The sequence below is a fragment of the Arachis ipaensis genome, chromosome B3 (assembly GCF_059453495.1).
Source record: "Arachis ipaensis isolate K30076 ecotype BB chromosome B3, ASM5945349v1, whole genome shotgun sequence".
NCBI classification, from domain to species: domain Eukaryota; kingdom Viridiplantae; phylum Streptophyta; class Magnoliopsida; order Fabales; family Fabaceae; genus Arachis; species Arachis ipaensis.
In genome coordinates, this window is record NC_142438.1 from 73,882,115 (window position 1) to 73,954,203 (window position 72,089).

Below are 72,089 nucleotides of genomic sequence, written 5' to 3' on the forward strand. Positions count from 1 at the left end.
AATCTTGATTAATTGTGTTTGAGTTGTGTGATTGTGATATGGTTTGGGTGCTTGAAATTGATTGCTTATATGAGTTATTCTTGGTGAAAATTTGTTGAAGTTTTGATGAAACTTGATGATATTCAAGCTATGAAACATGTTCTTAAGTGCAGTTGGAAAAATGAACCCTAGGACTCAAGTTGGGGTTGATTTTGTGTTGAAATTAAGTGGAAAAGATGGGGCTTTAGTGGCTGCTAATTTATTATGAATTTTGGTAAAAATCGGTTACTGAAAAGATTGAAAAACGGGTGAAAACAGAGAAAGAATCTAAAGAATTTATGAAGAACACTTTGAGTACGGTGAAGAACAATGAAGAACACCTTTTTGATCAGTAAAAGGGCAAGAAATTAAATATTTTGGTGTTTGGGGGTTATTTTGTAATTTTTAAAAGTTAGGGTGGTTAAAGTAGAAATATTAAAAGTTACGGGTGGTAAAAAGTAAATTTTAAAGGTCAAAAGTAAAAAGGGGTAATTTTCAAGAATATATTAATAAAATAATAAATAATAATAAAATATTAAAGAATAATATTTAATTAAAAATAATATTTTAATAAAAATAATAAAATAATACAGAAAAGACAGTTTTTCGTAAAAGCTTTACAAAGACAACTTTAAGTGTAGAATCTCATAATTACCTTCATAAAATACTTAGGGAGTGGTAATAACATCTTAGTGAGGCAATGATAAAGGAAAGATAAAAAGTTAAAGAAGAGATGAAAATCGAAGGAAAAGTCTGTGAAGTTTTAATGACAGAATCAAACAGAGATTAGCGAATGAACTAGGAGCAACATAGCTAGTTCTTAAGTTGCGCCTAGGGTTAAGTATAATATGAAAAGTTAAACTGTTTCAGTATAGACTTAATGAACCTATACTTGGGACAGCTAACTATTCATACCAAAATTTACATAAGCCTTAAATACATACATTAAACAGAGAAATCAGAGCAGACTAAAGAGATAAAGAAGAGAAAAGAGTAACCAAAGCAGAGTAAAGAGATAAAGAGAAAAGAGTAATATAAATACAGAGAAAAGAGTAATATAGATACAGAGAAAAGAGTAATCAGAGCAGAGTAAAGAGACACAGAGAAAAGAGTAACCAGAGCAGAGTAAAAAGACAAAGTGAAAAGAGTAATATGATAAAGAGATTAGAGAACAAGCAGAGAGCCTGTTGAAAGGTCGTTTGTTGCATTAAAGCAACTCCAGAGATATTTGTATGTTCATCTGCTGCATTGAGGCAGTCAGATAGATGGTGGTACGACAACTGAGAATGCTTTCCTGGGATACTTAGCTATAATGCTATTCTGTAAGACAAAGGTTACTTACAGAGGTATCGAGATACACATAGTTAAAGAGTACTCCTGTAAGACAAAGGTTGCTTACAGTGAGTGTGTTGGGCGTATATCGGCAAATAAGTGCCGCCTTGCAAGACAAAGGTTGCTTGCAGTGGATACCCTGCAAGACAAAGGTTGCTTGCAGTGGGTATTGCCTATAGGAAAGCCTTATCCAGACAGAGGTTGCTTGGTAATGTCGGGAGCGGGTATGTAATCGACAAATGAGCTCATTACTTGCACTAGGGCTAGACATGCATCATACTTGGTTGTGCATTCTCTCTGTTATGATTGGTGTATGAATGTATGCTTTCTTTGTTTGTATTCTATTCTCTGTATTTGTGTTTTATTTTTTTGTATTGTTTTGTTTGTGTTTTACTTTCTGTTTTCTCTATTTTCTCTATTTATCTGTTTCTTCTGTTTACTGCTTCTCTGTATTCTGCTATTTATCTGCTAAATAACATCGAATTAATGAACATAACTAATAACCCCGGCCCTACTAAGAACTCCCCAGTTCTTACCCCTTCTCTCTCCCTTCCCCCTTCAGATGGAAGCAAGAGTACCCTTCCATAGTTCGTTGATGATCGTTCCGCAAAGAGAATTCCGCTCTAGGTAGTCTTCTGAGTCAAGTGTGAACTCCGTTATCTGTTTATATGCATATTGATGACCGGAATTCACTTCCCATATAAAATGAATCCGTTCTTTGGCAAGCGCATCAAATTATCATCAAGTAATAACCCACTAAGAGTGGGGTCGAATCCACAGAGATTGGTAGATTTGAGCAATTTTAATCAATGGGTGAATTAGTCAAGCTAAGCAATATAAGTTGTGATTGCAGAATTTTAAATGAGCAGAATTATAAATGACTCAAAAGTAAATAGAAGCAGTGAAGTGCAGAAAACTAAATGGCAATAATGTAAAGTACAGAAACATAAATGACTGAATTGTAAATGGGAATAGGGAATGGCTGAATGTAAAGAAAGCTCTAAAGAATATGGAAGATAAGAACAGGGGAAATTCATTGGGGTCAGGAGATATTGTTCTCTTTAGATTAAATCCAGCTCATCTCATTTTCAATCATGCAACTCATTGACCTCTTGGCAATCATGATTGATTGAACCCCAATCCCTTGGTGATTCAATCTTTCAAATCTTGATAATCAGCCAATTCCTTGGTCTAATTGCTCATGAAGAGAGATATTCTTGGTCCCTGATTATACCACACATCCTCATAGATCCAAATAGTGGGTGGATTATATGTCACCATATCCAATCACCAAAACCTAGATCTACTCAATTGTGAGAAGGGATTTCAAGCATGATTTCATGTTTCCTTTTCCAAGGTTTCCATGAAACCTTTTGAATTCAACCTCTTTCCCAAGATGATTGAACACTAGCATTAAAATGAAATTCCTTTTAGCAAATCAAAGAGAAGATGAAGAGAAGAAGAAATTCATTATCATTAATCCATCGAGTACAACAGAGCTCCCTCTCCCAATGAGAGGGAGTTTAGCTACTCATAGCTAAGAGAAAAGTACAAGAGATGGAAGAGATGAAAATGTAAAGTAAACTAACTTCACTACTTGCTAATGGACCTACTACTCAACAACCCCTTCTCAGTACTTTCAGGGGTTATTTATACTAATCCTAGCACTAAAATTAAGAAAATACAAAAGAGAAAAGAAAATTACAGCTGGAGGGAAAGAAAAACTCCATAAACGTGACTTCTCCAAGCTTGGCGTGTGGCTGGCGCTTGAGTGGCATGCCACGCCTAGCCACTAGATTTGGCTTGGCGCGCCACGCCCAGCTCCTCAAGTGGCACACCCCTTGAACCAACTCCCCTGGCATGCCACGCCTTCGAGCCCAAGTGGCATGCCCAGGGTCTTTTTAAACCTTGGTTACACTGGCGTGCCATGTTTTCGAGCCCAAGTGGCACGCCTAGGCCTTTCTTCTTGCTCTTCCTCTCTGAAAAAATGAACTGTCGTGGCACACCCAGGGTCTGCTCCATTTCCCTCTTCTGGACAACATTACTGGTGTGCCACGCCCACATGAAGCCTTCTCAATGTTTCTAGAAATCATAACTGGCGTGCCACGCTTGAATACTGGCGTGCCACGCCCATGCATTGTTCCTTGTTCCAGTAGATGGCATGCCACGCCTTCGACCTCAAGTGGCACGCCCAAATGAATGGTGAGAGTTGGCGTGCCATGCCTTCGACCTCAAGTGGCACGCCCAGGTGTTTGGTCCTTCATATCTTCCTCTGGAAACTTGTACTGGCATGCCACGCCTTGGTGTTCAAGTGGCACGCCCATGTTGGTGTGACTCTTCCAAGCCTGGCGTGCTACGCCTGGGTCCTCAAGTGGCACGCCCAAGTGAAGGTTTAGATCTGGTGTGCCACGCCTTCGATATCAAGTGGCACACCCAGTGTGTGTCTTCTTCTACACTAATTGGCTTGCGTGCCATACCCACAAGTTCAAGTGGCACGCCCAAGTGAAGGTTTAGAGCTGGCATGCGACACCTTCGATATCAAGTGGCACGCCCAGTGTGTGTCTTCTTCAGGATGAATTGGCTGGCGTGTCACGCCCACAAGTTCAAGTGGCACGCCCAAGTGAAGTTTTAGAGATGGCGTGCCACGCCTTCGATATCAAGTGGCACGCCCAGTGTGTGTGTTCTCCTGGATGAACTGGCGTGCCATGCCCACAAGTTCAAGTGGCACGCCCATGGTGTGTGATGGATTTGGCATGCCACGCTCAACCTGGCGTGCCATACCCCTTTTGTGGCCTTCAACATTGCTCTCTGAAAAATGATACTGGTGTGCCACGCCCTTGTTAAAACTCCAAACATTCTTCTCTGGAAATTATTACTGGCATGCCACGCCTGAACTCAGGTGTGCCACGCCCTTGTTAAAGCTTCAATCATTCTTCTCTGGAAATTATTACTGGCGTGCCATGCCTGAACTCTGGCGTGCCACGCCCTTGTTAAAGCTCCAATCATGCTCCCTAGAAGGTATACTTGGCGTGCCACATCCTGGTGCTGGCATGCCACGCCCATACAAATTCATGGCGTTTGTTCCAAGTGGCATGCCCAGCTTCACATGCCCAGCTCTATTTGTTGTTTCCTTCCCTTTTTGTTGCTCTTTTCACCTGAAATTCAACACAACCCATTTCAAAGCAATGCACCATAATATTTATCATTTGATTCATGAAATTGCATTGATTTAATGAAATTGTGTTCTTTTTATGGTCCTTTTAGATTGGAAAAAGGGGTAGATGATGCAAGTCATCACAACACTAAACTTAAGCTTTGCTTGTCCCAAGTAAATCAATGTGAGTCATTCTTAATTAGATTGAGACTTGACCTTAGAGAGATGCATTCATTACCAAGGATAGGGCTAAGTGTTAACTCATGCATGAATCTTATTGATTTAATATCATAACGAACTCCTAGACTCTTGAGGATTCTTCCAAGTATTTGCCTTATGACCCCTTTCTATTGATTGTCACCTTGAAATAGCAAGAATTGTTTCTTTTTCTTTGATTTTTCTTTCCTTTTTACTTCTCTTTTTCCATTGACGACGACTCTAAATGTTTTGTCTCAAGACGACCCTTTAGTTAGGCTTTCAATTAGCACTCCCAAACCAGTTGGTTTTAGGGTACTAGGTGTTAAACACCCCCAAAAATTTACTTGCTCAGGTCTCTCTTCTTGACACATCTTCACCACAAGCATTTACTAGGATCTCTAACTCTTTTGAGTTTTTTGGTGTTTCCTTCCGTCCTAGTAGTTGATGCTCAGTGCCTTGGGTCTTTTTGCTTACTACTTCTTGGTTCTATGAATATTCAAGGGACATCTTTGGCCTTTACTTGTCATACCCTTTAAGTCTAATTGCTCATCATGGACTATTTTCTTTCAAATTCATTCAAGGTCCCATACTTACGTCTTTCTCTCTTAGTTTTGAATAGTCTCACATGGTCTTAGTCTCTTTTACTCTTGTTTTTGCACAACTCACCATAGACTCTTATGAAAACAAACTATTCTTTTATTTGATGATCATGAGACTTAAACAACATTGCATTTTCTTTTTTCAATTGAAAGCATAAAGGACTCATAAAAACTTAAAGCATAAGGAAATTAAAGACAACTATCCTAACATTGCAACTATTATCAACTACTAACAGAAATTCAAACTTTAAAGCTAAAAATTATCAACCATGGGACTCAACAACCTTTGATTCTTAGAGCCGCTTCAATTCATTGGCCCTTTTCCCTTGTCTTTTGATGCGCAGGAATTTTCCTCTCAACAAATTTCCTTTCGACAAGTGCACCGGATTGTCGTCAAGTAAAAACTCACTGTAGAGTGAGGTCGAATCCCACAGGGATTGGTAAATCAAGCAATTATAATTGGAGAATTTTACTAGTTGAGCAAAATCGGAATTTAATTGGGATTGCAGAAATTAAAGTTGGCGAGAAACTTAAATTGCAAGAAAGTAAATGAACAGAAATCAAATGGCTAGAAATTAAATGACAGAATCTTAAATTGCTGAAAATTAAATGGGATCGGAGAATTAAGCATGAAATTAAAGATGCAGAAAGTAAAATTGAATGGATAGATCAGAGATGGGGAATTCATTGGGTTTTAGGAGATATTGAATTCTCCAGATCAAATCATTTTCACCTCTTCCTCAATCAATGCAATCATTGACATTGCTTGGCAATCTTAGATGATTGGATCCCAATGTCTTGGCTAACCAATTTCTCTAAGCATGAACAATTGCCCAATGTCTTGATTTAATTACTCATAGGAAGAGTTGAAGTCCGTTCACTGACTATACCACACAAATTTATAGATCAAAGTGTTGGTAGGATTACATGTCACTATATCCATCCAAATCCCAATCTAATCTAATGTGAGAAAGAAATTCTAGCATGAATTCTTCATTCCTCTCTCAAGGCTCCGAAGAATTACAATTATGGATAGCTTCTCTCTCAAGACAACTATCCAATTGAATTAAGACCGAAAGCTTTCTAACAAAAATCAAGAGAAAAGAAAGAAGAAGAAGATGAAAAATACTATTGATCCATTGAATTACAATAGAGCTCCCTAACCCAATCAAAGGGGTTTATTTGTTCATAGCTCTCAAAATGGAAATTGGAATTGTAAAATACATTCTGAAATTAAAAGTGCAGTAAGTGTAAAATTTCCAAAATAGGGAAAAAAGGTCGGTCTAACTTAAATTCTAAGCTATTTATAAACTTTCTTCCATTGATCTTCAAGCCTTGAATTGGGCTTTTGGCCTTGATGGAATTGGGTTGAAAATGGCTCAAATTGGTTTCCGTTGATGTTGAGAAGAGATCTGTGTAAATTTTTAATCTTGATGCTTCACGTTTGAGTCAACGTTTGAGGGCCAACGTTGACTCAAACGACATTTAGAACAAAACTAGAAAAAACCAGAAAGTATGCTGTCATTGGAGTTTGACTCAACGTTGGAAGGCCAATGTCAGCTAACCCACGCGTACGCGTACCGTGCGCTTCCGCGAAAAAAGGGGTAAAAAAACTCATCCACGCGTACGCGTACCGTGCGCTTCCGCATGGATGCAAGATTTTCATTTTGCAGTTTAAAAATAAAGCATGGGACGTTGGCCTCAGCGTTGGATCTCCAACGTTCCCTCCATCATTGGTGTTTTCACGCGTATGCGTACTGTACGCTTACGTGTACATTGGTATTTTTTCATCAGCGCGTACGCGTCACTGACGCGTACGCGTCGATTCAAAATTCTCTACTCCAATTTCTGGGCTTAAAAATAAAGCATGGGACGTTGGCCTCAGTGTTTGACCTCCAATGTTCCCTCCAACGTTGGCATTTTCACGCGTACGCGTACCGTGCGCTTCCGCGCAAAAGGGTTAACACCACTCATTTACGCGTACGCGTGATGCACGCTTCCGCGCAGATATCAAAATTTGCTTTTTTACGCGTATGCGTCATAGACGCGTACGCGCCACTCAAAATTCATTCAGCTCTAGAATTGAAGTTTCTATCACCACATTGGGGGTAACGTTAGATGTCCAACGCTACCTCAAACGTGAGCATCAGCATTGTTTATAGAGAAGTGCTCTGTTTCTCTTCCAACGTTTGAGGCAACGTTGGTGGTCCAACTTGGCCACCAATGTTGCTTCCTCTTCATCCTTTCCATGCTCCTTCTTTAACCTTCCTCCATGCTTTTCTTCACCTATCATCAACCAATTGAATGCATCAAAGCCTTGCTAAAGTCATGACAATTCTTATCATTCTTAGCATACAAGTAATCATAGCATAAATCATCATGAAATTGCATCAAATTACTCATGGTTGAATGAATATACGCATACATGAATTCCTAACCCAATTGCTTACTTATAGCTCAAGAAAGTGCATAAAACCTATCAAAAACAAAGATAAAAAGGATAGTGAAACTAGCCTAGGATGCCCTAGCATCACAACACCATACTTAAATCTTGCTTGTCCCTAAGCAAGTACTGAATTATTAAGAAAAAAGATTGAAACAGAAGGGAATATTCATATCAACAAAGCATTACTATTAGTCAATGGTGTTTTATGCAAAAAATGCAACATCTCACTTCTTATTGATCTTTAGGCATAGAATGTCTCCTTCAAGCATCAATTATCATACTGCTATGACCTCTTATTATTTTTTTCATCCTTAATAGTTGCTTTTCTTCATTTTCTTTTTCTGTAAACTTTAGCTCAGTGTCATGTGTTATAGCAGTTTCTTAGCTCATTTGTACTTAACACATTATTCACTACAGACACTTGGCACACAATTCTTCTTAGAACATTGATGCCCAGCACCTCTTTGGGTTACTAAATATCTTGTAACTAGGTTGCTCTTGATAATGAACTTTCATTTGATAATCCCGAGTTAGTTAACCCAAGTTACCAAGTGTTAAAACACTCCATAGAACCTAGTCATCTAAGCAAATCCTAGTACACAGACACCACAGGCATATGACCTAAGGTCCATGCTATTGGTGTCTAGCCTTATTCTTTGCTCTCTTCTGTTTTTGTTGCCACTTTTGGATTTTCTTTTCTTTCTTTCTATTTGTTTTTCTCTTCTCCCAAGACTTTTATTTACTAAGATTCATAGGCAGCATGCTAGTTTTCACTTAGAAAGATAACAATCTATCATTTTATTCATTATAAGTGAGCTACTACACAATCTAACATACACCACCACTTACTGTTATTTTAATACTTGCTAAAAAGGAACTATTCTATTTCTTGTTCAAACATTTCTTTTATTGAAATTGAAAAGACTTAAGGGACAAGACAAGCATTTAACAAGTGAAAGTAAAAGCACACGCTCTTAGGCTAGCATACTTATTGCAAAGATTAAACATAACAGGATGCAAAACAACTATAACTAGAAGCTACTAAAATAGACATGTTCTTTCTCTATTGAAGGTAATAACCAAGGAGCGAGTCCACCTTTCATTTTTTCTCTTGTCTGTCTTTTTTCTTCTTTTCGCTTGCTTGCTTACTGGTGCACGAAATTGTGATCTCAATGACGCCACAAACTTGGTACGCACAATCATAATCTCAACTCTTTTTCACAACTCCACACAACTAACCAGCAAGTACACTGGGTCGTCCAAGTAATACCTTACGTGAGTAAGGGTCGATCCCACGGATATTGTCGGTTTGAAGCAAGCTATGGTCATCCTTGTAAATCTCAGTCGGGAGGATTAAATTGGTTATGAGGTTTTGATAATTAAAATATAAATAGAATATAAAATAAGATAAAAATACTTATGTAATTCATTGGTGGAAATTTCAAATAAGCGTCTGGAGATTCTTTGTTGCTTCTGAACTTCTGCTTTCCTACTGTCTTCTTCCAACCATGCATTACCTCCTTCCATGGCAAGTTGTATGATCCTCTCGGATGAAAACAAATCCATATGCACTGTCACAGCACGGCTAATCATCTGTCGGTTCCCGCTAGCGTCAGAATAAGACCATTGTCTTTTTGCACACTGTCACTTGTGCCCCACATTCGCAGGTTTGAAGCTCATCACAGTCATCCCTTCCCAGATCCTACTCAGAATACCACAGACAAGGTTTAGACTTTTCGGATCTCAGGAATGCTGCCAATGGTTCTAGCTATACCACGAAGACTCTGATCTCACGGAATGGAAGGCTCTGTTGTCAGGAGAGGCAACCATGAGTCGTGAACCAGGAGGCCAAGAGATACACACTCAAGCTATTGCAGATAGAACGGAAGTGGTTGTCAGGCACGCGTTCATAAGTGAGAATGATGATGAGTGTCACGGGTCATCACATTCATCAGGTTGAAGTGCGAGTGAATATCTTAGAGAAGAAGTAGGCGTGAATTGAATAGAAAAACAATAGTACTTGTATTAATTCATGAAGAACAGCAGAGCTCCACACCTTAATCTATGGGGTGTAGAAACTCCACGGTAGAAAATACATAAGTGAAAGGTCTAGGCATGGCCATGAGGCCAGCCTCCAAACATGTACAATGGTCTATGATATCTTAAAATTAACAAAAGACCAAAGATAAATCCCTAAAAGTAGTTTTTATACTGAACTAGTAGCCTAGGGTTACAGAAAATGAGTAACTAAGTGTAGATAGTGTAGAAATCCACTTTCGGGACCATGTGCTTGGGCTGAGCATTGAAGCTTTTTCGTGCTTAGGCTGTTCCTGGAGTTAAACGCCAGCTTTGGTGCCAGTTTAGGCGTTTAACTCCAATTCTGGTGCCAGTTTGGGCGTTTTACGACAGAATTTTTAGGCAGACTTTGAACGCCAATTTGGGCCATCAAATCTTAGAAAAATGATGGACTATTATACATTTCTGAAAAGCCCAGGATGTCTACTTTCCAACGCAATTAGAGCGCGCCAATTGGGCTTCTATAGCTCGAAAAAATCCACTTCGAGTATAGGGAGGTCAGAATCCAACAGCATCTGCAGTCCTTTTTCAGCCTCTGAATCAGATTTTTGCTCAGGTTCCTCAATTTCAGCCAGAAAATACCTGAAATCACAGAAAAACACACAAGCTCATAGTAAAGTCTAGAAATGTGATTTTTGCATAAAAACTAATAAAAATATAATAAAAATTAACTAAAACATACTAAAAACTATGTAAAAATAATGCCAAAAAGGGTATAAATTATCTGCTCATCACTTACTAGTTTTTCCCTTGCCTTTTCCTTTTAGCTTTTGCCAGAATCCAGATTTCTTCATTGTCTCTCTACTCTATTTTCAAGGCGTATTACTTTGTCTATTTCTCTTGCGCTCCTTTCCTTGAAGTATTCATCGTAAATTGGAAATGCTGGGTCCATGCTATACAGATGTTTCCCAATGTAGTTGAGCTTGATTTGGCCATTTATATTGTAATCAGCTTGGACTCCATATCTTGCATCCTGAAGGGTTGTGAACTCCTTGAAAGCTCTCATGTTATCAACTTGAAGTTGGGCCAGCTGGTTGAAAGATTCTTGAAACTGTGAAGCTTGTTCCCTTTGCATAACTAAAGATCTTGACTCATAATCTCTCTGTTGGCTCATCATTCTCAACTGAAGCTCCTCTTGTCTCTGTTGGGTTCTCATGTACTGGGAATGAAATTCTTTTTGTTTATCTTAAATTCTCATGTACTGTTCGGATAGCCTTTCAATTGCTTCTTTCATCAGCCCCATGTCCATGTTGTTATGTGGTTGGAATTGTTGCTCCTCTCCTTGTTCTGCTTGTTGTTCTTCTTCCTCCCGCGGTTCTTCTCTCCTTCTCCTCCTCTGCGGGCTTTGTGCTTGTTGTGCCTCCGAGACATTTATCATTCTTTCAAAGGTCATAGGCATGCCTGGATGCAGCCATGTTGGGTTTGCATCCTCCAGTGGCACTCTGGCCTTCATGCATAACCTCATAATGGTGCTTGGGTAATATAGCCAGGCTTCAGCAGCATTTTTCTCTGAGATCGTATGAATATCATTTGCAATGATCTCATGAACCTTTACCTCTCCTCCCACTATTATACAGTGTAGCATGACAGCCCTTCGTTTGTTAACTTCGGATGTGTTCATTGTGCCCAGAATTGATCTCTTTATCAGTTCATACTAACATTTTGCCTCAGGAGTGAGATCCCCTCTTCTCAGGTACTTGTGCCTTCCTTCATTGTCTCTCTCCCAGTCAGTATTTATCACATAGATATCACTGCAAATTTCATCATAATCAGGGTTCCCGTTCACTCTTTGTTGGTACCCTGGCTCATCAAAATGTGCTTGTCTTAGTCCTAAGACCTTCATAATGGCCTTCGGGCTAAAGTCTACTTCTACACCCCATACAAAACTCTTGTATGTTGGTGCTTCAGTCATATCTAGCCTTGTGGCATTAGCATAGAACTCCCTTATGATGTTTGCATTAATCCTGGTGATTAGTGAGGTCAGTTCTTCCCACTTTCTCTTTCTGATCTTGGCTTTTATTTCTGAGTATCCCTCCTCAGGCAACAGGAAAGGAATTTCTGGATATATCTTTTTATCATTCATCCACCCAAGTTATATTTGGTGGAACCATGATCTAAATTTCCATCGATCATAGTCATTTTCAGCTTCCTCAGTGACAGGTTCCTTTCCTCTCCTTCTTTTAGAACGTGAAGAAGAATCCATGCTTTCCTTGATGGTTGACCGAGTTGAGGTTGAAGGTTTATGAAGAAGATTGGTTGGTGTGATGCACTCTCGGAGGAAGGGTGGTTTGAAGGCAAGGTAGTGTTATGGAAGCAAGTGAACAAAGATGATTAGTTCTACAAAGTACACGATTGTGGGCCTTGATTTTAGAGAATAGAAGAAGTGAATTTCTTAAGTACAAGAAGTGTGAATCTTGAGTCCATGTGCACGGTCCAAGTGAGGCTATTTATAGTAAGCTTTAATGAAGACTGGATGGCTAGGATTCCTTGGGCAAGTTTATGAATGAAGGGTTTGCATGTGGTCATGAATGAGGACAAAAGTTGCCTCTTCATAGGGCATGTGGGGTCGGTCTACTAAGGGCTTCTTTCAAGGTTGTGTAGATTTTCATTTCCAAGAAGAATCCTTCCAAACCATGTGGCTTACTCTTTGTCCTCACGCTATCTTCACCATCAATTGCCGTGTCCTTTTCATCATGCTATTCTCCTGCATACCTATCCATTATGTCAAAACAAAGAAACTAATATGAATAAGTGGCGGTAAATTCATGGCAAGAAAAGCTCAAATTTAAAACTAAAATTATTGCTAGTGTTCTTCATGATGGTTCATCCACCGTGACTCCTTTTGTGCTTTACATAGTTGTGGAGGACACCAAACTTAGTGTTTGGCTCTATGGTTCAAAGTGTTTCTTCCTCTAATTTTTATCATTTAGATCTCAATGTGATTATTGTCACTTCTGGTGTAAACCATCATGAGAAACCCTTTTTTTTAACTAAAAATTATAAACATGGTTGTACTTTCATGAGTTTCAAAGCTCAAAAGACCCTTGACTCTCATGACTTGTTCTTGCAATATATAGAACACCCAACTTAATGTTTGGCTATATATTCCAATAAACACATGTCAATACGGCAATATGATCATCATTTTTGAAAGGTGTCTTAGTGTGCCTGTAGGCACACCAAACTTAGAATTAGATCATATGCTTCACAATGTCATGAATAGTAGCAAAATTGTCTATGAGAACTTGAATTCATGTTAGAGTAACAATTATTATTCATACTGAAATATTAAAACAAAGAAACTAAATCATGGGCTGCCTCCCATGGAGCGCTTCTTTAGCGTCACTAGCTTGACGGTTGGTTTACTGCTAGGGTGGATTGTAATGCTTGAGGTCCTCTCTTCTCACTATAAAGCTTTCTCCGCTTGATTCCTTGATGACTTCTAGATGCTCCATGGAAAGGATCTTTCTGATTGTAAACACTTGAGGTAACTGAGTTGGAATGGTTGGGAGATGGGGTGGGATTTGTGGATGATGGATTGATATCACCTTGTCTCCAGGGGAAAAACCTTCTGTACGAACCTTCTTGTTTCTCCATCCCCTTGGCAGTTTCTTCATAACTCTTTTCTCTTCTGTCATTAGTGCTTCTTTGACTCTTGTGCCAGGGGTTTCCTCATTAACTGCTCATTCCAACTCTCATGGCTTCAGTTTCGTCTTGAGTTCTCTTGGTTTCTTTATCTCTTGAACGTCTTGCTTGTTCACCAAAGACTGTTTCAGTGGTTCAGCTGTTGATTTACTATTGCTTCCCCTTGTGCACATGTTGCTGTGATCATCCTTTGGCTCCTTAGGTTCTGGCTCCGATTCGGATGTAGGTTTGAACGCATGAAAAGTGAGACGTTCATCATGTATTCTCAGGATTAACTCTCCTTGTTCCACATCTATCAAGGCTCTAGCAGTGGCTAGAAAAGGTCTCCCCAGAATATTGGGGTGAAGATAACTTTACTCCATGTCTAGAATGATAAAGTCAGTGGGGAGGAAGTAGTTTTCCACTTTCACCAGCACATTTTCGACTACTCCTTTGGCTTACTTCTAAGTTTTGTCTGCCAATTGGATGATTATATCCGTGGATCTCAACTCATTGATTTGCAACTTCTTCATAAGAGATAGAGGCATCACATTTATGCTCACTCCTAAGTCACAAAATTCTCTGGAAATTTTTGTTTCTCCTGTGGCACATGGAATATGAAAGCTCCCTGGATCTTTTTTCCTCAGGAGTACATCCTTCTGAATAAGAGCACTGCATTCCTTGTTCATCACCACTGTTTGGCCACCCTTCAGGTTGCCCTTCCTGGCTATTAGCTCTTTCATGCATTTTATGTATGTGGGCATCTGTTGGAGAATTTTAATGAAGGGGATTTGACACTGAGAGATGCAAACATATCTAGGAATCTTGAATATGACTTTTCTTCCTCACTTCCCTTTAGTCTCTGAGGAAATGGTGCTTTTGGCACATATAAGGTTTCGAAGTTTTCTTCCTCTGTTTCGGGTTAGCCATTTCTTCTATCTCCCTAACTTTTTTCCTTGACTCCCCTTCATCAGGCTCTGAGTGTCTGGAGCATTCTTCCTTCAGACCATCTTCACTACTTAGATTAATTGACTTGCATTCTTCCCACCTTACCTTCTTATTCTCTCCTCTTGGGTTCTTTTTAGTATCACTTGGGAAGCTGTCGGTGGGCCTTGGAAATTGCTGTGAAAGATATCCTACCTGAGATTCAAGATTCTTAAGAACCTCCCCTCGGATTTTCATATTACCTCTCTCTTCTTCTCGAAATTTCTTTATATCTTCACACTCTTTTTTAAGGTTTGCAAGCATGGCTTCCATCCTGGCCATTCTATCATCCTCATGTGGTGACAATTGGTTTGAATTGGGGTATTGAGAGTGGTTGTTATGGTTTTGATGTGGTGGGTGTGAATAAGTATTTTGTGTGGTCTGATATGGTTTTTGGTTGGAGTTTTGGTGAGTGGAATTGTGGTACTGGTTTGGGTTATGGGATCTGTGATCTTGGCCTTGGTTTTGTTGGTTCCCCCATCCAAAGTTTGGGTGGTTTCTCCAACCAGAATTATAGGTTTTAGAGTATGAATCATTAACTGGCCTAGATGAGTTCCCAAGGTAATTAGCTTCCTCCTAGTTAGCTCCTTCTTTTGTCTCCAACTCTTCTTGGGGTGATGATTGAGTGTGAATAGCTGCAGCCTGATTCTTCTCCATTTGTTTGGTCAATTCAGCAAGTTGCTTGGTGATCATCTTGTTCTGGGCCAGGATTGCATCCATATGGTTCAATTCTAAGACTCCCTTGTTGTTGCTTCTATCTGAGGCATAAAAGTACTCATTGTCAGCCACTGTCTCTATAACATCAATGGCTTCCTCAATGGTCTTCTTCTTGTTAAGTGAACCTCGAGATGAGTGGTCTACAGCCTTCTTTGATTCATGATTCAACCCTTCATAGAAGATATGAATTTGTACCCACTCATTAAACATGTCAGGGGGCATTTCCTTGTCAAATCCTTGAATCTCTCCCAGGCTTCATAAATGGTCTCACCATCCAGCTGTCTGAATGTTTTCACTTCAGTTCTCAGCCTATTTACTTTTTGTGGAGGGTAGAACCTTGTCAAGAATCTGTTAATTACATCTTCCCAGGTTGTCAAGCTTTCCTTTGGGAATGATTCTAACCATTTTGATGCTTTGTCCCTCAAAGAAAATGGAAACAGTAACAATCTATAGGTGTTAGGATGAACACCATTAGATTTAACTGTGTCACAAATCCTTTGGAATTTAGTGAGATGCTCATTAGGATCCTCTTGGGTACTTCCTCCAGAAGAACAGTTGTTTTGCACAAGAGTTATGAGATGAGGATTTAATTCGAAATTGTTAGCATGGACAGTTGGCCTTTGAATGCTGCTACCTCAATTTCCTGGATTTGGATTGATGTATAATCCGAGCACTCTCCTCTCTTGCCCAGCAGGGTTAGCTCCATCTCTTCTGGCATGATTGTTCACTTCTTCTTTATGGTGGTTTTCCATATCCTCCTCCATGGTTATATCAAAGTATTCCTCCTTTTCTTCTGCACCAACAACCCTTTTTCCTCTTGCTTCCCTTCTTAATCTCAGGAAGGTTCTTTCCGATTCACTATCAAATGAGGTTGAAATTTTCTTTCTCTTACCTGTCATACAATGGACAAGTACAAGAAACAGCAAGTGCAAAGTCTACTAAAACAGAGTATAGTTAGCTTGGTTAGAGAAATTTATCAAATGGTTAGTGGGTTAGCTTGCTGGACAGTAAAGAAGTAAAAGAAATTAAAAAGAAATAACCAAAAATTGCAGCAAATGAAAAGGAATAGCTAAAATTAAAATTCAATAAATCAAACGGAAATAAAAGTGCTCAATCTAGTTATCCTTCAATTTAGTAATTGTCAATAAAAAACCAATCCCCGGCAACGGCGCCATAAACTTGATGCGCGGGAATTTGCCTCTCAACAAATTTGCTCCCGGCAAGAGCACCGGATTGTCGTCAAGTAAAAACTCACTGTAGAGTGAGGTTGAATCCCACAGAGATTGGTATATCAAGCAATTATAATTGAAGAATTTTACTAGTTGAGCAAAATCCGAATTTAATTGGGATTGCAGAAATTAAAGTTGGCGGGAAACTTAAATTGCAAGAAAGTAAATGAACAGAAATTAAATGGCTAGAAATTAAATGAAAGAATCTTAAATTACTGAAAATTAAATGGGATCGGGGAATTTAGCATGAAATTAAAGATGCAGAAAGTAAAATTGAATGGGTAGATCAAAGATGGGGAATTCATTGGGTTTTAGGAGATATTGAATTCTCCGGATCAAATCATTTTCACCTCTTCCTCAATCAATGCATTCATTGACATTGCTTGGGAATCTTAGATGATTAGATCCCAATGTCTTGGCTAACCAATCTCTCTAAGCATGAACAATTGCCCAATTTCTTGATTTAATTGCTCATGGGAAGAGTTGAAGTCCGGTCACTGACTATACCATACAAATTCATAGATCAAAGTGTTGGTAGGATTACATGTCACTATATCCATCCAAACCCCAATCTAATCTAATGTGAGAAAGCAATTCTAGCATGAATTCTTCATTCCTCTCTCAAGGCTCCGAAGAATTCCAATTATGGATAGCTTCTCTCTCAAGATAACTATCCAATTGAATTAAGACCGAAAGCTTTCTAACAAAAATCAAGAGAAAAGAAAGAAGAAGAAGATGAAAACTACTACTGATCCATTGAATTACAATAGACCTCCCTAACCCAATGAAAGGGGTTTAGTTGTTCATAGCTCTCAAAATGGAAATTGGAATTGTAAAATACATTCTGAAATTAAAAGTGCAGTAAGTGTAAAATTTCCAAAATTGGGAAAAAAGGTCCGTCTAACTTAAATTCTAAGCTATTTATACACTTTCTTCCATTGATCTTCAAGCCTTGAATTGGGCTTTTGGCCTTGATGGAATTGGCTTGAAAATGGCTCCAATTGGTTTCCGTTGATGTTGAGAATATATCTGTGTAAATTTTGAATCTTGATGCTTCACATTTGAGTCAACGTTTGAGGGCCAACGTTGACTCAAACGCCATTTAGAACAAAACCATAAAAAATCAGAAAGCTTGCTGTCATTGGCGTTTGACTCAACATTGGCGGGCCAACGTCAGCTAACCCACGCGTACGCGTACCGTGCGCTTCCGCGCAAAAAGGGTAAAAAAACTCATCCACGCGTACGCGTGCCGTGCGCTTTCGCATTGATGCAAGATTTTTATTTTGCAGTTTAAAAATAAAGCATGGGACGTCGGCCTCAGCGTTGGACCTCCAACGTTCCCTCCAACGTTGGCGTTTTCACGCGTAAGCGTACTGTACGCTTACGCGTACATTGGTATTTTTTCATCCGCGCGTATGCATCACTGACGCGTACACGTCGATTCAAATTTCTCAACTCCAATTTATGGACTTGGTATCGTGGACGTTGGAGGCAGCGTTTGAGGCAACGTTGGACCTCCAACGTTTGGTTTTGGCTCGTACGCGTACCGTGCGCTTTTGCACAAAAGGGTCAAAACCACTCATTTAGGCGTACGCGTGATGCACGCTTCTACGCGGATATCAAAATTTGCTTTTTTATGCATACGCGTCATAGACGCGTACGCGCCACTCAAAATTCATTCAGCTCCAGAATTGAAGTTTTTATCACCACGTTGGGGGTAACGTTGGATGTCCAACGCTACCTCAAACGTGAGCATCAGCATTGTTTACAGAGAAGTGCTATGTTTCTCTTCCAATGTTTGAGGCAACGTTTGTGGTCCAACTTGGCAACCAACGTTGCTTCCTCTTCATCCTTTCCATGCTCCTTCTTCAACCTTCCTCCATGCTTTTCTTCACCTATCATCAACCAATGAATGCATCAAAGCCTTGCTAAAGTCATGAGAATTCTTATCATTCTTAGCATACAAGTAATCATAGCATAAATCATTATGAAATTGCATCAAATTACTCATGGTTGAATGAATATAGGCATACATGAATTTCTAACCCAATTACTTACTTATAGCTCAAGAAAGTGCATAAAACCTATCAAAAACAAAGAAAAAAAGGATAGTGAAACTAGCCTAAGATGCCCTGGCATCATCTTTTTTCTTGGAAGGGGAGTCATCACCATTTTTCTTTGAGGATCCTTCTTGTGCCTTGGTGTCCTTAGGCTTCCAAAATCCCAGCCTTCTCATGTAGGTCCTCTCATCTTCTTTGTGCTTGGCCAATATCTCCTCTTGCCTAGCACTTAGCTCCTCCCTTCCTTACATGAATGTGGGGTATTTGGGGGTTATACTGGCTACTGCATTACACAAGTGGTTCAGTTTTGCTTGTGCATAACAGTCATACTGCCTTCTTGCTATGGTTCTAGCATCATAAAGATGCCTAAGTTCAGCAAGGTTCCTTTGTTGTCATTTGTTTTGCTCCACAATTTTGTTAAGGCTGCCTTGCATCTCTCCCCAGTTGAATTGGCCTTGTTGCTCCTTCATGTACTCTATGCTTCCTTGGAGTTTTTGTATGCTCTCATGCACTTGATTCTATTGTTGTTGTTGCTCCTTGAGTTGGTTGATATCTTCTCTCAAGTGGTGTATATCTCCCCTCATTTGGTGAATGTCTCCTTGCATTTGCTTCCAATTGAAACCTTCAAGGAATTGTGGATATGGTGGTGGTGGAAGTGGTAGGTAGTGTGGTTGATCTTCAGCTTCTTCTTCTTGGTATGGTGGACCTTGTGGCTCATGAACATGAGCTCTATGCTTCCTTGCTCTCTGAAGTGGGTTGACAACCACCACTTTGGCAATCTTCTTGGCAGTTATGGGCTTGTCTTGATCCACCAGGACTTCATCAATGATCTTTTCCACCCCAGTCTCATCACACGGCCTTTGAATGATGATGAGGAATGCCAATTTTGTGCTATCCTTGGTGCTTTTAGCACCCTATGTATGTTGTTGGCTATCATATCCCTAACATTAACATTTTCTCCCCTCATTATGCTATATATGAGCACAACCCTTTCCAAAGTCACCTTTGAAGTGTTGGATGTGGGGTTGAGAGACCTTCTTACAAAATCTAGCCATCCTCTAGCTTGGGGGCTCAAATCCCTTCTCCTCAGTTGGTTGGGTCTTCCATCTTTGTCATTGATCTACTGCACATTCAGTACACAAATCTCATTCAGGATCTCTTCAAAGCTAGGATCTTGTTGCTTTATCCTCTCTCATAGCTCCGGGTAGAACTAGTGTGCTTCACCATTAGCATTCTATCTATGCTAGTGGGGCTATAATCAATTGGTTTCCCCCTCACATAGCTTAGATAGTCAAAGGGTTGCCCCGGTTGTGGGACGGCATTGGCGTAAAACTCCCTAACCAAGCTCTCTACCACCTTCCTTGGTGGGTTGCACAATAGTGTTCACCCTCTGTTATTGATCTCTCTGTTGATCTCTAGGTGCTCATTCCTTCCCAGTTGGAAGCCTACTTCCGAAATAATTTGCCTCTCACTCACCCAACCATAGACTTGGTTTTGGTTGAATGATTAAAGGAACTTGTATTCATTGAACCTTGAGGATCCAGAGGTAGCTTCTTTAGTCTTTCTCTTCTTTGATAAGGAGGCTCTTGGTGGTGCCACTGGGGTGAGAAAAGAGGTTTGAAAGGCTCTTGGTCTTTCTCTTGCCTCTTGGTTTTAAGAGCTTTTGGCTTTTTTTGCTTGCTTTTTCTTTTTCTTTCTATTTTTTTCGCCTATTTTTTTCTTCTTTTTTTTTCTGCAAGCTTTGTTCTTTGCTGCTTTTTCTTGCTTCAAGAATCATTTTTATGATTTTTCAGATTATCAAATAACATGTCTCCTAGTCATCATTCTTTCAAGAGCCAACATATTTAACATTCTTAAACAACAACTTCAAAAGATATATGCATTGTTCAAGCATACATTCAGAAAACAAGAAGCATTGTCACCACATCAATATAATTAAACTAAGTTCAAGGATAAATTCAAAACTCATGTACTTCTTGTTCTTTTGAATTAAAACATTTTTTTCATTTAAGAGAGGTGATGGATTCATAGGACATTCATATCTTTAAGACATAGTTACTAACTACTAATGATCATGTAATGAAGACACAAACATGAATAAGCACTTAACATAGAAAACGAAAAACAGAGAAAGTAAGAACAAGGAATGAGTCCACCTTAGTGATGGTGGCGTTTCCTTCTTGAGGAACCAATGATGTCCTTGAGCTCTTCTATGTCTCTTCCTTGTCTTTGTTGCTCCTCCCTTATTGCTTTTTAATCTTCTCTTATTTCATGAAGGATGATGGAGTGCTCTTGATGTTCCACCCTTAATTGTCCCATGTTGGAACTTAATTCTCCTAGGGAAGTGTTGATTTGCTCCCAATAGTTCTGTGGAAGGAAGTGCATCCCTTGAGGAATCTCAGGGATTTCTTGATGATGAGCTTCTCTATGCTCTCTTGATTGCTCCATCTTTTTCTTAGTGATGGGCTTGTCCTCTTCAATGAGGATATCTCCCTCTATGTCAATCCCAGCCGAATTGCATAGGTGGCAAATGAGGTGAGGAAAGGCTAACCTTGCCATAGTGGAGGACTTGTCAGCCACCTTGTAGAGTTCTTGAGGTATAATCTCATGAACTTCCACCTCTTCTCCAATCATGATGCTATGGATCATGATGGCCCGGTCTATAGTAACTTCAAACCGGTTGCTAGTGGGAATGATTGAGCATTGAATGAAATCCAACCATCCTCTAGCCACAGGCTTGAGGTCCAGTCTTCTTAGTTGAACCAGCTTGCCTTTAGAGTCAATCTTCCATTGAGCTCCTTCCACACATATGTCCATAAGGACTTGGTCCAATCTTTGATTAAAGTTGACCCTTCTAGTGTAGGGGCGTTCATCTCCTTGCATCATGGGCAAGTTAAACGCCAACCTCACATTTTCTGGACTAAAATCTAAGTATTTCCCCCGAACCATTGTAATATAATTCTTTGGATTCAGGTTCTTACTTTGATCATGGTTCTTAGTGATCCATGCATTGGCATAGAACTCTTGAACCATTAAGATACCGACTTGTTGGATGGGGTTTGTTAGAACTTCCCAACCTCTTCTTTGAATTTCATGTCGGATCTCCGGATACTCATTTCTTTTGAGTTTGAAAGGGACCTCAGGGATCACCTTCTTCTTGGCCATAACATCATAGAAGTGGTCTTGATGAGCTTTGGAGATGAATCTTTCCATCTCCCATGACTCGGAGGTGGAAGTTTTTGTCTTCCCTTTCCCTTTTCTAGAGGATTCTCCGGTCTTAGGTGCCATCAATGGTAATGGAAAAAACAAAAAGCTTATGCTTTTACCACACCAAACTTAGAATTTTGCTCGCCCTCGAGCAAGAGAAGAAAGAATAGAGGAAGAAGAAGAAGAAAATATGGAGAGAGGGGGGTGTGTTTCGGCCAAGAAGAGAAAGAGAGGGTTGTGTTGTGTGAAAATGAGGAAGAATGGAAGGCTTTATATAGGGAAGGGAGGGGGGGTAAGTTTCGGCCATATAGGGTGGGTTTGGGTGGGAAATTGATTTTGAATTTTGAAGGTAGGTGGAGTTTATGAGGTAGGTTTATGGGAAAGAGTGGATGGATGTGAGTGGTGAAGAGGTGATGGGGAAGAGAGATTGAGGTGATTGGTGAAGGGTTTTGGGGAAGAGTGTTTATGGGATTGTGTGAAAGAGGGGTGAGAAGAAGTGAATGGAGGTAGGTGGGGATCCTGTGGGGTCCACAGATCCTGAGGTGATCCTGTGGGGTCCACAGATCCTGAAGTGTTCAAGGATTTACAACTTTGCACCAAATTGGGCATACAAAATGCCCTTGCACACAACTCTGGGCGTTCAGCGCCAGATTGGTGCTTGTTCTGGGCGTTGAACGCCCATTTGTAGCCCATTTCTGGCGTTGAACGCCAGAACCATGCTTGTTCTGGGCGTTCAGCGCCAGCTCTTCTCCAGGGTACATTTCTGGCGTTCAAACGCCCAGATGCTGCCCATTTCTGGCGTTCAGCGCCAGAACCATGCTCTGTTCTGGCGTTGAACGCCCAAAACATGCTTCTTACTGGCGTTTAAATGCCAGTAAGGTCTTCCTCCAGGGTGTGATTTTTCTTCTGCTGTTTTTGATTCCGTTTTCAATTTTTTTTGTTTATTTTGTGACTCCACATGATCATGAACCTAATAAAACATGAAAAACAATGAAAATTAGATAAATAAGCATTGGGTTGCCTCCCAACAAGCGCTTCTTTAATGTCAATAGCTTGACAGTGGGCTCTCATGGAGCCTCACAGATGTGCAGAGCTTTGTTGAAACCTCCCAACACCAAACTTAGAGTTTAGATATGGGGATTTGACACCAAACTTAGAGTTTGGTTGTGGCTTCCCAACACCAAACTTAGAGTTTGACTGTGGGGGCTTTGGTTGACTCTGCTTTGAGAGAAGCTTTTTATGCTTCCTCTCCATGGATGTAGAGAGAGATCCTTGAGTTGTAAACACAAGGTTGTCCTCATTTATTTGAAGGATCAATTCTCCTCTGTCCACATCAATCATAGCTCTTGCTGTGGTTAGGAAAGGTCTTCCTAGGATGATGGATTCATCCTCTTCCTTTCCAGTATCCAGGACTATGAAATCAATAGGGATGTAAAGGCCTTCAACCTTCACTAACACGTCCTCTACTTGTCTATAAGCCTGTTTTCTTGAATTGTCTGCCATCTCTAATGAGATTTTAGCAGCTTGCACCCCATAAATTCACAGTTTCTCTATTACAGAGAGGGGCATGAGGTTTATTCCTGAACCAAGGTCACACAGAGCCTTAAAGATCATGGTGCCTATGGTACAAGGTATTATGAACTTTCCAGCATCCTGTCTCTTCTGAGGCAATGTCAGTTGATCCAGATCACTTAGTTCATTGGTGAACAAGGGAGGTTCATCTTCCCAAGTTTCAATACCAAATAATTTGGCATTTAGCTTCATGATTTCACCAAGGAACTTGGCAGCTTGCTCTTTAGTAACATCCTCATTCTCTTCAGAAGAGGAATACTCATCAGAGCTCATGAATGGCATAAGGAGGTTCAATGGAATCTCTATGGTCTCTAGATGAGCCTCAGAGTCCTTTGGTTCCTCAGAGGGAAGCTCCTTATTGATCACTGGACGTCCCAGGAGGTCTTCTTCCTTGGGATTCACGTCCTTCTCCTCTCTTGTGGGTTCGGCCATGGTAATTAATTCAATGGCCTTGCACTCTCCTTTTGGATTCTCTTCTGTATTGCTTGGGAGAGTACTAGGAGGGATTTCAGTGATCCTTTTACTCAGCTGGCCCACTTGTGCTTCCAAATTTCTAATGGAAGACCTTGTTTCATTCATGAAACTCACAGTGGCCTTAGATAGATCAAAGACTAAATTTGCTAAGCTAGATGGATTCTGCTCAGAATTCTCTGTCTGTTGCTGAGTGGATGATGGAAAAGGCTTGCTATTGATAAACCTATTTCTTCCACCATTATTAAAGCCTTGTTGAGGCTTTTGTTGATCCTTCCATGAGAGATTTGGATGATTTCTCCATGATGGATTATAAGTGTTTCCATAAGGTTCACCTAAGTAATTCACCTCTGCTATTGCAGGGTTCTCAGGATCATAAGGTTCTTCTTCAGAAGATGCCTCTTGAGTACTGTTGGATGCAGCTTGCATTCTATTCAGACTTTGAGAAATCATATTGACTTGCTGAGTCAATATTTTATTCTGAGCCAGTATGGCATTCAGAGTATCAATTTCAAGAACTCCCTTCTTCATAGGCGTCCCATTACTCACATGATTCCTCTCAGAAGTGTACATGAACTGGTTATTAGCAACCATGTCAATGAGTTCCTGAGCTTCTGCAGGCGTTTTCTTTAGGTGAATGGATCCACCTGCAGAAGTATCCAATGACATCTTTGATAGCTCAGATAAACCATCATAGAATATATCCAGGATGGTCCATTCTGAAAGCATGTCAGAAGGATACTTTTTGGTTAACTGCTTGTATCTTTCCCAAGCTTCATAGAGGGATTCACCTTCTTTCTGTCTGAAGGTCTGAACATCCACTCTAAGCTTGCTCAGCTTTTGAGGAGGAAAGAACTTGTCTAAGAAAGCCGTGACTAGCTTATCCCAAGAATTCAGGCTATCTCTGGGTTGAGAATCCAACCACACTCTAGCTCTGTTTCTTACAGCAAAAGGGAAAAGCATGAGCCTGTAGACTTCAGGATCTACTCTATTAGTCTTAACAGTATCACATATCTGCAAGAATTCAGTTAAGAACTGAAAAGGATCTTCAGATGGAAGTCCATAAAACTTGCAGTTCTGCTGCATCAGAGAAACTAGCTGAGGTTTCAGCTCAAAGTTGTTTGCTCCAATGGCAGGAATGGAGATGCTTCTTCCATGTAAATTGGAATTAGGTGCAGTAAAGTCACCAAGCATCCTCCTTGCATTATTATTATTTTCGGCTGCCATCTCCTCTTCCTGCTCGAAAATTTCTGAAAGGTTATCTCTGGATTGTTGTAATTTAGCTTCTCTTAGTTTCCTCTTCAGAGTCCTTTCAGGTTCTGGATCTGCTTCAACAAGAATATTCTTATCCTTGCTCCTGCTCATATGACAAAGAAGAGGACACAGAAATAATAATAATAATAATAATAGGGATCCTTTATACCACAGTATAGAGGTCCTTAAGTTAGTGGAAGAAATGAGGGGGACAAAGAATGTAATGTAAGGAAAGAAACACAAGGGTGAGGAGAGCAGAGATGTGAGATGAGGGATGTTAGTAGATGAATAAATAAATAGAAGGAGATGAGGGAGAAGAATTTTCGAAAATTATTTTGAAAAAGGGTTAGTGATTTTCGAAAATAGTTTTTGAAAAAGGTTAGTAATTTTCGAAAATTAAAATCAATAATTAAAATAATTAGTTAATTAAAAAGAATTTTTGAAAAAGAGGGAAGATATTTTCGAAAATTAGAGAGAGAAGGTTAGTTAGGTAGTTTTGAAAAAGATAAGAAACAAACAAAAAGTTAGTTAGTTAGTTGAAACAAATTTTGAAAATCAATTTTGAAAAGATAAGGAGATAAGAAGTTAGAGAAGATATTTTGAAATCAAATTTTTGAAAAAAATAAGATAGGAAGATATTTTTGAAAAGATATGATTTGAAATTAGTTTTGAAAAGGATTTGATTTTAAAATCACAATTAATGACTTGATTCACAAGAAATTACAAGATATGATTCTAGAACTCAAAGTTTGAATCTTTCTTAACAAGTAAGTAACAAACTTGAAATTTTTGAATCAAAACATTAATTGATGATGTTATTTTCGAAAATTATGATATAAAATTAAGAAAAAGATTTTTGAAAAATATTTTTGAAATTTTCGAAAATAACTAAAGAAATTGAAAAAAGATTTGATTATTGAAAAGGATTTTGAAAAAGATAAGATTTTTTTTTTAAATTGAAAATTTGATTTGACTCATAAAAACAACTAGATTTTTAAAAATTTTTGAAAAAGTCAAATCTAATTTTCGAAATTTTAAGAGAGAAAAAGGGAAAGATATTTTTTTTATTTTTGAATTTTTATGATGAGAGAGAAAAACAAGAAAAATGATGCAATGCATGAAAGTTATGGATCAAAACAATGAATGCATGCAAGAATGCTATGAATGTCAAGATGAACACCAAGAACACTATGAAGATCATGATGAACATCAAGAACACATTTTTGAAAAATTTTTAATGCAAAGAAAACATGCAAGACACCAAACTTAGAATTCTTTAATGCTTAGACATAAAGAATTTAGGAATGCTTATGAAAAACAAGAAAAGACACAAAACATGCAAATGCAAAGATCAAACAAGAAGACTTACCAAGAACAACTTGAAGATCATGAAGAACACTATGAATGCATGAATTTTCGAAAAAATGCAAGATGCACATGCAATTGACACCAAACTTATAACATGACTCAAGATTCAAACAAGAAACACAAAATATTTTTTATTTTTATGATTTTCTAAATTTTTTTATATTTTTTTTTTTGAAAATCATTTTGAAAAAGAAAAATAAGGATTCCAAAATTTTTAATATGAATTCCAGGAATCTTATACTCTTCTAAAGCTCCAATCAAAGGGTCAGGCATGGCTTAATAGCCAGCCAAGCTTTAGTATGTAACTCAGACATGACATGCCTAACATGCCCTACAGTCGTGGCTTTACAGCTAACCAGGCTTCAACATGCTTTATGAAACACTAAAATTCATTCTTAAAAATTCTGAGGAAAAATATATTTTTGAAAACATTTTTATTTATTTTTTTTTTTTTTCAAAAACTGATGAGAAATTTTTGAAAGTTTTTTTTTTGAAAAATTTTTGAAAACTTTTGAAAAGAAAACGAAAAGAAAGTTACCCAATCTGAGCAACAAGATGAACCGTCAGTTGTCCAAACTCGAACAATCCCCGGCAACGGCGCCAAAAACTTGGTGCACGAAATTGTGATCTCTGGTAATGGCTCCAAAAACTTGGTGCTCTAATCTCAATTCATAATTTGTCACAACTTCGATACAACTAACCAGCAAGTGCACTGAGTCGTCCAAGTAATAAACCTTACGTGAGTAAGGGTCGATCCCACGGAGATTGTTGGTATGAAGCAAGCTATGGTCACCTTGTAAATCTCAGTCAGGCAGATATAAAATAGTTATGGAGTTTTCGAAAATAAATAATAAACTAAGGATAGAAACACTTATGCAATTCATTGGTGAGAATTTCAGATAAGCGTGTAGAGATGCTTTCATTCCTCTGAATCTCTGCTTTCCCGCTGTCTTCATCCAATCAGTCTTACTCCTTTCCATGGCTGGCTTTATGCAAGGGCATCACCGTTGTCAGTGGCTACATCCCCTCCTCTTGTGAAAATGGTCCAAGATGCCCTGTCACGGCACGGCTAATCATCTGAGGTTCCCGATCATGCTGGAATAGGATTCACCCTCCTTTTGCGTCTGTCACTACGCCCAGCACTCGCGGGTTTGAAGCTCGTCACAGTCATTCAATTATTGAATCCTACTCGGAATACCACAGACAAGGTTTAGACTTTCCGGACTCTCATGAATGCCGCCATCAATCTAGCTTATACCACGAAAATTCTGATTAAGAGATCTAAGAGATACTCATTCAATCCAATGTAGAACGGAAGTGGTTGTCAGGCACGCGTTCATGGGGAATGATGATGATTGTCACGTTCATCACATTCAGGTTGAAGTGCGAATGAATATCTTAGAAGCGAAATAAGATGAATTGAATAGAAAAACTGTAGTACTTTGCATTAATCTTTGAGGAATAGCAGAGCTCCACACCTTAATCTATGGAGTGTAAAAACTCTACCGTTAAAAATACATAAGTGAAAGGTCCAGGCATGGCTGAATGGCCAGCCCCCAAAACATGATCACAGGATCAATAATACAATCCAGGATGATCCAAAGATGTCTAATACAATAGTAAAAAGTCCTATTTATAATAAACTGGCTACTAGGGTTTACAGAAGTAAGTAAATGATGCATAAAAACACTTCTGGGGCCCACTTGGTGTGTACTTGGGCTGAGCTTGAAGTCTACACGTGGAGAGGTCATTCTTGGAGTTGAACGCCAGCTTTTGTGCCATTTTAGGCGTTGAACTCCACTTTGCAACTTGTTTCTGGCGCTGGACGCCAGAATTGGGCAGAGAGCTGGCGCTAAACACCAGTTTGCGTCATCTAAACTTGGGCAAAGTATGGACTATTATATATTGCTGGAAAGCCCTGGATTTCTACTTTCCAATGCAATTAGAAGCACGCCATTTTGAGTTCTGTAGCTCCAGAAAATCCACTTTGAGTGCAGGGAGGTCAGAATCCAACAGCATCAGCAGTCCTTCTTTAACCTCTGAATCTGATTTTTGCTCAAGTCCCTCAATTTCAGCCAGAAAATACCTGAAATCACAGAAAAATACGCAAACTCATAGTAAAGTCTAGAAATGTGAATTTAACATAAAAACTAATGAAAACATCCCTAAAAGTAACTAGATTCTACTAAAAACATACTAAAAATAATGCCAAAAAGCGTATAAATTATCTGCTCATCACTTCACATTCCCTCAATTTAAATACAATTAAAACACAATTGATGAGTGTCCCATGGGACACCAAACTTAAATGCATTGCATATGGTGAATTGGTTTCATCATTGGACTTTATTATATACATTATGATTGGAATAATTTTGTTCACACCTTTTCACTTCCAATTCTTACGTATGTAATAAGGTAATTGTTTATGCCCCCACCAATTCACTAAATGATTTCAACATAAACAATGTTTGGGCTTGCTGTGTGAATTTCTTATGGTGTTGGCTACACCAAACTTAATTTTTGGGCTTACTTCCAAAGTTAATTCAATTAATAAGTTGTAAGCCTAAATTAAGTGGGTTAGTGGCCACACCAAACTTAGCTGTTTAGCTAGTTTCTCAGCCCATTCATCCAACCTCAATTAAGTAATTATGCAACCTTGCACTTCCAGTAAACAAAAGAAGATAAACTAAAGAACTATCAACTAATAGACTGAAATGAAACCTACCTAACTTCATAATCATAACTACTCTTAGAAAACAGAAAAGCATGAAAGGATATGAGTGTTGGGGTGTCTTCCAACTAGCGCTTCTTTAACGTTACTAGCTTGATGTTCCTTCCTCCTCAGTTGAGGTTATAGCTCACTCTCTGCTTATCCAATAAGTCTCCCAAGTAGTGCTTGAGCTTGTGGCTATTGACAGTGAAGGTCCTCTGTGTCTTGTCCTCCATAAGCTCTACATGACCATAGGGAGACACCTTGAGGATTGTAAAGGGGCCAGACCATCTTGACTTAAGCTTTCCTGGGAAGAACTTGAGCCTTGAGTTGTATAGTAGCACTCTTTGGCCTTCTACAAACTCTCTTCTTGCTAGCTTTTGATCATGCCATTTCTTTGTGTTTTTCTTGTAAATCTTAGCATTCTCATAAGCTTGATTTCTGAATTCTTCCATCTCATTGAGTTGTAGTAGCCTTCTTTCCCCAGCAGCTTGACTATCAAAGTTCAACATCTTTAGAGCCCAAAATGCTCTATGTTCAAGTTCCACTAGTAGGTGACATGCTTTTCCAAACACCAATTGGTATGGAGACATGCCAATGGGTGTCTTGAAAGCTGTCCTATAGGCCCAAAATGCATCATCCAGCTTCTTGGACCAATCTTTTCTTGAGTTTCCAACAGTCTTCTTAAAGATTCTCTTGAGCTCTCTGTTTGAGATTTCAGCTTTACCATTGGTTTGTGGATGGTATAGGTTTGCCACTTTGTGCTTCACACCATATTTAAGGAGGATTGTCTCAAGTTGCTTATTGCAATAGTGAGTCCCTTCATCACTTATAAGAGCTCTTGGAACTCCATATTTGCTGAATATATTCTTCCTCGAGAAGTTAATGACCACCATGTTATCATTGGTTGATGTAGCTATTACCTCCACCCACTTTGATACATAATCCACAGCTACCAGTATATAATTATTTGAGTGTGAGGATGGGAATGGTCCCATGAAATCAATCCCCCATACATCAAATAACTCTAACTCCATGATGAACCTCTGTGGCATCTCATTCTTCTTGGGTAGGTTTCCAGCTCTTTGACACTCGTTGCATCTTGTTACCAAGTCCTTTGCATCCTTGAATATTGTTGGCCAAAAGAACCCACACTGCAGCACCTTGGATGCAGTCTTTCTCCACTAAAATGGCCTCCATATGCAAATTCATGATATTGCCAGAGGACTTCTTGTCATTCCTCATAGGAAATGCACCTTCTCAAGATCCCATCAGCACCCTTTTTGAATAGATAGGGCTCATCCCAAAGGTAGTGTTTAGCATCTTTGAGTAGCTTTCTCCTCATGTGTTTGTTGATGTTGGTTGGTAATTCCCCAATAGCCTTGAAGTTAGCTATATCTACAAACCAAAGAGCTTCTTGGACCATCATCAACTGCTCATCAGGGAAGCTCTCATTCACTACAAGTTGGTGTGCTTCAGATTCTTCTTGTGGAATTCTTGATAGGTGGTCAGCCACCGTGTTCTCTGCTCCACTTCTATCTTTGATTTCAATGTTGAATTCTTGAAGCAGCAAGATCCACCTTATCAATCTAGGCTTGGACTCTTGTTTGGTAAGCAAGTATTTAAGAGCTGCATGGTCAGTAAACACAATGACTTTAGAACCAATAAGATATGGTCTACACTTATCAAATGCAAAGACTATGGCAAGAAGTTCATTCTCTGTAGTAGTGTAATTCCTTTGATTCTCATTAAGGACTTTGCTAGCATAATAAATAACATGCACCAGCTTATCTCTCCTTTGTCCTAAAACAACACCAACAGCAAAGTCTGATGCTCACATCAACTCAAAAGGTAAATCCCAGCAAGGTGGTGCTATGATAGGTGCAGAGAAAAGTCTGTTTTTAAGCTCATCAAAGGCTAGCATGCATTCTTATCAAAGATAAAAGGTACATTAGAGACAAGCAAGTTACTTAGAGGTTTGGCAATCTTTGAAAAATCTCTAATGAACCTTCTATAAAAACCAGCATGTCCTAGAAAACTTCTAATTGCTTTGACATTGCAAGGTGGGGGTAATTTTTCAATCACCTCCACCTTGGCCTTGTCCACCTCTATGCCTCTTTTTGAGATCTTATGGCCAAGAACCACCCCCTCTGTAACCATAAAGTGGCATTTCTCCCAATTCAAAACCAGGTTAGTTTCTTGGCATCTCTTTAGCACCAAGGCTAAGTCGTGTAAGCATTTAGAATATGAATCACCAAATACAGAGAAGTCATCCATAAAAATTTCAATAAATCTTTCAATCATGTCTAAAAATATGGAGAGTATACACCTTTGGAATGTTGCAGGTGTATTGCACAATCCAAAGGTCATTTTCCTATAAGCAAAGACACCATAGGGACAAGTAAATGAGGTCTTTTCCTGGTCCTTGGGGTCTAAAACTATTTGGTTGTAGCCAGAATAACCGTCCAAGAAGCAATAATATTCATGTCCCGCAAGTCTTTCTAGCATCTGGTCCATGAAAGGCAGGGGGAGTGATCTTTCCTGGTAGCTTCATTAAGCTTCCTATAATCTATGCACATGCACCAGCCAATCACTGTTCTTGTTGGTATCAATTCATTCTTCTCATTTGGCACAATAGTGATCCCTCCTTTCTTGGGGACTACTTGCACTGGGCTTACCTAAGGGCTGTCTGAGATTGGGTAAATCACCCCTGCTTGCCACAACTTCAACACCTCTTTCTGGACTACTTCATTCATTATTGGGTTCAGCCTTCTTTGTTGCTGCATTGAGGGCTTGGCATCTTCCTCGAGGAGGATTTTGTGCATGCACATTGAAGGACTGATTCCCTTTAAATCCGCAAGTGTCCATCCTATAGCATCCTTGTGTTGCTTCAGCAAATGGATAAGTTCCTTTTCTTGTCCCTCACTCAAGCTTGAATTGATGATTATTGGGTATGTGTTGTTATCACCCAAGTAAGCATACTTCAAGCTTAGAGGTAAGGTTTTCAACTCTAGTTTTGAGGCCTCCACTTTCTTGTTGCCTGTGTGGTTCAACATGATTGAATCTTCTATGGTTTATTGTGGTATTGCTCCATCTGATGCTTGCTGTTCTAGCTCCATGGCTTTCTCACATTGTTCTTCTTCCAAAACTCCTTGAACTATCTTTTCCATTGTGTCCACCATCATGCATTCACCTATGGACTTCTTGGGGTAACTCATGGCTTTGAAGACATTGAAAATCATCTTCTCTTCATACAATCTCAAGACTAATTCCCCTTTTTGAACATCAATTATAGCTCCGACAGTAGCTAGGAATGGCCTTCCTAGGATGATAGATGTGTTAGCCTCTTCCTCCATATCCAGCACAACAAAATCAGCTGGAAAGATGAACTCTCCTACTTTCACCAACAAATCTTCCACTACCCCATGAGAAAACTTGAATGTTCTATCAGCCAATTGCTATTCTTGTTGGTTTGGCCTCTTCAATCCTCATTCTTTTCATCATGGCTAACGACATAAGGTTGAAGCTGGCTCCCAGATCACACAATGCTTTCTCAATGTTGATATCCCCTATGATGCAGGGGATTTGAAAGCTCCCAGGATCTTTCATCTTTTGGGGAAGCTTCTTTTGTATAGTGGTACTATATTCCTCTGTTAGCACTATGGTTTCCTTCTCTCCCCAGTTTTTTTTCCTTGTCATGGGCTCCTTCAAGAACTTGGCATAGAGTGGCATTTGCTCTAATGCTTCAGCAAAGGGTATATTGATTTGGAGCTTCTTAAAGATTTTCAGGAATCTAGAAAACTGGCTATCCTTCATATCCTTCCTCAGCCTTTGTGGATAGGGTTCCTTTGGAACATAAGGTTTTAGAACTTGCTTTGGTGGGATAGTACATGGGTCTCTTCTTCATTCTTAGTTTCAGGGTCATTTGCAGCTTCTTCTCCTTGGTTGCTTTGACTTGGGAGTGATTCCTCTACAACTTTTCCACTCTTTAGTGTGATGGTCTTGCATTCTCCTCTTGGGTTGGTCATGTTATCACTGGAGAATGTATGTGTAGACATTGGTATTTGTTTAAACAAACTCCCTACTTGTGCTTCCAGTTTTGAAATAGCTGCCCCCTGGTTCCTTATGTTGGATCTGAACTCCTCTTGGTTTACATCTATCTTCCTTTCAGCCTGCATTTATTTCTCCAAAATAGTGGAAATGGTCCCTATCAGTTGTGCTGATAGTTGTGCTATGGCAGCCTCTAATTTTGCAAAATTACTACTGATTTCACATGGTTGCATGGTTGAGAATGATGTATCTTAATGGTGGTTGTTGTGTGTTTGTTGGGTGGAGTGGTATGATGCATTTTGTGAGTTGTGGTAGGGTGTATTTTGTGAGTTGTGATAGGGTTTGTTGTTGCCTGATTGATGGTTGGGGTTGGGGTTGTTGTATTGGTTAGATTGGTATGGTTTGTGATCTTGGCTGTGGTTTTGTTGGTTTTTCCACCCAAAATTTGGGTGGTTCTTCCAACCTGGTGATGACAAGTCATCTTAGCCTAGTTTCACTAGCCTCTTTCTTTTGTTTTTAACTGAATTATGCACTTTCTTGAGCCATAAGCAAGCCAATTGGGTAGATTTTCATGTTTCCTTTGATTTAATCAACCATGTATGAATTCATGCTATTTCATGAGGTTTTATGCTATAATTGTCACATATTATGAAAGAATGAATATCTCATGATTTTGAGCATAGCTTTGATGTGTTTGGTTGATTAATGATAGGTGAAGAAAGCTTGGAGAAAGGTTGATGCAAGAAGGAATGGCTAGGAGGAAGAGAGAACAAAAAGTTTGAGCAAAAGTTTGCCTCAAACTTTAGCTCAAACTTTTGGATTAATTGAAAATGAACCAGGAAGCAAAAAGCTGGACCAAAAGTTAGCCTCAAACTTTTTGGCTAACTTTTGGGCAAAAGCTGGAGCAAAAGTTAGCCCCTAACTTTTTGGCTAACTTTTGGGCAAAAGCTGGAGCAAAAGTTAGCCCCTAACTTTTTGGCTAACTTTTGACATGAAAAACACTCCCTGGATGAGCAAAAGTTTGCACCAACGTTAGCCCCTAACTTTTTGGCTAACGTTGGCACATGAAAAACACTCCCTAGGCTAGCAAAAGTTTGCGCCAACGTTAGCCCCTAACTTTTTGGCTAATGTTGGCGCCATGAATAAGCAAGAGGAGGCCAACGTTGGAGCAAAAGTTAGACCCCCTAACTTTTGCCCCAACGTTGGTATCAGCAAGGAAGGGTGCTGATGTGAAAAGTTGGAGCAAAAGTTAGACCCTAACTTTTACTCCAACTTTTACTCAAGCTTTCATGATTCCAACCCGGTTCAATTCGATTCTTCTCCAAACTCCAAGAGCAATCAACCAAGGCCTCTATCAACCCAATTCCATCAAGAGCAAAGGCCCAATTGAAGGCTTGAAGACCATTTGAAGAAAGTGTATAAATAGCATAGGATTTAAGTTTTTAAGAGAGCTTCCCTTTTAGTTTTTGAGAATAGCTTTCTTTTCGGTTTGCTTAGAGCTCACTTTTATTTTTCCTAGCATTGTTGTTTTAATTCAAGAGAATTTGGGAGGAGAATTGATCTCTCTTCTTCCTTGTTCTTGCCCAGCACTCTTTACTTTTCTTGTCTTGGATTTTGGGTGGAGAATTGAAGAAATTCTGTTTCAATCTCACCTTGGGATCTTGTTTAATTTTCTGCTTAATTGAATTTCAGTTTCGGTTACTTGCTTCTTCATCTACTTTCTTTGCAATTTACAATTTCCTTTGCAATTGTGCTTGTTGGATCTAGGAAGGCATTGAGATCTAGACTTGGTTTTCTAGTCTCTTGGGTCCTGAGATCTGAATTCCAATTTTACATCCTCTGTTTACTGCTTTTCATGCTCATTTACTTTTCTGTTTTAGATCCGATTCAATCCAAGTCTTCTTCTATTTCTCTGCTTGTTGCAATTTTACATTTTCTTGTTTAATTTCTGCAAATCCAACTCCCCATTCCCTTTACAATTCAAGCCATTTACATTTATTGCACTTTAAGATTTTGCAATTTACATTTCTTGCGTTCTAAGTTTCTGCCATTTAATTTCTTGTTCTTTAAGATTCAGCACTTTAATTCCTGTTCTCTTTAATTTCATGCCAATTACCCATTCCCTTTACTTTCTATGCAATTTAAATTCTGCAAATCACAAATCTCTCAACCAAATCTTGATTCGCTTGACTAGGTCAACCACTAAACTAAAATTGCTCAATCCTTCAATCCCTGTGGGATCAACCTCACTCCCGTGAGTTATTATTACTTGATGCGACCCGGTGCACTTGCCGGTTAAGTTTGGGTGTTTTGGAGAAATTCGTTTTTCCATGAAAATATCCCATCAAGTTTTTGGCGCCGTTGCCGGGGATTGATTAGATTGACAATGATTAAGTGAGGTGGTAATCTAAATCAAGCACTTTTTCTTTTCTGTCCTTTAATTTTCAATTAACCCACTAACTGTTTGAATATTTTCTTAAGCTAACTAAAACTTCATTCTAGCAATAGATTGAAGTGTCACTGGTTTGTGTGTTTCTTATGTTCTGCTTGTATGTCAGGTACAAGAAGAAATACACCCATCTTTCATGAACAAGACGAAAGAACTCTTAGACGGTTAAGAAGAGCGGAAAGAGGGAAAAATATTGTTGGAGAAGAGGAATCAGAAGAAGAATTCCAAGATATGGAGGAACATTCAACCAATCCACCAGGTGGAGCAGACAACAACAATAACAATCCACCCCAGAGGAGAGTTTTAGCTTCCTATACTTTTGCAAATCCTAGACATTGTGGAAGTAGCATCTTAACTCCAAATGTCAATGCAAACAATTTTGAACTAAAGCCACAACTCATCACTTTGGTTCAAAACAATTGCTCTTTTGGTGGAGGACCACTTGAAGATCCGAACCAACACTTATCCACCTTCTTGAGGATTTGTAACACTGTTAAAACTAATGGTGTGCCTCCTGACAGCTACAAGGTATTGCTATTCCCATTTTCTCTCAGAGACAAGGCCACTCAATGGTTGGAATCCTTTCCAAGAGACAACATCAACAATTGGGATGATCTGGTAACCAAGTTCCTTGCCAAATTTTACCCACCTCAAAGGATCATAAGGTTGAAGACTGAGGTACAAACATTTACACAAATGGAGGCTGAACCCATCCATGAGGCATGGGAGAGATACAAGGCTCTAATCAGGAAATGTCCTCCTGAAATGTTCACTGAGTGGGATAAGCTGCAGAATTTTTATGAGGGCTTAACATTGAAATCTCAAGAAGCTTTGGATCATTCAGCTGGAGGTTCCTTGCAACTCATGAAAACTGCAGAGGAAGCTCAAAATCTCATTGATATGGTGGCTAACAACCAATATTTTTTTGCTCATCAAAGAAACCACCAACCATCACAAAGAAGAGGAGTAATGGAGCTAGAAGGAGTGGACTCAATCTTGGCTCAAAACAAGATGATGCAGCAGCAAATTCAACAACAATTTGAACAAATGGCCAAGAGGATTGATAGTCTCCAAGTTGCAGCAGTTAACACTAGCCAACCATCAACTACATGGGGACAAAATGAAGAAACTCAAGAAGAACAACAACAAGAGCAAGTATAGTATATGCACAACCAAGGACCAAATGAAGTGTATGGTGATACATACAATCCATCCTGGAAGAACCACCCAAACCTCAGATGGGGAGATAATCATACCCAAAACCAACAACCATGGCAGAGGAACTCAAACCAAAACAACCCAAGAAGCAACCAAAACCACAACCAGCAGCAGACTAACCAAAATCCCTACAGAAAACCTCAAAACAACTACCCCAACTCCAACCAGTACCAATCTAATAACTAACCCACCAACCAAAATGCCTACCATCCACCACCCACATCTCATAACCCACCTCAAGTATCACCTGAAGCCCAAAGAATCACTAACTTGGAGGCCGTGATAGACAAAATGTTGAAACACCAGGAAATGACAACCAAGAATCATGAAGCATCCCTGAAGAGCCTAGAGAGACAGATGGGGCAAATCTCCAAGCAGATTTCTCTTGAGAGACCCTCAAGCTCTTTGCCGAGTGACATGATTCCAAATCCGAAGGAAGAATGCAAGGCGATACAATTAAGGAGTGGGAGAACATTGATGAGCAATAATGACACTATAAAGAAGCAAGCAGAGAGCAGCAAAAGTGCAATAGAAGATGAAGAGCAAACAAAGGCAGATGAAGCCAAGGATCAAGTTGTGATGCCAAGCAAGAGAATTGAGAAACTCAAAGAGAAAGACAACCAGCCACACGGTTCAACAGAAGTGACTTAGGGACAGCAACAAATAGGAAAGAACATCACACCTCCACTGCCATATCCCCAGAGGTTCAACAAAGAAACCAGGGACCAGCATTTTCACAAGTTCCTTGAAACTTTCAAAAAGCTGGAAATCAATATTCCTTTTGCTGAAGCACTTGAGCAAATGCCTCTGTATGCCAAATTTTTGAAGGAGCTTATCAACAAGAAAAGAAGTTGGGATGAGAAGGAAACCATACTGCTCACTGAGGAATGCAGGGCTTTGATTCAAAAAGGGTTTCCCCCTAAGCTTGAAGATCCAGGGAGCTTTTTGCTACCTTGCACCATTGGGGAATTAACCATCACTAAAGCAATGTGCGATCTAGGAGCAAGTATCAACTTAATACCATCCTCCTTGGTAAAAAAGCTGCATATAGAGGAAGTTAAACCAGTACAGATATCTCTAGAGCTAGTAGATAAGTCAACAGTATACCCCAGGGGTATGATTGAAAACCTTCTGGTCAAGGTGGACAATTTCATATACCCTGAAGATTTTGTGGTTCTAGATTCAGAAGGGGATGATGGTGACTCTATTATTCTGGGAAGGCCATTCTTGGCCACTGCTAGAGCTATCATAGACATAGAGGAAGGAGAATTAACTCTTAGAATGCATGATAAGAGTGTCACTCTGAAGGTGTTACCAGAAGCACAGTTTCGTAATGAGAAGAAAAACTATATGGAACTTGACAAGGAAGAATCACAGTTAAAGGAAGAAAGCAACAAGGCGATTCACAACAACACCCCAAGGCAAAAGATTGTGCAAACTGATGAAGAAGTCCAAGAGAATATTGGAGTATTAGCCACTGAAAGGATGAAAGATCCCCAAGGTAAGCCTACGGCCAGAAAAGAAAGGTCAACGAAAGAAAGGATGAAACGCAGAAACAAAACAAAAAGGGGTTGGAAGAACAGGAAGATTCCAACAGAGGGGCTTTCCAAAGGTGACAAAGTGCAACTGACATATCAACAGCTGGGAGCAAGCCAACAGACTGATGACTATTACACTGTCAGCAACATACTCTCATTAGAGCACGCTGAAATTGAACACCAGAGAATAAAGAGGAGGATCACAGTCAGGGGAGACAAGCTGAGGCACTACAATCCTCAACCACCATAAAAGAAAACCCCAATGTCAAGCTAGTGACAATAAAAGAGCGCTCCATGGGAGGCAACCCATGATTTAAGATTTATGTCATTTTAAATTCAATAAGCTATGATCATCTGAGCATGAAATTTGTTTTCATGGACTAACTCAATGAATGCAAATTTTTTTTTTCATATGCTAAGACTTCTAAAGTTTGGTGTGCCTTCAAGCACACCAAACCAGTGTTACAAATATTTTCACGTTATATGCCTAGCATATGACCAAACACTAAGTTTGGTGTTTCTCTTCTCATGAAAAAAAAAATCATGCATCAATGATCATACATTATCTCTTATTGAGACTTATCAATTAAAAAGAAATCATAGTCTGTGATGAAGGCATCAATTGTGACTTACCACTAGCATCTCACATTTACCCCTTAAGCAAGATACAAGTTTGGTGTTCACCAAACTTTGATGCACGGATTTAGGGACACAATTGATCCTTCATGAAAAAAAAAAGAGAGAGAGAAAAAGGAAAATTATGATGAAAACATTTCTTATAAACATTTGATCAAGAATGACATTGGGATTTCAATTTCACTAGTTGGAGGGAGAAGAATTACAAGAGGAAGAAGAGCCACAAGAGGAGGAGGAACAACAGCACATTCCTCTACATAACAATCTGGACATGACTCAAATGCAGGAAGCAATTGGAAGATTATCACAACAGTACATGAGAATTCAAGAAAGGAAAGAGGAATACCATTCACTATACATGAAAAACCAACAAGCACAAGAAGAACGAGAGCTAAGAATGATGAACAAACAAAGTGAATTCGAGTCAAGATTCCTTGTGATGCAAGAAGAACATGCTTTTCAATCTCATGAATCATTTGGAAAGTTGGAACAAATGCAAGCTGAAAATTTGAGGGCTCTCAAAGAGTTCACAACACTCCAAGATGCAAGATATGAAGTCCAAGCCGACTACAACATAAATAGTCAAATCAAGCTGAACTATATTGGAGAGCATCTGCACAACATGGATCCAGCTTTTCCAACTTTTGATGAATTCTTCAAAAGGAGAAGTGAGATAGAAGTAAGCAATGCAATGAAGCTTGAAGATAGAGTAGAGGAAGCAATGAATAGAGCTGGTTTCTGGCGGGATCAACAGACAACAGACATGGACACAGGGAACACCAGCAACCAGGTGTATGAAAGAAGAAAGAAAAAGCATGACAAATAAAAGGTGGACTTGCTCCTTGTTCAGCACTAAGAAAGCATGTATTGTGTCTGTTTTAAGTGGTCCTTGCATCTTTAAGTAGTTATCATAATTAATAGTCTTTGCATCTTGTTTGTTTCTCTTAGAATAAGTAAGCTAGTCTATGTATGTGCTTGTGTATTTACTTTCACTTAACAAAAAGCATGCTTTGTCCCCTGCATTTTCAATTCAATAAAAGAAATGTTTGAATGTGAAGTGAGATAGTTCTCTGTTAGATAGAAGTAAAATAAAAGTAAGTGGTGGTATGTGTGTGATTGTATAATAGCTCACCTTTAATGAATAAGAACACTAGGATGTCTCCTCTTAAGTAGAAAGTAGCTACTGTCTATGAATCCCAATCGAATAAAAATCCTTGGTTAGAAGGAAAAACAAAAAGAAAGAAAAAAGGGGAGAAAAAGAAATAGCCAAAAAGTGGCAGAACAAAAGAAAAACAAAAAGAAACAAAGCTGGACACCAATAGCTTGAACCTTAGAATATATGCCTGTGGTGTCTTTGTATTAGGATCTGCTTGGATTATTAAGCTCTTTGGAGTGCATCAACACTTGATGACTTGGGTTAACTAACCCGGGATCATCAGCTGAAAGTCCACTATCAAGAGCAACCTAACTACAAGGCATTTAGTAGCCCAAAGAGGTGCTGGGCATCAATGTTCTAAGAAGGAATGTGAGCCAAGTGTCTATAGTGAATAATGTGTCAAGTATAAAGAAAAGGAAATGAACTTGCTACACATGACACTCAAATAAAGCTTATGAACAAGATAATAGCCAAGGATAAAGGAATAATGAGAGGTCATAGCAGTATGTTACTTGAAGCTTGAAGGAGGCTTTCTAGGCTTAAGAGTCAATAAGAGGTGAGTGTGTACATATCCACATAAAACCCCATGAACTACCAATAACACTCTACTAGCATGAACATCCTCTTCCATTTCATTCTTTCTTCTCAATAAATCATTTCTTGCTTGGGGACAAGCAAGCTTTAAGTTTGGTGTTGTGATGACAAGTCATCTTAGCCTAGTTTCACTAGCCTCTTTCTTTTGTTTTTAACTGAATTATGCACTTTCTTGAGCCATAAGCAAGCCAATTGGGTAGATTTTCATGTTTCCTTTGATTTAATCAACCATGTATGAATTCGTGCTATTTCATGAGGTTTTATGCTATAATTGTCACATATTATGAAAGAATGAATATCTCATGATTTTGAGCATAGCTTTGATGTGTTTGGTTGATTAATGATAGGTGAAGAAAGCTTGGAGAAAGGTTGATGCAAGAAGGAATGGCTAGGAGGAAGAGAGAACAAAAAGTTTGAGCAAAAGTTTGCCTCAAACTTTAGCTCAAACTTTTGGATTAATTGAAAATGAACCAGGAAGCAAAAAGCTGGACCAAAAGTTAGCCTCAAACTTTTTGGCTAACTTTTGGGCAAAAGCTGGAGCAAAAGTTAGCCCCTAACTTTTTGGCTCACTTTTGACATGAAAAACACTCCCTGGATGAGCAAAAGTTTGCGCCAACGTTAGCCCCTAACTTTTTGGCTAACGTTGGCACATGAAAAACACTCCCTGGGCTAGCAAAAGTTTGCGCCAACGTTAGCCCCTAACTTTTTGGCTAACGTTGGCACCATGAATAAGCAAGAGGAGGCCAACGTTGGAGCAAAAGTTAGACCCCTAACTTTTGCCCCAACGTTGGTATCAGCAAGGAAGGGTGCTGATGTGAAAAGTTGGAGCAAAAGTTAGACCCTAACTTTTACTCCAACTTTTACTCAAGCTTTCATGATTCCAACCCGGTTCAATTCGGTTCTTCTCCAAACTCCAAGAGCAATCAACCAAGGCCTCTATCAACCCAATTCCATCAAGAGCAACGGCCCAATTGAAGGCTTGAAGACCATTTGAAGAAAGTGTATAAATAGCATAGGATTTAAGTTTTTAAGAGAGCTTCCCTTTTAGTTTTTGAGAATAGCTTTCTTTTCGGTTTGCTTAGAGCTCACTTTTATTTTTCTTAGCATTGTTGTTTTAATTCAAAAGAATTTGGGAGGAGAATTGATCTCTCTTCTTTCTTGTTCTTGCCCAGCACTCTTTACTTTTCTTGTCTTGGATTTTGGGTGGAGAATTGAAGAAATTCTGTTTCAATCTCACCTTGGGATCTTGTTTAATTTTCTGCTTAATTGAATTTCAGTTTCGGTTACTTGCTTCTTCATCTACTTTCTTTGCAATTTACAATTTCCTTTGCAATTGTGCTTGTTGGATCTAGGAAGGCATTGAGATCTAGACTTGGTTTTCTAGTCTCTTGGGTCCTGAGATCTGAATTCCAATTTTACATCCTCTGTTTACTGCTTTTCATGCTCATTTACTTTTCTGTTTTAGATCTGATTCAATCCAAGTCTTCTTCTATTTCTCTGCTTGTTGCAATTTTACATTTTCTTGTTTAATTTCTGCAAATCCAACTCCCCATTCCCTTTACAATTCAAGCCATTTACATTTCTTGCACTTTAAAATTTTGCAATTTACATTTCTTGCGTTCTAAGTTTCTGCCATTTAATTTCTTGTTCTTTAAGATTCAGCACTTTAATTCCTGTTCTCTTTAATTTCATGCCAATTACCCATTCCCTTTACTTTCTATGCAATTTAAATTCTGCAAATCACAAATCTCTCAACCAAATCTTGATTCGCTTGACTAAGTCAACCACTAAACTAAAATTTCTCAATCCTTCAATCCCTGTGGGATCGACCTCACTCCCGTGAGTTATTATTACTTGATGCGACCCGGTGCACTTGCCGGTTAAGTTTGGGTGTTTTGGAGAAATTCGTTTTTTCACGAAAATATCCCATCACCTGGGTTGTATGTCTTGGCATTGGGATCATATGATGGTCTAGAGGGATTGTTCATATAGTTAGCTTGCTCCCATTCACATTCAACTTCTAGTGTATCTCCTTCTTGTGGAGGGGCTAGGGCTTGGACAGCTGAGACTTGGTTCTTCTCCATCTTCTTCGTTAAGGTTACTAGTTGTGCAGTGATCACTTTATTTTAGGCTAACAAAGCATCCATAGAATTAAGCTCCATCACTTCCCTCTTTTGAGTTCTATCTGAGGCATAGAAGTACTCATTTTTTGCCACAGTTTCTATGACATCTATGGCTTCTTCAATAGTCTTCTTCTTGTTAAGTGAACCCCCTGAAGAATGATCTACTGCCTGTTTTGACTCATATAACAGCCCCTCATAGAAGATGTGCAATTGCACCCACTCGTTGAACATATCCGGAGGGCATTTCCTTGTCAAGTCTTTAAATCTCTCACAGGCCTCATAAAGGGTTTCACCATCTTACTGTCTGAAGGTTTGCACTTCAGCTCTCAATCTATTGACTCTATGTGGAGGGTAGAATCTTGCTAGAAACTTGTTCACAACATCATCCCAGGTTGTCAAGCTCTCCTTGGGAAATGCTTCCAACCACTTTGCTGCCTTATCTCTGAGAGAAAAAGGGAACAAAAGTAGTTTATAGGTGTCAGAGTGTACATCATTTGACTTTACAGTGTCACAAATCCTTAAGAATGTAGTCAGATGTTGGTTGGAGTCCTCTTAGGCACTCCCTCCAAATGAGCAATTATTCTGGACAAGTGTGATGAGTTGAGGCTTCAACTCAAAGTTGTTAGCATGCATTGTTGGCTTTAGAATGCTACTGCCACAGTTTCCTGGATTTGGGTTGATGTAAGAGCCTAAAACTCTCCTCTCTTGCTGGTGCATGAAATTGTGATTCACACTTTTCACAACTCTGATGCAACTAACCAGCAAGTGCACTGGGTCATCCAAGTAATACCTTAAGTGAGTAAGGGTCGATCCCACGGAGATTGTCGGCTTGAAGCAAGCTATGGTCATCCTTGTAAGTCTCAGTCAGGCGGATTCAAGTGGTTATGAGGTTTTAATAATTGAAATATAAATAAAACATAAACTAAAATAAAGTTACTTATGTAATTCACTGGTGGGAATTTCAGATAAGCGTATAGAGATACTTTGTTGCTTCTGAACCTCTGCTTTCCTATTGCTTTCTTCCAACCATGCGTTACCTCCTTCTAACGCAAGTTGTAAGATCCTCTCAGTGAAAATGGTCCTCTACAGTTTCTGCACGGCTAATCAACTGTCGGATTTCTCATCTCGGATAAAAAATACCAAGTATAGCTACCGCATGGCTAATCATCTGTCGGTTCCCACTAGCGTCAGAATAGGATCCATTGATCCTTTTGCACACTGTCACTTGCGCCCAACATTCACAGGTTTGAAGCCCTTTACAGTCATCCCTTCCCAGATCCTACTCGGAATACCACAGACAAGGTTTAGACTTTCTGGATCCCATAAATGCTGCCAATATTCTAGCCTATACCACGAAGATACTAATGTCACAGACTCGGTCCGTGTATTAGATATCCAAGAGAATATACTCCGGCTGTCATCCAATGACTGTGTTGAACATCATGTAGACCGCTTGTGGTTGTCAGGCACGCGGATCTTGGCTAAGCGAGTAACAAAGATAGTGGGTGATTGTCACGGGTCATCTCTTCATTTCTGACTTAACTGAATTAAGAACAAGAGTATATCTTGGAGAAGAAGTAGGCGTGAATTGAAGTAAAAATAGTAGTACTTGCATTAATTCATGAAGAACAGCAGAGCTCCACACCTTAATTTATGGGGTGTAGAAACTCTACTGTAGAAAATACATAAGTGAAAGAGGTCTAGGCATGGCCATGTGGCCAGCCTCCAAACGTGTACAATCAATACTAATCAAAAGTCTGATCTCCAGATAAGATATAAAATAAATCTCTAAAAGTAGTTTTTATACTAGTCTAGTAACTAGGGTTTACAGAAAATGAGTAACTAAGTGCATATAATACAGAAATCCACTTCCGGAGCCCACTTGGTGTGTGCTTGGGCTGAGCATTGAAGCTTTTTCGTGCATAGGCTATTCCTGGAGTTAAACGCCAGCTTTGGTGCTAGTTTGGGTGTTTAACTCCAATTCTGGTACCAGTTTGGGCGTTTTACGCCAGAATGTTTTAGGCTGACTTTGAACGCCAGTTTGGGCTATCAAATCTCGGGAAATGTATAAACTATTACATATTGCTGGAAAGCCTAGGATGTCTACTTTCCAACACAATTAAGAGTGCGTCAATTGGGCTTCTGTAGCTCCAGAAAATCCACTTCGAGTGCAGGCAGGTCAGAATCCAACAGCATCTGCAGTCCTTTTTCAGCCTCTGAATCGGATTTTTGCTCAGGTCCCTCAATTTCAGCCAGAAAATACCTGAAATCACAGAAAAACACACAAACTCATAGTAAAGTCCAGAAATGTGATTTTTGAATAAAAACTAATAAAAATATAATAAAAATTAACTAAAACATGCTAAAAACTATGTAAAAACAATGACAAAAAGGGTATAAATTATCCGCTCATCACAACACCAAACTTAAATTGTTGCTTATCCCCAAGCAACTAAAAACAAAATAGGATAAAAAAAGAAGAGAAAATATAATAAATTCCAAATATCAATGAAGCTCAATTCCAATTTGATGAGCGGGGCTAGTGGTTTTTTTGCTTCTGAACAGTTTTGACATCTCATTTTATCTTTGAAGTTCAGAATGATTGGTATCTATAGGAACTCAGAATTCAGATAGTGTTATTGATTCTCCTAGTTCAGTATGTTGATTCTTGAACACAGCTATTTTATGAGTCTTGGCCGTGACCCTAAGCATTTTGTTTTCCAGTATTACCACTGGATACATAAATGCCACAAACACATAACTGGGTAAACCTTTTCAGATTGTGACTCAGCTTTGCTAGAGTCCCCAGTTAGAGGTGCCCAGAGCTCTTAAGCACACTCTCTTTGCTTTGGACCACAACTTTAACCGCTCAGTCTCAAGTTTTTCACTTGACACCTTCACGCCACAAGCACATGGTTAGGGACAGCTTGGTTTAGCCGCTTAGGCCAGGATTTTATTCCTTTGGACCCTCCTATCCATTAATGCTCAAAGCCTTGGATCCTTTTTACCCTTGCCTTTTGGTTTAAAGGGCTATTGGCTTTTTCTGCTTGCTTTTTCTTTTTCTTTTTTTTCTTTATTGTTATTTTTTTCCGCCATTTTTTTTCTTTTTTTTTTCGCAAGCTTTGTTTTTCACTGCTTTTTCTTTCTTCAAGAATCAATTTTATGATTTTTCAGATTATCAATAACATTTCTCTTTTTTCATTATTCTTTCAAGAGCCAACAATTTTAACATTCATGAACAACAATATCAAAAATATGCACTGTTCAAGCATTCATTCAGAAAACAAAAAGTATTGCCACCACATCAAAATAATTATATTATTTTCAAGATATAATTCAAAATTCATGTATTTCTTTTTCTTTTGCAATTAAAAACATTTTTCATTTAAGAAAGGTGAAGGATTCATAGGACATTCATAGCTTTAAGGCATAGACACTTGACACTAATGATCATGTAATAAAGACACAAACATAGATAAAACATAAAGAATAGGAAACGAAAAACAAGAAAATAAGAACAAGAAAATTAAAGAACGAGTCCACCTTAGTGATGGCGGCTAGTTCTTCCTCTTGAAGATCTTATGGAGTGCTTGAGCTCCTCTATATCTCTTCCTTGCCTTTGTTGCTCCTCTCTCATGGCCTTTTGGTCCTCTCTAATTTCATGGAGGATGATGGAGTGCTCTTGGTGCTCCACTCTTAGTTGCTCCATGTTAGAACTCAATTCTCCTAAAGAGGTGTTGATTTGCTCCCAATAGTTGTGTGGAGGAAAATGCATCCCTTGTGGCATCTCAGGGATTTCATGATGAGGAATTTCTTCATGCTCTTATTAAGGTCCATGAGTGGGCTCTCTTGTTTGTTCCATCCTCTTCTTAGTGATGGGCTTGTCCTCATCAATGAGGATGTCTTCCTCTATGACAATTCCAGCTGAATTGCATAGGTGATAGATGAGATGAGAGAAGGCTAACCTTGCCAAAGTAGAGGGCTTGTCCGCCACCTTGTAGAGTTCTAAGGATATGATCTCATGAACTTCTACTTCCTCTCCAATCATGATACTATGGATCATGATAGCTCGGTCCACAGTAACTTCAGACCGGTTGCTAGTAGGAATGATAGAGCGTTGGATGAACTCTAACCATCCTCTAGCCACGGGTTTGAGGTCAAGCCTTCTTAGTTGAACCGGCTTGCCTCTTGAGTCTCTCTTCCATTGAGCTCCTTCCATACAAATGTCCCTAAGGACTTAGTCCAACCTTTGATCAAAGTTGACCCTTCTAGTGAAAGAGTGAGGATCTCCTTGTATCATTGGCAAGTTGAATACCAACCTCACATTTTCTGGACTGAAATCCAAGTAATTCTCCCGAACAATTGTGAGCCAATTCTTTGGGTTCGGGTTCACACCTTGGTCATGGTTCTTAGTGATCCATGCATTAGCATAGAACTCTTGAACCATTAAGATTTCGACTTGTTGAATGGGGTTGGTGAGAGTTTTCCAACCTCTTCTTTAAATCTCATGTCGGATCTCCGGATATTCACTCTTTTTGAGCATAAAGGGGACTTCGGGGATCACCTTCTTCTTGGCCACAACTTCAGAGAAGTGGTCTTGATGGACTTTTGAGATGAATCTCTCCATCTCCCATGACTCGAAGGTAGAAGCAATTGCCTTCCTTTTCCTCTTTCTAGAGGTTTCTCCGGCCTTAGGTGCCATTAATGGTTATGAAAAAAAAAAGCAATGCTTTTTCCACACCAAACATAAAATGTTTTCTCGTCCTCGAGCAAAAGAGAAAAGAAAAGAGGAGAAGAAGAAGAAATGGAGGAGATGGAGGAGTGTGTTGGGTTCGGTCAAGGGGGGAGAAGTGTGTAAGATGTGTGAAATTGAAGGTGGTAAGGAGGGTGATAAACCATTATTTTACGGTTTATATTGTGTTTAATTGTGTGGTTTTATCAAATCTTTACCCACTTATTCATTAAATTAGCATGTATTTACATTTCCTTCCCAAATTACTCCATGGTTGAAAACTTGCTTCCTGGAGACTTTTAATTATGTATTTTAATTTTCCTTTATTCCATTTGATGTCGTGATCTGTGTGTTAAGTTTTTCAGGCTTTATAGGGGATGAATGACTTAGAGATTGGAAAGGAAGCTTGCGAAAATGGAAGGAACACAAGAAATTAAGGAGATGACCAGCGAGAAGTGACGCGGACGCATGGCTCACGCGACCGCGCGAAATAGAGGAAATTACAGTGACGCGTTCGCATGCCTGACGCGAACGCGTGAATTGGAGGCTGCAAGAGTGACGCGAATGCGTGGACGACACACACGCGTGGCAAGGCAAAACACTGGATGACGCGAACGCATGGATGACGCGATCGCGTGACGTGCGCGATCTGCAGAATCTGCAGAATTCGCTGGGGGCAATTTTGGGCCCTATTTTGACCCAGTTTTCGGCCCAAAAAAGCATATTAGAGCCAGGGAACATGCAGAGACCAAGAACAACATTCATTCCGCATAATTTTAGTTTTAGATCTGATTTTACTCCTCCTCTAGGTTTTCTCTCTACACATTCATAGTTCTTAGGATTTGATTTTATTGCTTTTTGGACTGGGATATTGAGAAGAGTTATTACCTCCGTCAAGACTTCGTCATTCTAGTTTGTTTCCTTACTTGTCACTTACTCTTCCATATCCTTAATTTCTTCAGAGTTACTTTTGGATTATTTTTAGAATTTATTAATACAAGAACTATTTTTATTTTAATTGATCCTTTTGATTATTATTTATCATGTCTTTCTCTATTTCCCTTTCTTATTTCGTGGATTTTACAATCATAATGAGCGAGTATTTCCATAACTTGATTGGGAGTTGATTGAAAGGAGGACCTTGAGTTGGATGCTCAAGAGTAAAATTATAGTTGGGTTTAGCGTTGGGTCGCCCTCTAGTCACTAACACTAGTCCTTCCTAAGGGAGAGGATTAGAACTTGTGAATAGAAACTGACTTCCAACTTGCTTAACTTTCCTTTATCTGGTAAAGGATAACTGAGCAGGCAACCTTTAATTATCACTTTTACCTTGGGAGAATTCCATCAAGGATAGGGCTTCCAACTAATCTACTCCCGGTCAAGGTTTTTATTTAAATTACATAAATTCTCTGATTTAATTTTCTGTCTATCAAACTCAAACCCTTTTGGAAAACTTCTGATTAATAAAATAGCACATCATTCTGCAACTCGTTGGGAGACGACCTGGGATTCATACTCCCAGTATTTTAATTCTAATTTTGTGACAACCCCTTCTAAATTGATAAGCAGATTTTTGGTTGGTTAAGAACTATACTTGCAACGCATCTCTTATAATAATTTCTTAACTCGCCAATTTCCGCTATGTCAATTTTTGGCGCCGTTGCTGGGGAGTTGTAATAGAGTGCTAAGTTATTGATTGGAATTTATTTATTTGCATTTTATTTTATTTTGCTACTATGAGCTGCATGTTTCTTTCGTTAAATGACGCGTTCACTTCCTGATCCAAGCTTGCCAGTATTTGATCCTGAGATCGAAAGAACTATTTCACGTATAAAGCAAGCTTGGTGTCGGTTAGTCCTCCCCGAGGGTGAATCTGAAACATCACGTAAGGAAGAAACAAGCTCTCTTTCTACTGATTTGGTTGATTTACGTGCAGGTGACATGGCAGCACCTAGAAGAGTTACTATCCAGGAGGCTGGAGCCCCTGACTTTACGATGCAACCGTTTCAAGCGCATCACCCAGCAGTGGCTACAGATTTTGAAATCAAAACTGCACTGCTCAACTTGATGCCTAAGTTTCATGGCTTACCTGCTTAAAAGCCTATCAAGCACCTTAGGGATTTCCAAGCAGCCTGTTCTACTGTCAGGTGTGATGGTGCAGATGAAACTTCTATTCTGTTAAAAGCCTTCCCATTTTCTCTTGAGGGAAAGGCGAGAGAGTGGTACTACACTCAACCCGCAGCAACTGTTTCTGATTGGGATACACTTAGAAGAGAATTTTTGGAAAAAAATTTTCCGGCTGAAGTTACTGATAAACTGAGGAAAGACATTTCCATGATTGTTCAGGACGAATCCGAGACTCTTTACGAATACTGGGAGCACTTTAACAACCTTCTGGAAGCATGCCCCCACCATATGATTAAGGGCTCAAGATAAGACCATATTGGAAAGTGCTAGCAATGGGTCTATGAAAAAGTACAAGACCTCTGATGAGGCATGACAATTGATCAGCAACTTAGCCGAATCTACTAGGAATCACAGGCAGAAATAAGGCCGATCAAAAGCTGTTGCAGAGGTATCTTCTAGCAAGGAAACTACTGCTCTAACTCAGAGTATATGTGAAATGACCAACTTACTGAAGCAGATGCAGTTGAGTCAACAACAAGCACAGCAAAGCCAACAGTTAGTCCCACAGAGAGTGTGCGGGATCTGTACTGATTATAGCCATTATAATGATGAATTTCCGCAGCTCCAACAGGAAGACAACACTGTGGCAGCCACTCATAACTTTTATGACCGCCCCAATCAAGGATACAATCAAGGTGGCAGTTACAACCATGGGTGGCAGGATAATTCCAACCAAGGTTGGAGAGATAATTCTAACCAGAGTTGGAGGGACAACAATAACAGAGGAGGCAGAGACAATCAAGGATATCAGAGGTGGAATAATAACAACAACAGACAGTAGAACCAGAACCAGCCTTACAGAGCACCTCACCTGAGGCAGTCCCAAGGACCACAGCACAACCAACAACAAGTTCCACAGATCACTCAATCTAATTCCTCTCCGAGTGACGAGGCTCTTCAATCCATTGCGCAAGGACAAAAGAACTAGGAAAGTTTAGTTAATGGCCTAGCATCCGCTATACAAGCTCTCATATCTCAGCTGGCATCACCCAATACTTCAAATACTTTAAACACTCAATATGCAAGCTCCAGTGGGATTCCTTCTCAACCCTTACCCAATCCAAAGGGTGGCATCAATTTCATCACCCTAAGGTCTGGAACCACACTACAAGAGAGGAATCAGAAAGAGCCAATCCCATCAGAACACGCCTCAGCTGAAGAGGTGGTGGAAGTAGAGGATGCTGAAGAGGAAGAGGACGCACAAGACATGGGTGAAGAAGAAGAAGCTCAACCACAGAAAGAAGCACCAATGGATGCAGACGTTGCAGAAAATGCCCTCCCTATTCCATTTCCACAAATTGCAAGGAAGCCCAGGAAGCAGATGGAACTTGATCCCAAAATGGTAGAAATATTCAAAAATGTTGAGGTAACTGTTCCCCTTTTTTATGTTATTCAGCAGGTACCTAAATATGCAAAGTTTCTAAAAGATTTATATATACATAAAGACAAAATTAATGAATTAGAAACTATTCCTTTAGGTAGTTCTATATCTGCTTTAATGGGAGGTATACCTGAAAAGTGTAGTGATCCAGGTCCATGCATGGTTAATTGTATTATTGGAGGTGTGATATTTTCTGACTGCATGTGTGATTTAGGAGCATGTGTTAGTATAATGCCTTTGTCTATATATGATACTTTGAGGCTCCCTCCCTTAAAAAGGTCGGCAGCTCGTTTTGTGTTAGCAGATAAAAGCATTATTATAGTGGTTGGAATTGCTGAAGATGTATTAGTGAGCATTAAGGGGCTCACATTCCCCATTGACTTTTATATCCTGGAAATGCCCCTTAATGACTCAGGAAGGCCATCATCAATCCTTCTTGGAAGACCATTCCTGAAGACTTCAAAGTTCAAGCTGGATGCATTTTCTGGAACTTATTCTTTTAAAATAGATGGCAGAGTGGTGAAATTCAGTTTAAATGAAGTGATGAAGCACCCTCCGGATGATCATTCTATCTCCCAGTGTGACATCATAGATGAAACCGTGGCTGAAGTTCACCAGGAGGAATTAGAAGAGAAGTACACAGGACAAGGTCCAAGTGTGGGGACACTCTCAGAGGACAATGAGGGCACTTTGCCATTATCACCAGCCCCAGATAATCCAGAGCCTAACCATGAGCAGAAATTGGAATTAAAGCCCCTCCCTCCACACCTCAAGTATGCTTACCTTGAGGACAAGCAGAAGTTTTCAGTTATCATTGCAAGGGAACTCACTTCCCAACAAGAAGAACAGCTACTTAGTGTGCTGAGGAAACACAAGAAAGCAATCGGATGGAGCCTGGCGGATATAGTAGGTATCAGCCCTCAAGTTTGTGAGCACAGAATATTCCTAGAAGAGGGAGAAAATCCCATCTGTCAACCTCAGAGAAGACTGAATCCCACCATCTTAGAAGTTGTCAAGAAAGAAGTGACCAGGCTACTTGAAGCAGATATCATTTACCCCATCTCAGATAGTGAATGGGTCAGTCCAGTACAAGTGGTGCCCAAGAAGTCTGGAATCACAACAGTAAGAAATGAGTAGGGAGAGCTTCTGACAACTAGAGTGCAGAATTCATGGAGAGTTTGCATTGACTATAGGCTTCTCAACCAAGCCACCCGCAAGGATCATTACACCTTGCCATTCATTGATCAGATGCTTGATCGCCTGTCAGGTAAATCCCATTATTGTTTTTTAGATGGTTATACAGGCTATTTTCAAATCCATATAGCTCCTGAAGATCAGGAAAAGACTACTTTTACATGCCCTTTTGGCACTTATGCTTATAAGAGAATGCCCTTTGGCTTGTGCAATGCACCAGCTACTTTCCAAAGGTGCATGATGAGTCTTCTCTCTGACCTTATTGAGGACTGTATGGAGGTTTTTATGGATGATTTTAGCATTTATGGTGATTTATTTAGCCTTTTCTTGGATAGTTTATCTAGAATATTAGATAGGTGTGTCAGTACAAACCTTGTATTCAATTTTGAAAAATGTCACTTTATGGTAAAACAAGGGATTGTACTAGGACATGTTGTGTCTAATACGGGCATTTCTGTAGATCCAGCAAAGGTGGATGTTATTTCTAGTTTACCTTACCCCTCTTTGTGAGGGAAGTCCGTTCGTTCCTTGGCCATGCAGGTTTTTACCGGAGATTCATTAAGGACTTTAGTAAGGTAGCACTACCCTTATCCAGACTACTGTAGAAAGATATTGAGTTCGAGTTCAGTGAGGATTGCAAACAAGCGTTTGATAAGCTGAAGACCGTACTGACTCAAGCTCCAATTGTGAGAGGACCAGATTGGAGCCAGCCATTTGAAATCATGTGTGATGCTTCCAATCATGCAGTAGGAGCAGCGCTGGCTTAGCGTGAAGGTAAGGATCCTTTTGTAATTGCTTATGCGTCTAAGACTTTAGACACAGCTCAGTCTAATTATACTACTACTGAGAAAGAGCTTCTTGATATTATTTTTGCTCTGGATAAATTCTGAGTCTATTTACTTGGTACTAAAGTAGTAGTGTACTCAGACCACGCAGCTCTAAAATATTTATTAGCTAAAAAGGAGTCCAAACCAAGGCTTATACGTTGGATACTGCTACTACAAGAATTTGATTTAGAAATTAAGGATAGGAGTGGTAACCAGAATCTAGTGGCAGACCACTTGAGTTGCCTTGAGCACATTATGGATACCTCCACTCCTATAAATGATAATTTCCCATTTGATAACCTGCAAGCAGTATCTGAAGTAGTCCCTTGGTATGCGCCTGTAGCTAATTATCTAGTTAGCCACACTTTTCCTCCAAACTTTACTAAGCATCAAAGAGACAAGCTGAAAAGCGAGTCCAAATATTATATATGGGATAACCCATATTTATGGAGATGTGGCGCTGACCAGGTAATTAGACGGTGTGTGCCTCAATCAGAATTCCAGTCCATTTTAGAGGCCTGCCACTCATCTGAGAGTGCAGGACATTTTGGCCCTCAAAGAACAGCTAGAAAAATTTTAGACTGTGGATTCTGGTGGCCTACTCTTTTTATAGACGCTGCTGAATTTTGTAAATCTTGTTCCCCATGCCAAAGGTTTGGTAATATATTCAAGAGGGATAAGATGCCTCAACAGACTATGCTTTTCTGTGAAATTTTTGATGTTTGGGGTATTGACTTCATGGGTACATTTCCAAATTCTAATGGTTATTTTTATATATTGTTAGCTGTAGATTACGTTTCTAAATGGGTGGAAGAAATTTCTACCCGCATTGATGATGCTAACATTGTTGTTTCCTTTGTTAGAAACCACATTATTTGTCGCTTTGGATCACCACGAGCAATCGTGAGCGATCAAGGAACCTATTTCTGCAACAGGAGACTAACAAGATTACTGAAGAAGCATGGGATAGTTCATAAAGTGGCAACAGCCTACCATCCCCAGACTAATGGGCAAGCTGAGGTGTTTAACAGAGAAATAAAGAGTATATTGCAGAAGATAGTCAAACCCAATAGAAGAGACTGGAGCACCAGGCTACAAGATGCACTCTGGGCATACAGAACTACATACAAGACACCCATTGGGATGAGTCCCTTCCTCTTAGTTTATGGAAAAGCGTGTCACCTCCTAGTTGAGGTAGAGCACAAAGCCTTTTGGGCAATAAAGGAGTGCAATATGGAATTTGAGAAGGCCGGAACTGAGAGGAAGTTGCAACTGCAAGAATTAGAGAGCCTACACCTAGAAGCTTATGAGAACTCAAGGCTGTACAAGGAAAAAATGAAGGCTGTGCATGATAAGCACATCAAGAGGAGAGAGTTCCAACCTGGGGACTTTGTTCTCCTTTACAACTCTAGACTGAGGCTCATGCTAGGCAAGCTAAGATTAAGATGGGAAGGTCCATATAGAGTAGAGAAGGCTGAGCCATACGGAGTTTTCCACCTGAGTCATCCTTCAAGCTCTAAATTCATCAAAGTTAATGGACATCGCTTAAAGCTATATCATGGTGCGAAGGCGACAAAAACCAAGGAGCTAGAGATCTTCCTCTTGGAGGATCCACCCACAGCAGAAGACTGAGCTAGTGGAGCGTCCAACTTAAGGACGTTAAAGCAAAGTGCTGGGTGGGAGACAGCCCACCATGGTATGTTCGTTCTTTCCTTTCTTCTTAGTTTTCTTTTTCAATAACTCTTCTCATTATTAGCACATTCAGTTTGCATATTCATTTGCATATAAAAAAAGGGGGGGAGCACGCGACGCGACAGCGTCGCCGACGCGTCCGCGTCGCAGGTGAGTAAGAAAGAAAATAAATCAAACAAAAAGTCACGCGGGAGCGTGGCTGGAGGTGTGCCTTTGGCACAAATTGACCTACGCGACCGCATCGCTGACGCGTCCGCGTCATATGGGAACAATGCCTCCCACGCGTCCGCGTCACTCACGCAGACGTGTGACCTGAAAATCGACGTAAGAAAGGGTGCATGGCCAAAAGTTGTGCTGGAGTGAGGCTGGACTGGCGCTAGACGCACAAGCCTTACCAGGCGAACGCGTGCCCCACGCGTTCGCGTCATCTTCCAATATTGGCCACCCACGCGATCGCGTCCACCACGCGAACGTGTCACCCTTGAATTTGGCAAAACTAAGTTTCGAACAGAGAGTTGTGCGAGCGCTAGGCTGCCCTCGCGCCAGTAGCACAAAACGAGTCACGCGTCCACGTGATCGACACGACCGCGTCGATTCATATGAGTGCAATTCGTGCGAACGCGTACCCCACGCGTCCGCGTCGCTTGCGCCGCACAGCTCATCCTAACCTGCCAAAATATCTTATCTTTCTCTTCCCCAAATCCTACTTTTTCTTTTCCCTCCTTACTTCTTCCTTCTTCCTTCTTCCTTCTTTCTCACTTTCTACTTTCTCTCTCTCTCTCTCACCGCTATTATCAAGGTTTTTCTTCCCTTCTTACTTTTCTATTCTTCTTTTTATTTTTATATTTTCTTCTTCTTTTCTTTTTCTTTTCACTTGCATTATCCATGTTTTCTTTTTCTTTCTTTTTCTTTTAATTGGTGTTGGAAATTTATTAGAGTCATTATTATTCCTTATGATTTGCTTGTGGATTGTTAAGGACTTGTTTGGCAATTATATATTAATTTTTAAGGGTTGCTTGCATGTTCAATTCAACACTTTCAATAGCTTATTCACCATGCATGCTATGTGTTTGTGAAAACGCCCATATGGCATTGTGCACTATTTTGAGATTTCTTTTAATCTGCTACTCTATTTACTTGCTTTTCACAAAAACCCTTCTTTTATTTTATTATTTAAATATAATTGTTATTACAAACAGGTTATTAGTTTGAAAGGCTTGGTAATCTAACTTGGACATTGAATGCTTGATCTATGCTACTCATGCCTTTGCCTGTATGCCAATAAACACCTTGCATTTAATTGTCATCATATGCACTTGCTCTATTTCCGTTGATGAATTTTCACATGTAGTCATGACCATGCGTTAACATCATTCATATTTTAATGTGCATTAATTACCACCTTTCCCGTTCTCTTCCTTGCTCCAAACCTTGACATTTTAACATACTTTCTCTTTTCTTTCTTTTAGGATGGCCATCAATAAAGGCAAGGAGAAAGCTACTCCCAAACCACCCGCAAGAAGAGGAACAAAAAGAGCATTAGTGGCTGAGCCATCTTCGACTGCAGTTAAGCCCTCAACAAAAAGAATTAAGAGGATTATAAAGGTTGATGAAAAAGAGAAAGCCTTCCCAGCAAAGGACACTGTGCGATTTACCAATCGCTACTGTGAGCAGATGTTCCCCATACTGGCAGAAAGGAATTACAACAACGAATACTTTCTTATCCTCCCGACCTATATTGCTGAATTTGTTGAGCCGCAAATTGAACGAAGACAATGGAGTTTCCTACAGAGACAGCCATGGCAGGTTAATCTTTCCTGGGTAGTCGAGTTCTACTCTAATTTCCACCTGCCAACCCTGCAGTCTGTCTATGTCCAACAGAAATAAGTCCCCATTATAGAGGAGGCCATTCAGTGAGCTTTAGATCTTCCCCCTACTCCAGAAGGACTGGACGCATTTCAAGAAGCCTCACTCAAGCGCCAGACGTACCAATCTGACTAGGACGCTGTTCTCAGAGTTATTGCACTACCTGGCAGCAGATGGATCTACGGATACCATCGTTCCCTTATTTATTTTTTAATTTTTAAATTATATGATTAAATTATTTTTTTATATTATAAAAGTAAAATAAAGTCCAGCAATATCTAGTAAACAACAAATTTGTAAATTTATTATTTTCTTTTTTAATTTTAAACAAAAAAATTAATTTTTTTCTAATAGTAGAAAAATAAAAAATTATAACAATATACAAAAAAAAAAACAAAATAATTGAAAAATTTTAAAATTAATTTATTCTTAATTGTGTACAAGTGTAACAAAAAAAAGTCAAGTGTCCAGGTGTAGCATTATCTGGTGAATAAAAAATAAAAAGAATTTAAAAAATTTAAAATTTTAAAAAACTAAATTTTTTATTTTTGAATTTTTATATTATGAGATTAAATTTTTTTATTTAAATTAGAAAAATAAAATAAAGTCTAGCAATATCTAGTAAATAACATATCTGTAAATTTATTATTTTTTAATTTTTAAAATAAAAAATAAGTTCTTTTCTAATAATAGAAGAAAAAAATTCCAACAATATACAAAAAATAGAAAAATTGAAAAATTTTAAATTTTTTAAAGTAATTTATTCTTAATTTGTGAATAGGTGTACCAAAAAAAGTCAATTGTTCGGGTGTAGCATTTTTCGGTGAATAAAAAGTAAAAATATTATTAAATAATTTAAAATTTTTATAAACTAAATTTTTTATTTTTGAATTTTTAAATTATATGATTAAATTATTTTTTACATTATAAAAGTAAAATAGAGTCCAGCAATATCTAGTAAACAACAAATTTGTAAATTTATTATTTTCTTTTTTACTTTTTAAACAAAAAAAAAAATAATTTTTTCTAATAGTAGAAAAATAAAAAATTCTAACAATATACGAAAAAACAAAAAATTTGATAAATTTTAAAATTAATTTATTCTTAATTTGTAAATAAGTGCAACCAAAAAAACTCAAGTGTCCAGATGTAGCATTATCCGGTGAATAAAAAATAAAAAAAATTAAAAATTTTAAAATTTTAAAAATCTAAATTTTTTATTTTTTAATTTTTAAATTATAAGATTAAATTTTTTTATCTAAATTATAAAAATAAAATAATGTCCAACAATATCTTGTAAACATCAGATCTATAAATTTATTATTTTTTTTAATTTTAAACTAAAAAAATAATTTTTTTCTAATAGTACAAAAAGAAAAAATTCTAAAAATATCCAAAAAATAAAAAATTGAAAAATTTTAAAATTAATTTATTCTTAATGGGTGAACAAGTGTAGTAAAAAAAAGTCAAGTGTCTGGGTGTACCATTATCCGGTGAATAAAAATTATTTTGAAAAATTAAAAATTTTAATAACTAAATTTTTTATTTTTGAATTTTTATATTATAAGACTAAATTTTTTTATTTAAATTAGAAAAATAAAATAAACTTGATGTGTGGAAAACGATCCAACACAAAACTCACCGGCAAGTGGACCGGGTCGCATCAAGTAATAATAACTCACATGAGTGAGGTCGATCCCACAGGGATTGAAGGATTGAGCAATTTTAGTTTAGTGGTTGATTTAGTCAAGCGAATCAAGTATTGGTTGAGTGGTTTGTATTTGGAAAAAACTAAATTACATGAATTGTAAAGGGAGAGGGAAGAATTGCAGTAAACTAAAGAGAACAGAAAGTAAAAGTGCTAAATCTTAAAGACAAGTAAATTAAATTGCAGAAACTTAGATTGCAAGAAATGTAAATGACTGAATCTTAAAGTGCAAGAAATGTAAATTGCTTGAATTATAAAAGGGATTGGGAGCTGGGATTGCAGAATTTAAACAAGGAGAAGTAAATTGCAACAAAACCGAAGAGTAGAAGGTGAATTGAAGTAAAGTAGATCTAAACAGAAAAGTAGAAATGCTTGAGAAATTAAAACAGAAAGTGATGCTTAATTTGCAGCAATTAAAAGGATGTTGAAGATCTCAGGAGTGGAAGAGACTAGAAAACAAGTCTAGATCTCAAATCCTTCCTTGATCCAACAAGAACAATTGCAAAAGAAATAAAGAAAAGTAAATTTCAGAAAGAGAAGAAGATGAAGCAGTAAACAGAAATTAAATTATGCAGTAAAAGTAAACAAGAGATCTCAACGTGAGATTGAAACAGAAGTTCTTCAATTCTCCACCCAAGATCCAAGATGAAAAGTAAAGGGTGCTCAAGCAAGAACAAGGAAGAAGAGAGATCAATTCTCCTCCCTAATTCTCCAAAATCCAAGTTCAAAGTAAAGAGCTCTCAAAATTACAAAAATGGAAATTCAAAGAAGCAAAAGAAAATTTCAAAGTAAGTAAAAAAGGTCCCCTTCCTAAATCAAACTAACACCTATTTATACACTTCCTAAATTGGATCTAAGAATTTGGGTGGGCTCTAAAATTTGGTGAAGAAATGAATTAATTTGAATTTTTGATGAATTTTTGGCTATTGGCAAGAGCTTTGGCCAAGGCTTGCCAAGAGCTTTGGTTCCCTTTCCTTCCAAAGTGTTACGCACGGTTCCTTGTGACAAGAGAACAAAGCTCTTTGCAAGAGTTTGAAAGCTCTTGGCAAGAGCTTTACTTGTCCTTGAGGTCCTTGGTTCAAGCCTTGGGTGAAGCACTTGTGGAGCTAATTTTCTTGCAACCAAGTAGCGCCTGATGTCTCCCTTCCTTGAGGTGCCTAGTTTGATCCTTGGGGAATGCAAGAGCTGCCCATTTTTCATGGCACAAGAGTGGCGCCCAAAAGCTTTGCTTCCTTGAGGGACTTAGTTCGAACCTTGGTGAGTGAAAACAAGCCAATTTCGGCTTATTTTTCCTTGTGAAGTAGCGCTGGCCCCCTCCCCTTGGTCATGGGTTCAAGCCTTGGTGAGTGAATTGGCAAGCTTTTCTTCCTTGATTTTCTTTGAAGCATGCCCGAAAAAGCTCTTTGGCAAGAGCTTCAAAGCTCTTGGCAAGAGCTTGGCTCTTGCTTCCTTCTTCCATGTGCTCTTGATAAAGCTCTTGGCAAGAGCTTCAAAGCTCTTGGCAAGAGCTTGGCTTCTGATTCTTTGAAGAAAAGCTCTCCACAAGAGCTTTAAAGCTCTTGTCAAGAGCTTTATACCCTTGTTTCTTGAATGCATCCATGCTTCTCCTTCTTTGAGCCACGCTTCTCTTCCTTGTGCCACGCTTTCTTTCTTTGCTTAGATCATGCTCCTTAGGCTACACTTTTCTTATTTTTTTCTTTTCTTCACCTATAAGTAATCAAAACAACCAATCAAAGTATCACAAAATTCACAAAGCTTAAAATTCATTTAAAACCAATTAATTTTAGTTTAAACTTCATGATTTTGTATCAATTAAAGAGTGGTTGATTAATTCAAAGAAACCATGTAATTCCACTCCAAACTGCTAACTTATAATACAAGAAAGCGCATAAAACCTAATAAAAACAAAGAAAAAGACTAGTAAAACTAGGCTAAGATGACTTGTTATCACAACACCAAATTTAAAACTTGCTTGTCCCCAAGCAAGCATTAAACACAAGAGAAGATAAAATGAAATAGAGTAGCATACATGTCCTTATTAAGCAGATAGTTGAACTAAGTTCATGGGATTTCATGCAGATCAATAGTATCTCATTTATTCTTTGCTGTTACATAAGATATGTTTCTTCAAAGATTCACTATGGTTGTTGCAACAATGCCTTACTTTTTGCTTACTCCCTTGCTAGCTTTTTCCTTCTTTCTTTTTCTTAGAGAGCTTATTACTTGTTGAAGGCTTGGTGGCAAATGTTGCAGTAGCCTTTGGCTTTATTGCACTCAACATTCCTTCACCACAGATACATGGCTCACCTTTTTCCTCCTAGGATCATTGATGCCCAGCATCTCTTTGGATAACTAAGTGTTTTGTAGCTAAGTTGCTCTTTATTGTGGACTTTCAGTTGGAAATCCCAAATCAGTTGATCTAAGTGGCCAAGTTTTGAAATACTCCTTAGAACTTACTTGTCCAAGCATATCCTAGTACACAAACACCACAGGCATATGTCTTAGGGTCCAAGCTATTGGTGTCTAGCCTTATTATTTGTTTTTTTGCCACTTTTTGGCTTTTTCTATTTCTTTTTCTTTCTGTTTTGATTTATTTTCAAGGGGCTTTCATTAATTGAAGGATCATAACAGCAAACTAGCTTAGGCTTCAAAGAACATGTCATTATGCAACATTTATTTTGTGAGCTATCAATTGAATCAAACACATACCACCACTAACGTTCATTCTAACTTTTGCAATATTGAACAATTACTTTTCTAAATCAAACATCTTTCTTTTATTCAGACTGCATGGGGGGGACAAAACAAAATTTAAGCAAATGAAGGATAACAAGATTATAATGCAAGCAATATATTAAAGCATTAAAATGTAAAACATAAAGGCATTAAAATGCAAACACAACAGCATTGAAGGCATGTCATGTTTCAGACATACATCTTTCTTATTTAAGTAAAAGTAAAAAGAACTTCACCACCTCTATTTGTCAGGCATTTCCATTCTGCTGGATTCTCCCCTCTTCTTTTTCCTCTTTTTTGTATGATCTTGAGCTTCTTCACAAGGGCATCTTCTGTCCCAGATAGAGTCTAGCAGGCCCCAGAGTCCAACATCCTCCAATCTGTTTTGTATACGTGCTGAGTATCTATCTGTTCTTGCTCTCTGCTGGTTCACTAATTCAGTGCACATCTCAAATGGTTTAATCTGTGGATTTATTGCTGGCATGCTGTGAGTTAAGTAATCCAGCTTGGCCTGGGTATCTTCATCATATTCTATCTTATCCACATGCCTACACTCTCCAATGGTATGATGTATGTTCTTCCATTGATACAAGTTGTGAGTGTACTCCCCATATTTGGCTTGAGTCAAGAACATTTTGTCGTAGGACTCTTTGAGATTTGTTGTTTGCTCTCTTTGCCCCTCAAGAATCTTTGTTTGAAATTCTTGTTGTTGGGCCATCATTTGTTGCTGCCAGCTCTCCTGTCTCTCCTCCATTTTGTGCTGCTAAGCTTCATTTTGCTCCCTATCTCTCAAATATTGCTCTCGGTGCTCTAGATATTTCTCTTGTGGCCTTGAGTACTGTTCTTGTGCTCTTACATTTTGTTGTGATATTTCCTCGAGAGCCCTCTGCAATTGACTTAAGTCTATGGCACTAAGAGTTTGCTCTCCTTCCCTTTGAGGTCTTCTTCTCCTTTGGGGTTCTTCTTCTTACTCATCCTCTTCATTAATGCCTTCCATGATTCTCTTTGTAATTCCTTTCCCCTTCTTTACTTTCTCCATGTCCTCATCTTCAAAGATCACTCCATCTTTATTGCAGAGCCTTAGGATGGTGCTTGGATGGCCAAGCCTACTTGAAGTGCTTATACTTTCAGCCATCTCTTGGATACTGTCGGCAATAAGTTGTGCCAGATTGGTTTTTCCTTCATGTAGGATACACTATACTAAGAGTGCATGCTTAATTATCACAGATGAGGTGTTCCCAGTGGGTAGTATGGATCTTTTTACTACCTCGTACCACCCCTTGGCTTCAGGGGTAAGATTCATTCTCTTCAAGTGGCTTGGAACTCCTTTTGAATCTCTTTCCCAGTCTGTGCCTTCCAAGCATATCCCCTGTAGGATCTCATCAGGATCATTCTCCTTTCGCAGTCTGGCTTCATAGCTGAGCTCTTCACCAACAATGTTTTTCCCTCTTTCAGCTCTCCTTAATCTCCTAAGAGTTTTTTCGTCTTGTTCACAAAAAGTAGGTATAATTCTCCTTGTACCTGACATACAACCAAAGCATAAGAATCACACAACACCAAAAAGGCAATAATACTTCAATCCATTGCTAAAGTGAAATGTTAGTTGGCTTAAGCAAAAATTCAAACAGTTAGTATGTTAGTCAAAAATTAAAGAAACAGAAAAGAAAAAGTGCTTGATCTAGATCTCCACTTCACTTAATCATTGTCAATCTAATTCAATCCCCGGCAACGGTGCCAAAAACTTGATGTGTGGAAAATGATCCAACACAAAACTCAGCGGCAAGTGAACCGGGTCGCATCAAGTAATAATAACTCACATGAGTGAGGTCGATCCCACAGGGATTGAAGGATTGAGCAATTTTAGTTTAGTGGTTGATTTAGTCAAGCGAATCAAGTATTGGTTGAGTGGTTTGTATTTGGCAAAAACTAAATTACATGAATTGTAAAGGGAGAGGGAAGAATTGCAGTAAACTAAAGAGAACAGAAAGTAAAAGTGCTAAATCTTAAAGACAAGTAAATTAAATTGCAGAAACTTAGATTGCAAGAAATGTAAATGACTGAATCTTAAAGTGCAAGAAATGTAAATTGCTTGAATTATAAAAGGGATTGGGAGCTGGAATTGCAGAATTTAAACAAGGAGAAGTAAATTGCAACAAAACAGAAGAGTAGAAGGTGAATTGAAGTAAAGTAGATCTAAACAGAAAAGTAGAAATGCTTGAGAAATTAAAACAGAAAGTGATGCTTAATTTGCAGCAATTAAAAAGATGTTGAAGATCTCAGGAGTGGAAGAGACTAGAAAACAAGTCTAGATCTCAAATCCTTCCTTGATCCAACAAGAACAATTGCAAAAGAAATAAAGAAAAGTAAATTGCAGAAAGAGAAGAAGATGAAGCAGTAAACAAGAGTGATAAAACTCACTTAGAGTGAGGTCGATCCCACGAGGATTAACGGATTAAGCAATCAATAGTAAATTAATTATTCTAGTTAGACAATCATTTTGGAGTGATGAGCAAATAACAGGACGTGTAAATGACATGAAGATAAAGGAAAGCAATAAAGTGCAAGGAAAATAAATGACATGAATGTAAAGTACTGGAAGGTAAAATTGCAAGAAAGTAAAGAACATCAAAGTAAAGTGCAGAGGAAATAAAATGCTGGAAAGTAAAGTACAAGGAAGTAAAAATTGTAAGAAAGTAAATGACGGAAAGTGAAGATGGAAAGCATAAGGGATGGGAGATGTTGATTCCTCTTGTATCAATGGGTCTCACTCCTTCTCAATCATGTAAGATAGATCCATGGTGGATTATGGGTAATTAAACCCCAATCTCTTAGTGATTTAATTTCTCTTCACATAATCAATTGCCAATCTCTTGATCTAATTGCCCATGAGAAGAGGTGAAGTTCAATTTCTAATCCAAAAGCCACACAACCCTCAAGACCTCAATTCAAAGTGGTTACATCTCACATACCAACTAAGAATGTGTTGATCAAGAGGATTATGAGAGAAGAGCCTCAAACTGAATTCCATGATCCCTCTCTCAAGGCTCACATGAAATTCTAATAGATTCAATCCCCCTCTCAGTGGTGATTGAATCTTTGAAGCACAAAAGCTCTTTCTTAGAAAAACAAACATGATTTCTAATATCATACTGCATAAATCCAAAGACCCCAATATTAGAGTGGTTATATGTCACGTACCAACTCTAAATCAAGAATCAATTTCATTGTGCCAAGAGAGCTCAAACTGAATCCTATGATCTCTCTCTCAAGGTTCACAATAGGATTCTAATAGATCCAAGGATCTTTGAAGATCAAAACTCTCTTGCAAGGATTCTAATAGATATCCAAGTATGAAGATAGAGTGAAGAAGAGAAGGAGAAATAAACATCAATTCAATTAAAATTGAAACAGAGCTCCTTTCCCAAATGCAAAGGAAATTAAGTGGTCATTGCTCTCAAATGAAAACTAAATTGCATGAAATTAAAGTGCATGAAAATAAAGAGTGAGAATTCAAAACAGAAATTGAAAATTCAAGAATTCATAAATGAAAATTACAAAGTAAACTAAAATACTACTAAGGAAGAAGAGAAGTGGAAAAGAAGAAGAGTGTTTGAGGGGGAGGGGTCTGAAGACCCACTCCTAATGGAATGTGCCAATTCATAGAATTCCAAATTGGTCTCCTCCGTATCCCCCAATCCCACCCTTTATTCTATGAAGCTAATGTCTTTATATAGGCTTTCCTAAATTACAAATTAAAATGAAATTAAAAGTAAATTACAATCAAAATAAAAATTAACTATTCTAGATCATTCTTTTGGCCTTGATTGGTTGAGATTAATGGGCTTTGTTCTTGTTGGATTAGCTAGCTCATGAGTGGAGTTGCTGGCCTTTAAGGAAAACAAAGGAAGCAGAGCTTGTTCACATCAATTCTGGCCCAGTGAACGGGCGTTACTGGCAAACACGCTAGTGTTATTGCAAGTTGGCAACGTGTGTGTTAGTCCCCCCTGGGCTGAGGTTTGGTGATGGGCGTTGCTAGCCCAAGTTGTTGCCAAACACTTGGCTCTTCTTCTTCTTAGTTTCACTTTTCATGCTTAATGTTGCCTAAACTTTGAGCTTCAATCCTTTGCTTCAATATCAACTATTATACATCATTGGAAAGCTCATAATGTCTTCTTTCCAATGCACTTGGGATCATCTCAATTGGATCTTCCTAGCTCAAGTTATGCTCCATTGAAGAGGGCAAGGTCAAGTTGCCTTGGTTGTGGGCGTTTTTATCAAACACGCCAGTTCACTCCAAGTTGGCAACGTGCTAGTGCCCTTCCTTGGCCCAAATTCTTAGCCCTTTGGCATTTTTGATGAACACACCTTCTCCTCCTTGCCTTGGCAAAGTGCTTGACCTTCTTTGGGCTCATTCATGCCTCCTTGAATTTTAACTTCATGTTTTTGTTTTTGGGGCCTAAAGATGACCATGATTTGTGCTTCAATTTTGTGCTCCACTACAGACTATTATACATGGTTGAAAAGTTCTGAATGTCAGCTTTCTAACGCAACTGGAAGCACCTCAATTGGATCTCTGTAGCTCAAGTTATCCTCCATTGAAGAGAGCAAGGTCAGGCTGCCAAAATCGCGGGCGTTGTTAGCAAACACGCCTTTGCTCTTCCAAGTTGGCAACGTGTTCATTTTCTGAGGCTCCAAATAAAGCCCGCTTTTGAAGCTTTAAACGAATGTCAAACCCATACTATGATATATGGTTGGAAAGCTCTAGATGTCTACGTTCCAACTCCGTTAAAATCACCTCATTTGGAGCTTTGTAGCTCAAGATATACCCCCATTGAAGGAGGTAAGGTCAGGCTGCCAAGCTCACCAGCATTTTTGGCAAACACTCCCTTGTATTTCCAAGTTGCCAACGTGCTACCTTCATTCTTCACCATCCACAGCTTCCTGGCATTGTTTCCAAACACGCCAATGCTTTCTTGAGTTGGCAACGTGCTCGATGCTCTTTCCTAGCTCCAAACATTGCTTCCCACGTTGCCATTGAACACGCCTATAGAACCCACGTTGGCAACGTGCTCATTTCTGAGGCTCCAAATGAAGCCAGCTTTTGAAGCTTTAAACGAATGTCAAACCCATACTATTATATATTGTTGGAAAGCTCTGGATGTCTACTTTCAAATGCCGTTGGAATCATCTTATTTGGAGCTTTGTAGCTCACGTTATGCTCCATTGAATGGGGCAAGGTCAGGCTGCCAGATTTGCTGGAGTTGTTGGTGAACACGCCAATGTGATTCTAAGTTGCCAACGTGCTCTTCATTCCCAGGTTGCCAAGCTTGCTGCGTTGTTGATGAACACGCCCATGCAATCCCAAGTTGGCAACTTTCTTCTTCATTCCAAGGCTTGACAAGCTTGCTTGGCGTTGGAGGCAAACACGCCTTCCTTCTCCCAGGTTGGCAACATGCATTACCTTCTAGGGAGCCAAATTCTTGCAAGGGCGTTGCTAGCAAACACGCCCTCACTTTCCCCAAGTTGGCAACGTGCATTCTTCATCCTCTTAGCTCCAAGTTTGCTGAGTTGCCAATGAACACGCCAATAGAAAGCTAAGTTGGCAACGTGCTATGCCTTCCAAGGCTGCCAAGCTTGCTGGCGTTAGAGGCAAACACGCCTTCCTTCCCCCAAGTTGGTAACGTGCACTCTATCTCTTGTCATCCAGGGCTTCCTCACTTCATTGCTTCACACATTGGCATTGGCGACGCCCTTCTAGAGTTGGCAACGCCCTTGGTGACTTCCTCTTTGCTCCAGGGCTCTTTGCTTCACCTATTATCAACCAAACACATGCATCAAAGCCTTGCTAAATCACAAGATTTTGCATCATTCATAACATCAAACAATTCTTGCATAAATCTCATGAAAATTCACATAATTAACAATGTTTGATTAAATCAAGGCATGCATACAATTCTCATCCAAATACTTGCTTATTGCCTAAGAAAATGTATGAAACCAACCTAAAGCATACAAAAAATGGCTAGTAAAACTAGCCAAGATGTCCTGGTATCACAACACCAAACTTAAATCTTGCTTGTCCCCAAGCAAGAAAAGAACTATGCACAAAGAATTCACTTAATTGGAATACATTGAAGAATTACTCATGATGCCTTAGTGGGTGAAGTGATTAAGTGATAGTGGGGTGAACTCCAATTTATATGCTTATGCAAGGATTCCAATGCTCATTAGTCCATACATTTTGGAAGTCTTAGATCTTAGGACTTTCATTCAAATGATATTATGGAAGTCTCTTTATAGATAATCACCTTGAAGCAGCACTTATTTTCTAGCATTTTTTCCTCTTTGGATTTTGACCTTGACTCTAAGTGTCATGTCTCAAAGCGGCTCTTTAGATAAGCTTTCAATCAATACACCCAAACCAGTTGGTCTAAGGTATTAGGTGTTGAAGCACCCCTTAGGATTTACTTGCTCAAGTCTCTCTCTTTGACACAAATTCACCACAAGCATTTAACTAGGACAATAACTCTTGGAGTTCTTGTTTCTTTCTTTTTCTTCCTAGTAATTGATGCTCAAAGTCTTGAGCTTGTCCTTTGTTTTTCTTTTTCTTTTGTTTTCTTTTGTTACTGCTTCTTGGATCAATAGATGTTTGAGACATTTCATAATACTTCTCTAAACTTCATTTCCTGTCTATGAGCTCCGATGCAAGTTTTCACAAACATGCAACTTCAATACACAATCATACAATCAGAACCTCCACTCCTCTTAATCTTTTTCTTGCCCCAAGATATATAAAATTCTTCAACATTTTCCTTTCAAAAGAATGGTTTCTTTGTTGCATTCTTAGAGATATTGGGTGCAAGTAAAATTCAAGATGATAATCATGATATCATGGCAACATGTTACAAATCAAATATCAAATTATGCTTATTCACAAGGAGTAATCACACATGCATACAAAAAATAGAAGACAATCATGCAATTTAAAGTGCTGGAAATAAATAAGAGGAAAAGGAACTTTACCACCTTGTAGTTCATCTTCATTGTTGTTGTCATTTTTCTCCTACTCTTCCACCTCCCACACCAAACTTAGAATGATTGCTTGTCCTCAAGCAATAATTAAAACAGTGGTGATGGGGTTTATGATGGGTCATGAGTGTCTTCAACAATGGAGTGTTAGTAGTACATGTGTTCAAGCAAGCGAAATAAAAAAATGACAATGAAGGCACAAGAAACAGAGACATTGATTGCAAAAACAAGTGGGGTGTGCATGATACATTGCATGAAAGGTAAGTGGCACACCAAACTTAGTGTGACACTTTCACTTGGCATTGATGCAAGTATCCAGTAAAGATTGGAAACAAATTTTGTTGCATAGCAACACCAAACTTAGAATGCAATCATATGCCAATTTATTTGGAATGAAACTAAGCAAAAGAAATTGTTGCATGTTAATGACACAATTACTAAGAGAAAAGATTGTCACGAGTAAGAGTTTCTTAGTGAGGAATTAACACAAACAGTTGGGGACGATAAAAGAAAGTATTAAAAGCAAAGAAATGACTAAAACAAAGAGAAAGAAAAAGTGTCTAATCTAGGTAATCAACCACCGGTAGATTGTTAATCACAATTAATCCCCGGCAACGGCGCCAAAAACTTGATACGCAAAAAATTAAGAAATTTCACATATTTACTACCGGCAAGTATACCAGGTCGCATCAAGTAATAAAACTCACTTAGAGTGAGGTCGATCCCACGAGGATTAACGGATTAAGCAATCAATAGTAAATTGATTATTCTAGTTAGACAATCATTTTGGAGTGATGAGCAAATAATAGGACATGTAAATGACATGAAGATAAAGGAAAGCAATAAAGTGCAAGGAAAATAAATGACATGAATGTAAAGTACTGGAAGGTAAAATTGCAAGAAAGTAAAGAACATCAAAGTAAAGTGCAGAGGAAATAAAATGCTGGAAAGTAAAGTACAAGGAAGTAAAAATTGTAAGAAAGTAAATGATGGAAAGTGAAGATGGAAAGCATAAGGGATGGGAGATGTTGATTCCTCTTGAATCAATGGGTCTCACTCCTTCTCAATCATGTAAGATAGATCCATGGTGGATTATGGGTAATTAAACCCCAGTCTCTTGGTGATTTAATTTCTCTTCACATAATCAATTGCCAATCTCTTGATCTAATTGCTCATGAGAAGAGGTGAAGTTCAATTTCTAATCCAAAAGCCATACAACCCTTAAGACCTCAATTCAAAGTGGTTACATCTCACATACCAACTAAGAATGTGTTGATCAAGAGGATTATGAGAGAAGAGCCTCAAACTGAATTCCATGATCCCTCTCTCAAGGCTCACATGAAATTCTAATAGATTCAATCCCCCTCTCGGTGGTGATTGAATCTTTGAAGCACAAAAGCTCTTTCTTAGAAAAACAAACATGATTTCTAATATCATACTACATAAATCCAAAGACCCCAATATTATAGTGGTTATATGTCACGTACCAACTCTAAATCTGTAACACCCTACCATACAGAGTCTTATGCTTAAGTCATAATTCAGAGATGGCAAGGTATTACGACCTCTAAAACAAAAATTTAGTACGTATAGTAGTATGAGTAATTGATTATAACTAGGAGCCTTTGTAGAAAAAGTGGTAAACAAAAACCGTAACTCGAACGCGCAACACTCCGATCGATAACGTAACGAGCAAAGGATAAGCTAACGCAAGATCATATATATACAAAGAGTGTCAAAAACGGGAATATCAAGACTCAAAATCCGGCTGCAAAGATAACCGGTCCGAGCATAGCTATATATACATATAATAAAATAAGGAAAACCCCAAAGGAAACCCAAAGGGACACAAATACAGAAATCTATTCTCCAAAATCCCCTCTAGAAGGATTCATCACAATTTGTATTATTTAATGGAGATAAAAGTATCTATGCAAAACATATAAACCAAAATAGAGTCCCGAGAACAAGGGTCTTCGCTAATCCAGAAGTCTCCAGCATGCCTTAACGAGAAGCCTCGCTTCCTGCATCTGAAAACCACAAAATCCGCATGGGTGAGAACCAGAGGTCCCCAGCACGGTAACAGCTTCCACATATATAATACATAATAATAGAGGAAAGTCGAAGGCAATCCTAGAACTTCCTCCAGATAATATCAAAGCTTATAAACAAACTAAATCGTAAGTGGCAACTGACTAAAGATCCTTCAGTCTAACTAATACTTCCCTTTCCAATTCCTTCAGACCTCCCAACCACCAGCAGGAGTATAATATAGAAAACACAGTTATATCAGACAAGAGATTTACAAATAGGAACGAATAAGGCATTTAGACAATTAGCAAGTAATATGCAGTCAAATAGGCAATCTCAAACAATTCATGTAGTATGCTTACGATGCATGCCTGTCCCTAGTGGCTGATGATATCATCTGTCGGTTATAGAGCCAACCCGATAAGTCCTGGTAGCTAACCATTGGACTGTCCCTCTATCGCGCATCCCCAACTCGAGTTATACTCATCATAAACTTGATCATAATCATGATCCATATCCATCACCCTCACTGGTGAATATTTACAGGGGCAAGCTCATCCGGGCCTTTCACAGTGCCCGGCCACACTTACGACATAGGGTCAAAAGAGCTTCGAGTCTCAACCTGGAGCACGTGGTGGCCAGCCACTGCTTCCTCCCAGGAAAACCCTCATCTCCGATGGTGGAAGTGCAAACATTCACAATTCATTCAACAGTATATATGCATTTATACTTAGCCATAATCATGGCTTCGCCGTAACACGGCAATAATCTAGCCATCCGGCTCATGGTTAAGTCCATAACCAGCCAATTCATTAACAATTACGGCCCTTCGGCCCATGGCACAACAAGCACTTCCACCGCCATCCTCTGCATCTCACATAATCATCTTTGATCCTCAATGATCATTCATTTTTCCCCTTGCTTCACTCGCAAGTTACCACATTCACTAGCCCTTTTTCTCATGCTAGGCATATCATAATGATTCAAGACATAAGTGGTGAGATTGGAGGCTTAGAAGTATGAAATTTGGCTTTTAAAACTCAAAAATCAACTTTGGGATGAAAACAGGGCCACGCGTACGCGCACTCCACGCGCACGCGTGGATGGCCTTAAAACTCATCGACGCGCAAGCGTCATACGCGTGAACGCGCGGATTTAAAATTAGCCAAACGACGCGTGAGCGTCAACCACGCGTACGCATGGGTGCTCTTGCATCCCAGGCACAAAACTAGCACAACTCTGGCACAACTCTCTGGAAAATGGCTGGGCATTTGGTGCAGCGCATCGACGCGCCCGCGCACACCACGCGCACGTGTGGATGGTGCTTTCTTGAAGAACGGCGCGTACGCGCCAAGTGCGCCTACGCGTGGGGGTTCATTCTGCTAAAAATTTTCTAAGTTAAAAGCTGTAGAATTCACAGATTCAACCCCCAATCTTCCGACGGACGTAACTTTCTCATTTTAAATCGTTTTTCACCCGTTCTTCGAACGGCATGGACATCCCGGATCCAATTTCATTTCTAAATAGATTTGGCACAAATTAGAGATCTGTAGTCCAAGTTATGTCCCGTCAAAGTATGCCCAAAAACCATATTTTCATACAAAACCATAAAGTGCCATTTTCAAAACAAGCCACTTTCAACTCTTTTCAAAATCAATCAAAACATTCCAATTTCATCCCTTTTCTTTGAAATCAATCAAAATGTAGCAAAATCAACATCAAGCCATCGTCAACTCACACATTGACATTTTACCAAATTTCCAAAATCGCCATCCAACCCTTTTAACACTTCTCAATCAAATGGCTAAAGGACAAACACAATATCATGTCATACACCCTCCCTCACCCCAATTTCCAATAATACCATTTCCAATCAACCATCATTATACATAATCAACATCATACTCACTATCAACATGG

At 39.0% G+C, this 72,089-nt stretch overlaps 3 non-coding genes and 1 pseudogene across 3 annotated transcripts; all 4 read left to right on the plus strand.

Annotated features, from left to right (window-relative positions):
- The first annotated feature begins 15,356 nt into the window (after positions 1 to 15,356).
- LOC148571139 (small nucleolar RNA R71) lies at positions 15,357 to 15,459 on the plus strand. The gene has a single exon (XR_015908553.1). It is a non-coding gene; the product is annotated as a small nucleolar RNA R71 (small nucleolar RNA).
- Positions 15,460 to 24,410: 8,951 nt separating this feature from the next.
- On the plus strand, positions 24,411 to 24,518 carry LOC148571140 (small nucleolar RNA R71). Its single transcript, XR_015908775.1, has one exon. It is a non-coding gene; the product is annotated as a small nucleolar RNA R71 (small nucleolar RNA).
- Positions 24,519 to 36,217: 11,699 nt separating this feature from the next.
- LOC148571141 (uncharacterized) lies at positions 36,218 to 38,527 on the plus strand (annotated as a pseudogene).
- Positions 38,528 to 43,013: 4,486 nt separating this feature from the next.
- On the plus strand, positions 43,014 to 43,119 carry LOC148571142 (small nucleolar RNA R71). The gene has a single exon (XR_015908348.1). It is a non-coding gene; the product is annotated as a small nucleolar RNA R71 (small nucleolar RNA).
- The last annotated feature ends 28,970 nt before the right edge of the window (positions 43,120 to 72,089 follow it).